The sequence below is a fragment of the Chiloscyllium punctatum genome, chromosome 1 (genome assembly GCF_047496795.1).
Source record: "Chiloscyllium punctatum isolate Juve2018m chromosome 1, sChiPun1.3, whole genome shotgun sequence".
Taxonomy (NCBI): Eukaryota; Metazoa; Chordata; class Chondrichthyes; order Orectolobiformes; family Hemiscylliidae; genus Chiloscyllium; species Chiloscyllium punctatum.
The window spans coordinates 24,250,518-24,322,606 of NC_092739.1; the positions used below are offsets into that span (position 1 = coordinate 24,250,518).

Consider the following 72,089-nt stretch of genomic DNA (forward strand, 5'->3'; position numbering starts at 1 on the left):
GTCCAAAAAGAAGACCACAGGTCTGTCTCACCAGTGGACAGAGACAGCTGGTTACTCAGTTTGACAGACTTCCTTTTCTCTGCTATCGGCTTATGGAGCCTCTCTATATATAAAAAAGGAAAGAGCGAGGCAGGAATTACGTAAGGCTCCGATTTATCTTAAATCGGTCTATTTGAGATGTACACATTTTCTGTGCTGTAGATCTCTATGATAAAGTAGAGAGATACCAATAGAACTGTCCTTTCCACAACGTGAATACCAGCATTAAGATTAGTATTACATGCAATTATAAATCACATTGTGAGCACAATCCCTGAGGTAAATACTAGGGTAATTTTGATAACAATCGTTAAAACCTAAAGAATATTGCCAGTATGTTCAATAAAATGTGGATTTTGCCACTTCGTAAGTTTGTGAATGTACACTAACTGAACATGATCAGGGGAAAATGGGAAGATGGGTGGTTTCCAGGGAGCAAGATCTCTGACACGAGACGGAAAGAAGACATTGTCCGACCCATGTACATTTTGCAAACTCGTAATGACGCCTCCATCCTCACTATTAGAGGGCACCTCGGTATAAAAGTTCATGCGCAGGCACAGAACAATGCAACATTGCTCTTCTGTATTATCAAGAGTATCGGCCTTCACACAAGAGTAAGATTTTAGGTAAGGTTTCTGCCTAACCATTGAAGCTGCACAGCGTGTGAAATGTAGTCTGATGGAGTGAGAATCCAGGTCTCAGTGAGGAATACCCGCTGCAAACGGACTGTATGAAAACAGAAGAGTAGCGTTAGTTTGTGTGCAATATCTAACAAAAACGTGTTGAACAGGATTAAGTAGAATGAAAGTTACTGCAGTTTAAGAAACTTCAGTGTCCAAATAGAGTTGTTCTAATTAATCAGTTTAGAGATATTGTTAGACACCCCTGGAGCAACAATTGGGACTAGGAAACCTCCTGGCTCAGAGATAGAGTCACTACCTCTGCTCCACATGAGCCCTTTCAATATCCAAATAAATTGACCCACCTGTACCTTTTGTCAGTGGGCGCTGTTGAACTGTACTTCATATTTATTGAAGGTGACATTATTTTCTTTTAACAGGAAGGTACTTACAATTGCAGGGGTTATAAATAAGCATTATTGAAAGGTTGTTGTCTTTCCAGACCAGGATTCCTCGGCGTCTGGAGATGACTGAAAGATGCGGATTTGAGATTTTGGGTCACTGTGAGCGGCCCCCTGTAACCAGCCAGGCTGGGGCAGTGGGAGATCAGAGTTTCACAGAGTTTAGCAGCTCTTTCTCAGCCAACCAGCCCCTGAAGCAGGCTGTCATCCTGAGCGCCCAGTACGGTATCAACGTGTTTGTGCTAGGCTTGGTGCTGATGCTGGCGGGGACATTTCACAGAGCCGGAGTGACCCAGGAACACATCCTCGCCTACCTCAGCACCCTCATGGCGATACAACTGGCCTGGATGCTCTGGTACTTCTCAGGAAGGCATGGAAAAAGAGTGCTGCTCACCGAGAAAGATGAACACGCCGGACCAAGGTGGTTGAGAGGTACAGGATGTCAGGCTAAAACACGTTTTTAAACAACATAGGTCGCGATTTCTGTTATTGGATGCATTCTTAAAATGTAAAGTCGCTATTAAACGAATTTTATTGGGAACTTTCTATAAAATGTTTAGGCATTAGGTTTGTAATTCCCATCAGTAATGACTAGGTTATTATGAGCAGTGTATTACCTGTGTGGCGCTATTTCAAAATGATTCTATTGCAATCGAATGCCTTATTTAAGTTATCTGGAGCAGTGTACCAGAATTCTGTTCACTGGTCAGTCGAGTAAGAGCTTAGTTCTAACAGATTCTGCATCAATAAAGCCCTCGTACGTTGGTCGGGGGTGGGTGGGGGAGAATTTGGCGCAGACTATGTAAACGCAATGTATTTGATAGCGATGATTATAAATAATTTACACGTTAGTTCTGAATTTAAAGAACTGGGACAAATAGATAAAGACATCCTGAAAATATAGTCACTCGGGAGGAATGTGTTTCGGATTTTGGATCAGTTTGTCTTTCCCTCAAGCTTAAAATAAGGTACCTTTCATTATTAGGGGGTTTAACCTTATTTGCCACCTTGAGTTTAGTTCTGGATATGTTTAAAATTGGATACTACGTTGGATATTCAAGTTGTCTCACAGCCGTCAAAGGTGTCTATCCTGCCATCCACGCAGTGCACACTCTCTCACAGGTCAGTATATTTACCTACATTTTGTTTTTTTCATTATTATCAATGAGTGGTGTCAGTATATTCAATGTGAATTTAAACAACACTATTTATTTTCAGGTGTATTTCCTTTGGTTCCATGCAAAGGATATCATTCAAGCTTTTCAAATGATAGGAAGGTAAAAAATGATCAAATATCAACTTGTTTTATATTTCTTTGATTATACTGTATAGTAAATTATTATGTATGGACTTCAGAATATTTGTGATTGAGAATCATAGAGTCATGCAGAACATAATGAGACTATTTAGTCCATTGAGTCTGTATCCAGTCTATGATAGAGCTATTCTATTAATCACACACTCCTGCTCTTGCCCTACAGTCATGCATTGCTTCCTTTTCAAACATTCATTCAATTTCCTCTTTAATGCTGCTGTTGGTTCAGGAACTGTATTCTAAATCACCATAACTGGCTGTATAAAATGCTCACATTGCCTCATTTCTTATTCATCATGAGCTGTGGGCATAACTGCCAATGTCAGTTTTCAGTGCCCTTTGGTACTCTGTTTGAGAAGTTGATTTTAGGTCACTTTCTTGAGCCACTGATTTGCAGTTTGTTTAAAAAAAGTGGCTTGTGAGGCCATGCCATAGCTCAGTTACAAATTAATCAGACTGGGAGTCATTCATGTCCAGAAGAGGTTAGCATGGCAGATTTCCTCCCCCAGATGGCAAAATAAATTGGATAGGCATTTACAGCTGACAGTTTCATGTCATTGTTATTAAAACTAACTTCATATTCCAAATCTGTGTCATAAAGTAAATGAAAGCTTCCCAATTGGATTTATGTTGTTGTCTCTAGATCATAAATGCATGCCTCTACCGGTCCAGTAATCACAATGCTATTGTAACCATAAGGAATTGAGAAGTACATTTGTAAGGAGATCTCAGTTATCTGTAAGAATAAAAGGGTAGTAATGGTAGGAGATTTTAATTTTCTGGGGAGAACTAGCCATTTGGATACAGAACTGGCTCAAAGATAGAAGACAGAGGGTGGTGGTGGAGGGTTGCTTTTCAGATTGGAAGCCTGTGACCAGTGGAGTGCCACAAGGATCACAAGATCAGATTTAATCATTGATATAAAAGGTATAATTAGTAAGTTTGCAGATGACACCAAAATTGGAGGTGTCATGGACAACAAGGAAAGTTACCTCAGATTACAATGAGATCTGGACCAGATGGGCCAATGGGCTGAGAAGTGGCAGATGGATTTTAATTTAGATAAATGTGAGGTGCTGCATTTTGGGAAAGCAAATCTTAGCAGGACTTTACATGTAATGGTAAGGTCCTCGGGAGTGTTGCTGACAAAGAGACCTTGGAGTGCAGGTTCATAGCTCCTTGAAAGTGGAGTCGCAGGTAAATAGGATAGTGAAGAAGGTGTTTGGGATGCTTTCCTTTATTGGTCAGAGTATTGAGTACAGGAGTTGGGAGGTCATGTCGCGGCTGCACAGGACATTGGTTAGACCACTGTTGGAATATTGCGTACAATTCTAGTCTCCTTCCTATCGGAAAGATGTTGTGAAACTTGAAAGGGTTCAGAAAATATTTACAAGGATTTTGCCAGGGTTGGAGGATCTGAGCTACAGGGAGAGGTTGAATACACTCGGTCTGTTTTCCCTGGAGTGTTGGAGGCTGAGGAGTGTCCTTATAGAGGTTTATAAAATCATGAGGGGCATGGATAGGGTAAATAGACAAAGTCTTTTCCCTGGGGTGGGGGAGTCCAGAACTAGAGGGGAAAGATATCAAAGAAATCTAAGGGGCAACATTTTCACGAAGAGGTTGGCGTGTGTGTGTGTGGAATGAGCTGCCAGAGGAAGTAGTGGAGGCTAGTACAATTGCAACGTTTAAAAGGCATCTGGATGGGTATATGAATAGGAAGGGTTTGGAGGGATATTGGCCAGGTGCTGGTGAGTGGGACTAGATTGTGTTGGGATATCTGGTCGGCATGGACTGAAGGGTCTGTTTCCGTGCCATACATCTCTATGACTCAATGACAAACATAGACTGGGACTGCCATAGTGTTAAGGGATTGAATGGAGATGAAATTTTTAAGTGTGGACAAGACAATTTTCTGATTCACTATGTGGATGTACCTACTAGAGAAGATGCAAAATATGACCTACTCTTGGGAAATAAGGCAAGGCAGGTCACTGAAGTGTCAGTGGGTGAGTACTTTGGACCAGTGGCTATAATTCTATTAGATTTAAAAGAGTGATGGAAAAGGATAGACTGGATCCAATAATTAAAGTTCTAAATTAGTGGAATGCCAATTTTAATGGCATTAGGCAAGAACTTTAAAAAGTTGATTGGGGTGGATGTTTACAGGTAAAGGGATGGCTGGAAAATGGGAAGACTTCAAAAATGAGATAATGAGAGATAGTACATTCCTGTAAGGGTGAAGGGCAAGGCTGCTAGGTGTAGGGAATGATGGAAGACTAGAGAAATTGAGGTTTTGATCAATTAGGAGAAAGTGAGGTCTGCAGATGCTGGAGATCAGAGTCAAGAATGTGTTGCTGGAAAAGCATAGCAGGTCAGGCAGGATCCTGATGAAGGGCTCTGGCCCAAAACATCGATTCTCCTGCTCCTTAGAGGGTGCCTGACTTGCTGTGTTTTTCCAGCAACACACTCTCAAAATTGAGGTTTTGGTCAAGAATAAGAGGGAAATATATGTCAGGTATAGACAGCAGAAATTGAGTGAATCCCTAGAGGAGTTTAAAGGCAGTAGGTGTATACTTATGACGGAAATCATGAAGGGGAAAAGGGGACATAAGATTGCTTTGGTGGAGAGGGGTAAGGAGAATTTGAAGGGATTCTTCAAATACATTAAAGTCACAAGATAGCTAGGGAGAGACTAGGACCCCTCAAAGATCAGCAAGGCTGCCTATGTGTGGAACTGCAAGAGATGGCGGAGATACTAAGCGAGTATTTTGCATCAGTGTTTACTGTGGAGAAGGATATGGAAGATATAGAAGATGGGGAAATAAATAGTGACGTATTGAAAAATGTCAATATTACAGAGAAGAAGATGCGAGATGGCTTAAAATGCATAAATGTGGATGAATTCCTAGGACTTGATCAGGGGCAGATTAGAGTGGTGCTGGAAAAACACAGCAGGTCAGGTAGCATCCAAAGAGCAGGAAAATTGACGTTTCAGGCAAAAGCCCTTCATCAGGAATATCCTAGAACTCTGTGGGAAGCTAGGGAAGTGATTGCTGGGGTCCTTGCTGAGGTATTTGTATCAATGATAGCCACCGGTGAGGTGCCAGAAGGCTGAAGGTTGGCTAATGTGGTGCCACGATTTAGGAAAAGTGGTAAGGAAAAGCCAGAAACTATAGACCGGTGAGCTTGACATTGGTGGTGGGCAAGTTGTTGGAGGGAATCCTGAAGGATAGGATTTACATGTATTTGGGAAGGCAAGGACCAACTAGGAATAGTCAAAATAGCTTTGTGGGAAATCATATCACACTAATTTAATTGAGTTTTTTGAAGAAGTAAAAAAGAGGATTGACGAGGGCAGAGTGGAGGACATGGACTTCAGTAAAGCATTCGACAAGGTTTCTCATGGTAGACTGGTTAGCTAGGTATGATCACATGGAATACAGGCAAACCTAACCATTTGGATACAGAACTGGCTTGAAGGTGGTAGTGGAGAGTTGTTTATCAGACTGGAGGCCTGTGACCAGTGGTGTGCCACAAGGATCGGTGCTGGAGCCATTGCTTTTCATCATTTATATGAATGATTTGGAAGGGAATGTAGTTATTATTAGTAAGTTTGCAGATGACATCAAATTGGAGTTGTAGTGGACAGCAAAGAAGGTTACCTTAGAGTACAAAAGGATCTTGATCAGATGGCCCAATGGACTGAGGAGTGCAGATGGAGTTTAACTTAGGTAAATGTGGGGTGCTGCATTTTGAAAAGGCAAATCAGGGCAGGACTTATACACCTAATGGTAAGGTTCTGGGGAGTGTTGCTGAACAAAGAGACCTTGGAATGCAGGTTCATACTTGCTTGAAAGTGGAGTCTCAAGTAGATAGGATGATGAAGAAAGTGTTTGGTATGCTTGCCTTTATTGGTCAGCTCTTTGAGTTTAGGAGTTGGGAGTCTTGTTGTAATTGTACAGGACATTGGTTAGGCCAATTTTGGAATACTGTGTGCAATTCTAGCCTGTATGTTATAGAAAGGATGTTGTGAAACTTGAAAGGGTTCAGAAAAGATTTGCAAGGATGTTGCCAGGGTTGGAGGGTTTGAGGTACTAGGAGAGGCTGAAGAGACTGGGGCTATTTTCCTTGGACCATCAGAGGATGAAGAGTGACCTTATAGAGGTTTATAAAATTGAAGAGCATGGATAGGGTAAATAGGCAAAGTCTTTTCCCCAAGGTGGAGTAGTCCAAAACTAGAGGGCATAGGTTTAAGGTGAGAAGGGAAAGATTTAAAAGCGACCTGGGGGCAACGTTTTTACACAAAGGGTGGTGTGTGTATGGAATGAGCTGCCAGAGGAAGTGTTAGGGGCTGGTAAAATTTCAACATTAATAAAACATTTGGATGGGTATATGAATAGGAACAGTTTAGAGGTATATGTGCCAAATGCTGGCAAACAGGCTTAGATTTATTTAGGATATCTATTTGGCATGGACAATTTGGTGTTTTGTGTTCAAAGTGTCTATTTCCATGCTGTACCTCTCTGACTCTATAACTCAGACCCATTAGGCTTTAGATCAGTGTATTCTGACTTCTGATTTCTCTGGCACTGTCAACAGTTTATTTTTAATTATTACATTAGAATCTTGTTTTTGAAAACCTCAACAAATCTTCTCTGTTTGAAGGAAAACAATCTCATTTTCCAAATAATGTCTTCTGCACTGTCTCTAAGGCCTTGACCTCTTCCAAAAGTATCACAATAAGACAGTAGACTAGGTGAAACCTGACAAATGTTTCATTTATGTTTATAGCATAGTTTCCTTGTTTTTATGCTTTATTTCTCTATTAATATAGCTAAAGATCCCATATATCTTTTAAACACTTCTTTCAACGTATGTCCCAGCTTCGTTCCAGCAGAGCTCTCTTTAAAGATTGTTTAAAGTTGTAAGATGAAGTGGCCATAGGACCACAAGGCTGCTCTTTCATTAGAGAGAGAGAGAGAGACGAGTTTAACCTGAGGGTTACCAAGCCTCAAGTGAGGGGCAAGGTTGAGGAGGTGGGACCTTCATGGCAACCTCCATCCTAATCTTCCCTGTTTTAAATCTAATCACCATGTGTTCGCCCATTTCACCAATCTGTATTTGTCCTCCTGAGGTCTGTTCTGTGTTATGTGCTACATTTCTGAGATTGTGTCAATTGCAAACATTGAATTTGCCTTCTATACCCAAGTTCAGGTCATTAATATAAATAAAAATGAAAATGGTCGCAATACTCAACCCGAGGAAACACTAATTCAGTCCACTCTGAAATTCACCTTACTCCATGCCCTTTGACACCACCAACAGCAACACTTCCGGTTACTTCACAAAATTACACAGTCAGGATATTGAATGATAATTACCTTTAAAATGTCAGTACTGGCTTTCATTGGCATGTGGAAGACTATAGGTTATTCAATGAATTTTGTACTGCACTGTACATATTTGCAACCACCGAAGTTAGACTGGCTGGCAATTACAAGGTGTATCCCTCTTTTCATTTTAAAGGCAGAATAACATTTACAATCCTGCAGCCAGCCAATATTCCAGGAGGTTTGGACTATTATAGACAAAACTGCAGCAGTTTCCATGTTAATTTGTCTCAGTAACCAGGGGATGCATCCCATTCAGACTGGGAGAGCCTTACTATTTTGAGAAATGTTAACCTTTCAAATACACCCTCTCTATTTTTTTAAATTGTATCCTTTACTCTTAATTTATTGCTACATTGGGTGCATCCCTTTCTCTAGTTGATGTCAGGTATTAATTTATTACCTCAGCCGTAACCTCTGTTGTATGATGAATCTTCACCACTGTTCATCAGGTTACATGAGGTAGCTGGATTCCTGGTCAAATAAAATAGATTTGCTGCCAATCCTCCTGTAAGGTTGGGTTTACAGGACCTGCTTTGTTTAGTGTGGTAGAGAAAACCCTCTTAGTTCTCTAATGAGCTCTTATCATAGAAAGGTAGTAGTTTTTTGAATGATAACAATCAAGTATAAGTTACATTGATATTGCACTGTTACAAAGTCTATGAGGAGACATGGATGGCCATTTATCTCTTGGATGAATTTTTATGGAGAACAATGCTCTTGTTGAACGAGGCAGTTGATGCATTCCATCTGGAAGTGAAGTAATCTTTTGAATGTGCAGAGGTCTTCTTTCCCGCTAAATCAGGTATTTGTCCTATAATGTCAGTTGGGAGATTATTAATCTCATAAATCCTTTCCCTCTGTTGATAGAGTTGCTGTCTTCCTTGCAGTATCCTGGATCATTTAATCAGACAACTTCTTTTGATGATGTCCTGAATGTCTGGACGTTGGTCATATTACTTCGCTGGTGTCTTCCCATAGAATCATATGCAACCAATACCTCCCTCTGTGTGAACAAATCTCAATTCTCAGCTAGTCAGCTGGACTGTACTGAGATTCATAGACTCTGTACTGAAACTAGTTGATTAGGTTGTACAATTGCATTTGGCCGAGTTAGTTACTTTATTGTTGACCCCAACATGTGTACTTTCTTAGTCATGCTATTTGAAGATTCTTGTTTACTGAGCATGATCTTGTCACCGATCATGATGATGCTTCCTGAGGAAAAAAAGAATTGACATGTTTGACTGGATTTGTATCTTCTCACTCCTAACATCAAATGTAGATTGCATGCTGATTTGTTGGCCAGGATGTGTTGCTGTCTGAACAACTTCAGTTAAAAATTGATCAATGTACTCAAATGGGCCACCTGACTCATTATTCTTCAAATCATCTGCATCTTCTTGCAAGCTTTGGTGATTCTTATCACCTTGTCAACTCTCCTCAGTGTTGATAGGAGCGGGAAAATTTTTTCCAACTTTATGTAGTCATGGATTTTCATCTTATTGAAATTATTTTCTTATTCCAATATAGATAATATCAATGGATTCTAGCTTTTTGGGTTGTGCCATAACTTTAGATGGCCCCATGAAATCTACCTACTGTCCATTGCTCAATTGTTCAACAACTAAAATTTTGTGGTTCTGTAGTTCTATAACTCACTGTTCCTTGAGCAGTTGTCCTATTCCCAGCATCACTTTGAACTGCCTTTTAACTAGTTTATTGTCAATAATAATGAGCCTAACACCTTCTGCCATTTGATTAATATTTATTCAAGCTCAATATTGAGAATTATTGTCTGTAAATTATGTATACATTCTTGACTTTTTGATATACCTTGTGCTGCAGAGCTACTTGTCACATACATTTAGTCTTGAGATCCAAATCTCCTGGACCTTGTGCTGTAGTTTCTTTGTTGTAGGCTGTAACATCTATTTCTTCACCCATGGTACAGGATGTGATAATATAAAGACAATTGCTCAGGTGTTAAGCCTAAAATGGATGAGTTGTCTGTTGGCATACATTCCTTCTTGCCAAACCAATCTGCTTGGATAATCAATTAAATTTAAGGAACACATTTGATTTCTGTGGGTCACTGTACCTCACCAGCATCTTTATGTGAGTCGTTATTTGGCCCTTTGCTGCTTTGTAACTGTGTCCTACTTCTGCACATCTTTCAAAATTACTAATTGTTATTATTCTGTGTTGCTTGTGCCTGTGAGATTTCCTGGATCCACAGCGCTGACTCATAGGGTTGAAAAATCTACCAGGCATTAGATTGATTTTCTACTGTATTATGAACAATTGCTCAATGCCTTTTCTGTTTCAATGTTGCATCCATACATTTAATAATTCAGGGAGTTTGAGCTTTGCATTGCCCCTTTTTCACCCTCATGGAATAATGTCAATGTTGTACTCAGACCATCTCTTCATTAACAATTTTCCATTTTTCAGTTATTGTTTCATCTATCAAGCTTTGATCTTCGTGCACCTGGAGCAGATTCATTTTCAACTCACTGAAATTAGCCCTGTTCCTGCTTTAAATAAATCTTTTAAGGCATGTGGCATTGCTGGCTTGGTCGGGATTTATTGCCTTTCTCTAAATGCTCTGGCAAAGGTCATGATGAACTGCCATCTTGAAATGTTGCAGCCAAATGATAAATTATGTGATTTTATGCTTGAATTTTCCTTTTCCATAACTATCCTAATCCTGCTGTTATTACTTTCAGTGTTCTTCAAATGGTCTTCCACTGAAACAAGACTCCACTTACCTCATTTCATTCCTTAGACTTAGACCTGCACTGCTTCCTTTCTCTTCTTAGTTCTGAAAAAGTCATTTGGGTCTCAAAACATTAACTTGGTTCTCTCACCGCAAATGCTGCCAGACCTGCTGAGTTTCACCAGAAATTTCCGTTTTTATTTCAGATTTCCACCATCGACAGTATTTTCCTTTATATTTATTGCTTCTTTCCTCATTGAGTCGATCAAGGAAGTTAATTTGTATACATTTCAGGAGCACCTTCCTCTCTTTTATCTTAACACTGTTACTATCTGAGTCTACATAAAGTTTCCATTATCACTACACTATTGTTCTTGCATTTTTAAAAATAATTTGTTGCATATTTACTCTGCTTTTCCTCCCCAGTGTTTGGTAGCCTATTCTGTACATCTGGTAAGTAGACTCTGTCTTTGGCCTCTCAACAATAGAATTACTTTAAAGTATTACATTAGTTATTTTGGATCAGTACTGCCACCTTACTCCTTTTTTGATTTTTGTTTCTGAATGCCTGTAGCCAGGAATATGAAGTTCCCTAACCACCTCTGCTTTAAGCAAGATCTCTGTTATCCTCACTACATCAGAGCCAAATGGGGTGACTTGTGTCTACAGCGTACCAACCTTATTTATTTATACATTGATGTGCAGTTCATGCACATGCACATTCTAAATACATCGTGGATGGTTTCCTGTCTAGAAGCATCTATTTTCTTATACATGTTTCTTCTACCCTTATTTGTTATTTGAGTCTCATAGGGAAATATGAGAATATTATCTCAGTTGGATTTGATTTGGTTATGTATCAGTGTAAATTGATATGCCATATTGCATTATTTGTAAGTTGTTGTAACTGATGCAATTGAACTGATTTTACTCTTTCAGTGACGTTTTTATTTTGAGTCTAAACAGTTCCATCACTGCTTTAAAAAAAAAGCAAGTTGTGCTCATGGTTTTTCAGAACTCCACTGTTTATTATGTCAATGAAGAATTTGACATCCCTGATCTGGTATGTTTCCTTCCTAGCAAGTTAGAGAGAGTAGGGTTCATATGTGGATTGCAGAGCAGGGGAGTCTGGGGGAGGCAAAACAATTTTGAGTAAGAGTGTCTGCAGGAGATGTTTTCACCTCACATTTTTCTCGTTTAGAATCATTGAGTTGGAACCTCTTTGACATGTAAGGCAAAGGGATGAATTTCTGGACCATTTATCCAGAATGTAGTCATGTCCCAGAGAAAATTATAGGTTCAGGAAAGGCAGATGTGACTGATAGTAAGTTGACTAATGGGGATTTAGGAGAGGTTGGAAAGGACACTCTGCAAACACTGTTCCTGTCTGACAGGTATAATGAACTCCCTAAATGTGAGAACAAGGAGAAAGACTGCAGGAAGCAGAACAAAAGTGCAAACCTGGACCCCGAAGGTGATGTGGGGTGAGAATAGCACAAGTAGAAAAATGTATGTTATGATGAGAAAAGTAATAGAACCATTAAGGGTTACACAGGAGAGTGGCAAATAAACAAATAGAATTTTTATTTAATTACTTTACTTTGGTATTTACCAGGAAAATAAACAGGTAGACATGACATTGAATGATGAGATAAGTAATGACGTAAGTACATTTAAAATAAATATTGAATAAGTTAAGCAATCATACACAATAAAATCCATTTTCCAGCAGGACTGAATCCATGTATTTAAAAAAAACAAATCTAGGAAAAAGATGGCAGTTACATAATAAATGTCTAATGAATCACTAGTAAAATGTGAGAGGTCGGGTGGAAAGTTCATCTAATTCCTATATTTAAAAAATGGTGCAGAACATGTCCAGGGAATTGTATATCAGTATTCAATTATGTAATGAATTAGTAAAACCAGATTATGTGGAGTTAGGGGATAAATAGCAGAATGGATTGTTCCACATCTTCACACAGAAAGCAAATAGTCAAGTAAAGGGTCATTATTCACAGTGGCAGAAGTTGGCGAATGGTCTTCCAATTGGATCACTGCTGCAATCATTGATCACAATTTGCATTAGTGACTTGGATGTTACAGTTAAAATTTCTATACTTGTGGATCACACCAACCTAAAGGAATTTGTCAATATTATGGAGGACTGCAGCAAATTACAGGAGGACATTAATAAATTTGCTGAATGGGCAAAGGATTGGTAACTTTAAGTTCAACACAGATAAATGTGAGACTGAACATTTTTGAAGGAAGAATAAAGATATAGACTGCTATTGTTACTTGAAAGATACAAGTCTAAATAGGTTCAAAGGATAAAGGGCCTTTGGCATGAAAATATATCAGTCAAAAATATATTATTCTACAGGTTATGCAGACCATTTTTTAAAAAATGAGGTTTTATTTCTAGAGAGGTAGAATTGAAAAGCAGGACGTTGTGCTAAATCTGTATGAAACCTTGATTATACCACAGTGCTGTAGACAATTCTGTTCACAATGTTATTGATGTATATGGAGGTGTGCAGAGGGTACAGAAAAGATGTACACAGATGATTATAGAAATATGTGGGCATACATACTAGGAAATATTGACAGGCTGGGTCTGTTTTCTTCTCAGAAAGCATACTTTCAGATGTGCCCGGGAATTTAAAATTATGAAATGTTTTGATGGTATCGATAGAGAGGGAATGTTTTCTCTTGTGTGAAAGAGCACAACTGGAGGCTGTCAATATAAGATCAACCACAACAATCTGTAGGGGATTCAGAAGCAACCCTTTTACCAAAGAGTATGAAGGTGAGGAGCTCACTCCCACATGGAATGGTTGAAGTGATTAGTACAGAGGTATTTTAGGAAATGCTAGACACATAAATGACAGAGAAGGGAACCTTGCATAGCAACTTGTTCTATGGTGAAATTCATCTCCTGATTTATAAGAACGTAATTGCTGTATCTTCTGAAATGTGTCGTTAAAATAGTAAACAGAGACTTTGGTAGGATGGGATTTCTTTCTTTCTTGTTAACTGTTACATCTGCTTTATTTTAATACTGTTTCTTACTTGTAACAATAAACTGCATTAAGTATCATTATAAAAGTAAAGACTATTGAGTCATAGAGTCATAGAGATATACAGCATGGAAACAGACCCTTTGGTCCAACCCGTCCATGCCGACCAGATATCCCAATCTAATCTAGTTCCACCTGCCAGCACCTGGCCCATATTCCTCCAAACCCTTCCTATTCATATACACACCCAAATGCCTCTTAAATGTTGCAATTGTACCAGCCTCCACCACTTCCTCTGGCAGCTCATTCCACACACATACCACCCTCTGTATGAAAATGTTGCCCCTTAGGCATCTCTTATATCTTTCCCCACTCACCCTAAACCTATGCCTCTAGTTCTGGACTCCCCGACCCCAGGGAAAAGATTTTGTCTATTTACCCTATCCATGCCCCTCATAATTTTGTAAACCTCTATAAGGTCACCCTTCTGCCTCCGACACTCCAGGGAAAACAGCCCCAACCTGTTCAGCCTCTCTCTATAGCACAAATCCTCCAACCCTGGCAACATCCTTGTAAATCTTTTCTGAACCTTTTCAAGATAGGAATGAGATCAGAATTGCTTGTAATATTCCAATGTCCTGTACAGCTGCAACATGATCTCCCAACTCCTGTACTCAATGCTCTGACCAATAAAAGAAAGTATACCAAACGCTTTCTTCACTATCCTATCTACCTGCTACTCCAATTTCAAGGAGCTATGAACCTGCACTCCAAGGTCTCTTTGTTCAGCAACACTCCCAATGACCTTACCATTAAGTGTATAGTCCTGCTAAGATTTGCTTTCCCAAAATGCAGCACCTCGCATTTAACTGAATTAAACTCCAGCTACCACTGCTCAGCCCATTGGCCCATCTGGTCAAGATCCTGTTGTAATCTGAGGTAACCCTCTTCGCTGTCCACTACACCTCCAATTTTGGTGTCATCTGCAAACTTAGTAACTGTACCTCTTCTGCTTGCATCCAAATCATTTATGTAAATGACAAAAAGTAGAGGACCCAGTACCGATCCTTGTGGCATTCCACTAGTCACAGGCCTTCAGTCTGAAAAACAACCCTCCACCACCACCCTCTGTCTTCTACCTATGAGCCAGTTCTATATCCAAATGGCTAGTTCTCCCTGTATTCCATGAGATCTAACCTTGCTAATCAGTCTCCCATGGGGAACCTTGTCAAACGCCTTACTGAAGTCCATATAGATCACATCTACCACGCTGCCCTCATCAATCCTCTCTGTTACTTCTTCAAAAAGCTCAATCAAGTTTGTAAAAGTAAAGGCGACTATAAAGATAAATTCTTGTAAGTATAAAGCTATGTTTTGAAGGGCAATAATATTCTCTTGAAAATATTTGGTGAATCTAATTTTTTAGAGGAAATTTCTTTGTTAATTCTGTAGGAGACTTTTCTTTGGTAAATTTCATGATGTGTTTTTACTTTTGCATTTATTTACTCCACTTGTGTGCATTACCTTTATTTTTAGATTTGGAATGATTCATTCTGTTTTTACGAACCTGCTGTTATGGGTGAACAGTATAATTGCAGAGTCAAAGCATCAGTTAAATGACCACAAAAAGAGACTTGCAGGACATGGCTTTGCCAACTTAACTATGGGTAAGAAATTTTAATAAGTGAAATATCATGAACAGGAGAAGCAGAAAACTAGAGTGTCAGTTATTGAGAATTTTTCAATTTAATGGTCACAGAATCTGAGGTGTAATAAATGATCTAAACTCATTATTTCAATATATATGCACTAAAGGCCACTTTAAAAATCTGCAGATGATTTATTCATTTATGTGTCCAAATTCTACATATCCTAAAATGTTGATGGTATTATTTTCTTTTGTAATCCACAAGATATTGTGTAGCATTCTAAATTAATGGCAAATTACATCAGTTAGGCTTGAATACAAAATCAGTGGAGGATCAGTAAGTATAGCCTGATTACCATCACCAGCGGATTTCTACCCTAATCTTTGCATTTGACAAGATCCAGAATGATTTGAAAATTAGTGAAATAGAAACTGATCCCATTAATCAAGTAAACAAATTGTTTGTTCTTTCTTGTAAGAAAAAGTCAACTTGAGAGTGTCAAAGTTGAAATAACATGTTGGCAGCTGTGTGCTGCTCTGTTGGTGAATTGCAAATACAAAAGCATCAGTCATAATGCACTCAATGCTAAGTGCTGATGGAGTTAAAGTTTTGAGAACACTCTGGGCTAGATTCACAATGAAATGAACATCAGATGTATTTTCTAAAGCATACGTGTTTCATACTGCCAGATTACTCTTGAGGTAGTAACAGCAAAAAAGCTAACCCAAGAGTTACAATGTGTACCTGAAGTAGCAACTCTCATTACAGAATGCAGTAAACATTGATAGTGGATACAGTTGGTTAAATAATAACTCTAGGCTGCTCTATCAAAGTTTTCCAAAATATCTGGATTGTGGCTTGTTTAAATTGTTCAGACATAATTGTAATTAACATGCTATGAAAAAGCTGATATTGGCAGTTATAAACTAACATGTGAAATAATATCTCAAAGCTTTCACTGCCAGTATGTTATTTAGTTTGATGTGAAGCCAAACATAGCAATAACTAGCCAACAAAGACTTATATCTAGTGAACACATAATCTGTTATCAGTAGGGTCTAACCTATATTCTCTCCTAAAAAGATATACTTTAACCTCTGTAGCATTGTTTGTCTCTGCCCAACCTTAACCCATCTGCCACCACTCCCCCTTGCATGCTTTTGTAACTTCAAGACTTGGTTGAACCTCCCATCCTCCAGTGCACAAAAATTTGAACTAATTGAAAGATCTGCTGCCATTTCCCATCCAATATCAAATTCCATTCTCCCATCAACTCTGCCTTCCAAATAGCACATGATACTGTGCAATGTTTATCAGACTTGTAAGCAAAGTTATAACTCATAGAATAAAATGGAAAATAGAAACATAAGTATGAAATTGGTTGAGTGACTGGAAATGAAATGTAATAATTAATGAATGCTTTGCAGAGGACAATTTCTAGTGGAGTCTCCCAGGAATCAGTATTGGGACCTTTGCTTTTCTCTATATATTACTGATCTAGGCTTTGATGTACATTGTACCATTTCAAAATTTGCAGATCACATCTCCAAAAAGACCTAGACAAGTTGGTGGAGTGGGTGGACAGGTGGAAGATGAATTTCAATGTGAAGAAATGTGAAGTGATTCATTTTGGTAGAAGAACATGGAAAAACAAAATAAAATAAAGGGCACAATTCTAAAGGTGCTTCTGGAACAGAGAGATTTGGAGTATATTGCCATAAACCATTGAAGGAGGCATTACAGGCAATTTTAATAAAATGTAGAGTATCTTGGATTTATGATTGGAGCATAGACACATGAGCAAAGAGATAATCCTGAGCGTGAAGTAATTTGGCCTCAGCTGTCATATTAAGTCCCATTCTGGGTACCACATGTCAGGAAAGTTGTGGAGACATTCAAGGGTCACAGAAAAGTTTCACAAGAATGGCTCCAGGGATAAGGAACTTGAGTTACGAAAATGGATTGGACACATTGGGCCTGCTTCGTTGAAGAACAGATGGCTGAGAGGATATTTGGTACAGATATTCAAAATCATGATGGGACTGGACAGAGTAGATTGAGAGAAATCATTCCCATGTGTGAAAGACTCAAGAATAAGATTTAAAATAATGGACAAAAGAAGCAAAAGAATCAGGAGAAAAAATAACGTTTCGACGCAATGAGTGATGAAGTTCTGGAATGCATTGTGATGTAGTGGAGGCAGATGCAATTAAAAAGGGAGATTAGTCCATTATCTAAAAAAGGAGAATGTGTAAACTTACAGGAAGGCAAAGGAATGACATTAAATGAATTACTGATTTGGAGAACTGGTGCAGACACAATGGACTGAATGGCTTCCTTCTGCATTATAACAGTTCTATGACTATTAACTTACTATGGCTTTCAACATTCCCCAACAACTCAAACTTAAAAATTCCCATCCTTGTGTTCATATCTTTCATGATTTCATTCCTTTCTTATCTTCCTACTCTGACTCCAATCTCATATGTACCCCTGCTCCTTTTCTTTTTATACCCTGCTGCTCACTTTGCTTTAGATATTTCTGACCAGCTTGTTCAGAGATGTTACGGCAAACCTCTGAAACAGGTGGGATTTGAACCTCCCCTCCTGGCTCACACTCACACTCCCTTTGTTTTCCTCTTATACCTGGAATTGCTATCACAAATAATTGAGCAGATTTTCCCACCACCAAATAACCTGTGACTTTTTCATCTATTAACCATACCAATAAATCACTCCCGTTTTTAACTGTTAACTTTACATGCAGAGCCCATTAAAGGCAATGCAGTAACACCAAAGGTGAGGGAGTGGTAGAGAGAGAGGGAAAGCTAACTCAAAATGGAATTGGATAGAAGGTATGGCACTCCACTCCCTGTGGAACTCATCGTTTTCTCTCTCTCAAATTGTTGAGAGTATCAATGGCTACACTATTTGAATTTTTCATGTATTCAGAAGAGCTCTTCCATAGGACTGATCTTCTTGTTCCCATCATCAAATCACCCATGGTATTTTTTCATTTATTAACCACCACCAGTAAATCACCTCTGTTTTCTAATTAATTAATTTCTGTGGAAAGCCCATTAATGGCAGACTATTAAATTTGGAAGACGTAAGAATAGAGGGAGAGGGCTAAATCAAAGTGCAGTTGGAAGGGGAGATAAGGCACTTCACCACCAAAGATATTGCAAATCTTTTTCTAAAAGCACCAAGAGTATCAGTAGTTGCTCTCTTTGTCCCCCACTAATACATTACCTTCAGTGACCTAAATCCACACTGAAACTTTTTTCCTAAATTGTTCTATATGTTCTAATCTGCTCCTTTTGAGGTGCCTTTAAAATTTTGCTTTTTTGGAAAATAAACATTGGACATGTCTTTCAATATCAGCATCTTTGGATACCATTTTAAAGTTTATTTATCTATTTCAGGACTTTTAAATGGCTCTGCCTGATATTTCATCTGAATAATGACTCTCTGACAATGCAGTAATCCCTTAGTTATACATTGAAATGTCAACCTAAATTAACCCTACAACCTTCTAACCCCAAACTTTAACTGCAGGATCCTCTTTTTTTAAAATAAATTATATTAGCTAAAGTGTCTCAAACGATCCATGAAAGAAAAATGAGTCAAACCACAAATTGTTTTAGTTGTGATCAAAATAGTCTATTTTGATGACTCATGTCAGTTTCATTGTCAATAGTTATACTAGTACATTCTGGTTGATCACTAAGTGATATAGTGTGGAGGGATTATTTGGTGCTGCTGAGATAGAAGGAAAATATAACAGACTTTCACTAAAGAAAGCTATTATAATGTATTGTGTTTAATATCTCTTCTATTTGGTAATGAAGGAGTGATCTGAACACTAGTACTTCCAAATATACGTGTTGGACTATAACCTGGTGTTGAGTGATTTTTAACTTTGTCCAACACCAGTACCTCCACATCTTATAATTACAAAGATTATGGTGTAATAAGTATGGGACTACCTTGCTTCCAATGGTTACAGGCCCAGATGATGAACTGTGTGCATAAACTGGCAATTAATATAGCTAGAAAAATAATAGCTCATTAGTAATGGGTGCTCACCATTACCAATGCAGAAAATAAAATCCAACATTTTGCAACCAAATTCTCCCACATTGCTGGATGATTTGCATTGCTCCAAAATTAACTCTGACAAAACCAAACGTACTACCTTCTAAGCTCCCCAGTAAAGTTATTTTTGACCATGAAATTGTTGAATTTGCAATAATTTACATTATGTTATGAAATAACTTGGCTGCAGCCATTTAGAGCTCATCACACTTTGATGTTGTTAATAGTCTACATTGTAATTTAGCTTGCAGGGTCAGAAAGGGAACACTGAAGCTGTTTTGACACCATTCAGGCAGTAGCGAATAGTAACTGAAATTTTTATTTTAATCTTTTTATTGTCTTAGCAATATTTTGTTTAATACCCATCCAGCCATCCACACTCTTATCAGTTTCAGGAGGCAATACATTTCCCACAGGAAATATAAAGCTGCCTCAATACAATTGGATAGATTTCATTCAGAAAATGATTCAAATGGGATATTAGATTAGATTAGATTAGATTAGATTAGATTAGATTAGATTAGATTAGATTACTTACAGTGTGGAAACAGGCCCTTCGACCCAACAAGTCCACACCGCCCCGCCGAAGCGCAACCCACCCATACCCCTACATCTACCCCTTACCTAACACTACGGGCAATTTAGCATGGCCAATTCACCTGACCTGCACATCTTTAATAATTTAAGACATAATATAATCAGTGTAGCATAATTTGAAAGTAATAAAATGACTTTGGATTATATTCCCATTGCTGCCCATCACTGAGGAATTCTTTGCTTCAGTTCTGGATCTGTTGTCAATGAAATTGTCCACAACTACATGTATTACCCTGTATCATGCAAACAGCAGGATATTAGAAGGCAAACTGAAATATTTCTGTATTCATGTCAAAGTGATGATAATGGCACAGTGATTGAGTGGTTCACTGTTTCAAACAGCCTCTACCATAAAGCAGCAAATACATTGCGCGGCCCTCCACGTTCACTTAGTCATGAACAGTTCCAATTCGAAATCCAATTATAATTATCCACAGGATAATACCATTGCAAGAAGTGTTAACTAAATAGATTCCTTGCAGAGGGATACTGTAATGATTGAAGTTATTTAAATTAGATTCCATAATACTTTAATATGGGTTTCTTCACAAAATTGTTTTGGAATGCAGTGTAGTGATGTTACTAGTTCAATAACCTCTTACAGCAACATAGCGTACAATTTTCAGATCTACTTGGGGGAAGGCCCAGTTTAGATAGTCTTGAAGTTTCAAGTCAGGTGTATGCTAACAACAAACTAGGAACCTGTTGTGGTTCTGTTCACCGAGCTGGGAATTTGTGTTGCAGACATTTCGTCCCCTGTCTCGGTGACATCCTCAGTGCTTGGGAGCCTTCTGTGAAGCGTTTCTGTGATGTTTCCTCTGGCATTTATAGTGGTTTGTCTCTGCCACTTCCAGTTGTCAGTTCCAGCTGTCCGCTGCAGTGGCCAGTATATTGGGTCCAGGTCGATGTGTTTGTTGATAGAATCTATGGATGAGTACCATGCCTCTAGGAATTCCCTGGCTGTTCTCTGTTTGGCTTGTCCTATAATAGTAGTGTTGTCCCAGTCGAACTCATGTTGCTTGTCATCTGCATGTGTAGCTACTAAGAATAACTGGTCATGCTGTTTGGTGGCTAGTTGGTGTTCATGCTGTTTGGTGGCTAGTTGGTGTTCATGGATACCGATGATTAGCTGTCTTCCTGTTTGTCCTATGTAGTGTTTTGCGCAGTCCTTGCATGGGATTTTGTACACTACGTTGGTTTTGCTCATGCTGGGTATCGGGTCCTTTGTCCTGGTGAGTTGTTGTCTGAGAGTGGCTGTTGGTTTGTGTGCTGTTATGAGTCCTCTTGGTCGTAGCAATCCAACACACACAAAAGAAGTTGCATCAAGACACTGTTCAAAAGGGCCACAACACACTGCAGCACACCAGAACTGCAAAAAGAGGAAGAAGAACACCTCTACAATGTATTCACCAAAAACGGATACCCCCGTAATTTCATCAACAATTGCCTAAGGGAATGACAATGGAATGAGGACATGCCACAACCCAAAGGACTAGCCACGTTACCATACTTCAAGAACATTTCTGAACTTACAGCCAGACTACTACAATCACTAGGACTTCATAACAGCACACAAACCAACAGCCACTCTCAGACAACTCACCAGGACCCGATACCCAGCATGAGCAAAACCAACGTAGTGTACAAAATCCCATGCAAGGACTGCACAAAACACTACAAGGACAAACAGGAAGACAGCTAACCATCCGTATCCATGAACACCAACTAGCCACCTGCACGACCAGCTATCCTTAGTACCCACACATGCAGATGACAAGCAACATGAGTTTGACTGGGACAACACTACTATTATAGGACAAGCCAAACAGAGAACAGCCAGGGAATTCGTAGAGGCATGGCACTCATCCATAGATTCTATCAACAAACACAGACCTGGACCCAATATACCGGCCACTGCAGCGGGACAGCTGGAACTGACAACCGGAAGCGGCAGAGACAAACCACTATAAATGCCGGAGGAAACATCACAGAAGCGCTTCACAGGAGGCTCCCAAGCACCGAGGATGTCACCGAGACAGGGGACGAAACGTCTGCAACACAAATTCCCAGCTCGGCCAACAGAACCACAACAACGAGCACCCGAGCTACAAATCTTCTCACAAACTTTGAAAACTAGGAACACGCAACGGGAATGAAAACCAACTAAGATCTTGTTGGATAACAATGTGTGCAATGTTTTAATCTCTTTCGTTGCAGAAAAGGCTGGACCAAACTGCAGCTGTACTATACATGTATGCGCTGCTTTCTACAAAGCCTCCTATTACATGTACCCTTTCAGCATTGAGTATCACGTTTTGGCCTCTGCTATGCTCTACATCATGTGGAAGAATGTCGGTAGAAAGCTGGAACACCGCAGCCCTCAAAAACTGGTGTTTAAGACACGCCCCAATATTTTGCCAGGACCAGTTCTGGGAGCTGCCGTCTTCGCAACTACAATAGGAATTCTTGTTGTGTACAGCCTGCAGGCGGGCCATTCAAAAGATCACCGACTATCTGCTGTGACTATGTTTTATTTGTACAGTATGATAGTGCTTGGCTTAATGTCTGCAGCATCTACAACCGGCCTGGTCATTTATAGGATAGACAAAAGGTCAATGGATTATTCCAAAAATCCCACGCGAAAGCTGGATGGCCAGCTTCTGGCCAGTACGGCGTGTGCCTCCTGGCTGCTATCCTGGTGCTCTGTGCTGGCGGCGGTTTCTGCACAAAGCCGTCCGCATTCCACATGGCTCAGTTTACCGCTTTCCACTTTGGCTATCGTTGAGAAATCTGTGCAGAACATGTTCATCGTTGAATCGCTCCATCGCAAGCAGGATGACGGTGAAGAGGAAGCAGGAAGACTCAAGGGGACCAGTGACCGTCCTGGGACATCACCCCCACGATGTGGCATTGTCAACAAAACGTTGGAGGGAGTAGAGCGACAGCTGTGTTGCGCGGCTGCTCCTCCACAATCTCCAGAAGACCGAAGCAGCTCGGTGTGCAGCGAGCAGTTACCATCACCCCGAGCTGCCGGCTCCTTTCCTCCAGCCAGCTTCAGGCAGACGGGAAATCTGCACAAAACCAGAGTGATATTGAAGAACATCGCCGCGTTTCTGTTCTTGTGCAATATTTCGGTAAGACAGGTGATGAAACAATTTTCTTTAAAGAAAAGATGTCTTCCAGCATTCATTCACAAAGTAGTGTTTGTTTAAAAGATCCTCGGGAAATGTTGCCAAAATCAAGTTCAGAAGATGAGTAGGAGAATTTAAAAGTAAATCATAGATTAATGATAATTTTTTTTGATCAAGCTTTTCAGACGTGGGACTTGAACTCGAATACTATCATTGCTCCATGTGACCCCCTTGAATATACAAAAAAATCCACAAAACGTAAATGGAAATTAGTCATCCAGGTGGAATATTAGATAAATTGAATAGGAATAAATGTTTAAAAGAAAACCTTTAAGGGGGAAGGACGAACTACCAAATGAGGGAAGTGCAAAAGGATTATTCAAATGAATGTACCAAAAGAAGACTAAAGATAATGTTAGAGAGTGATTTCGGTAACATAATACTGATAGAACATAGAACATAGAACAATACAGCACAGAACAGGCCCTTCGGCCCACGATGTTATAAAATATTTAAAGTCAGAACTGCCATAAAGAGATAAGTGAAATTGAGAAACTTAATACTTAAGTACTGAATAGTGGATGGAACATGCAGTTCTACCACAAAAAGAGCCACCAAAAGAGGCGCTTTTGTACGCCTCGGAAATTCCCATTTCGTATCCCTGCGATGTCTCTTACACCTTGCAGGCGGCGCTATGATCGGACTCCTATATAAGATTAGATTAGATTCCCCACAGTCCAACAAGTCCACACTGACCCTCCGAAGAGTAACCCACCCAGATCCATTTCCCTCTGACTAATGCACTTAACACTATGGGCAACTTAACATGGCCAGTTCACCTGACCTGCACATCTTTGGACTGAGGGAGGAAACCGGATCACCGGAGGAAACACGCGCAAACACAGGGAGAAAAACTTGCACATTTCTTTCACATCCCAGAAACAGACTGCAGAACCAATGTTTACTAAGAAATGAAGGTACCTCGTGAATAATAAAATAGGGATATCTAGTAAGAAGTAAAAAACGTCCCTTTCAAACTTTGTTTTGGAACCTCTTTACTGTTTCAAAAGTTATGCCTTTTTCTTACTTTTTATTTAAATAATAAATCATGATATTAGGTAAACCCGCTAGCAGCGGAATCTCTTCGAAGAAAAGGCATCACTTTGTCCTTGAAAATTGGCGACAGCTTTGCCACACACTTCTCCAATCCCTTGTGGTAGCTTCCCTCCAGCAAATGGAGCACATTTCAGGTCAATCATAATACAGAAATACCTTTGAATATTATGAGAGTGTTACAAACAAAGTAAACATTTAAAGAATATCAAAAGATTAGTAAAACTGTAATTCTGAAACTGGATGTAGTTAAATCATTAAACAAATGTAGATCATGTTCTATGTACCTACACACAAACCAAATTTTCCTGTTGCCACGATAGTTGATTAGGGTCTAATATCAATGTTTACAATCGTATGTTATACTACGTCTCCATCTCCCTGCCAATGTTGCTGTGCCGAAGTCATATCTAAGCAACAGGCTCTGACCTCGAAGTAACATTACCATCGAAATTTTTTTTCTAAATTTGTCCCTATCTTGCAACTTCAAAATCTTCAGAACCATTGACTGACTACAGGAAATATCATTGACAGTTAATAGTTCGCGTTCAATAAACCACTTTGAATTACAAAATATTCATCACTTAAGATAGATAAAAGACTTGTAAAAATGTGAACTAAGAGCTATTAAAACGTTTGAATAGACACAGTAAAGCTGTTTAGAAATCTCAAGAACCCTAAATAAACTTGTTCATTATATCGGTAACGCGTGTATTCGATTAGGTAGAACAGTATTTACTTGGCTTCATTTTCCTTGTCATCGTAACCAGAAATTGTCTTCACTGGCTTTCTTTTTGCACTCCCTCTCAGTTAGTCCTGATATCTGAGAAGAATCAAAATTTAGCTATCTCATGTTCTCTCTCTATCTGTCATTACGGTTTTTAACGATGGTACTTCGAACTGGTTATTGATGAGTTGAGCATTGCATCCCGTTCTTATGAGGGCATCCTTCAACACATTCAGGTGTCCAGTGCGTTCCTCCTCATCGAAACAGATCCTTGTACGCTTAAGGCTTTCTCTCACACATACATATATATAAATCTATGGGGCGAACTTGCATTTGCACATACATTCTATTTTGTTCAAAAAGGACACCATTTGTAGTCAGTCGACGTGGCTTTTTTTTAAATTTCTGCTTTAGAAATAAAACCTGACTGACTCCAGGTTAAGATATACACCTCACGCCTAAAATTCATTGTCTGACCTGAGATGTCTCCTCTTTTATACTGATAAAACCTTAAGTTATCTTGGGGCAGTGACTTGAGAGAAATTCTGGGATTTGCATATTAAATAATCGAAATCCACACCTCCGTTCTAACTGATTAAGGACTTAACAGCCATCTTAGGTGTGTTCAATCCGTTCGCATCATCTTTTACTCTGTGCAAGTCTCCCTCTCTCACTCGCAGTAAGGCTCCAAAATCTTGTGTTTTCAAATAAACCTGTTGGACTATAAACTGATATCCTGTGATTTTTGACCATGTCCACTAGTGGAAACATCTTCTCAACATCTCGCCCTGAGGTCAAGTCCCGTTAGAATTTTGTATATTCGACATTGGCCTCTACCTTACCATCCCAGCTCTCAGCTAAAAATCACACAACGCCACATTATAGTCCAACAGGTTTATTTGGAAACATAGCTTTCGAAGCGCTATTCCTTCATCAGATGTGGAGCAGGATCATGAGACACAGAATTTATAACAAAAGATTATTTATAGCAAATCGTTTGCTATAAATTCTGTGTCTTATGATCTTGCTCTACAGCTATCTGAAGGATCAGCGCTCCGAAAGCTAGTGCTTCCAAATAAACCTGTTGGACTATAACCTAGCGTTGCACGATTTTTAACTTTGTCCACCCCAGTCCAACAGACACCTCCGCATCATGGATCCCATCTCTCAAGGTCTCAAAATTAGACTGTCGTCCGACACTCGGTACGAGATAAAAATACATTTTCTCCAATTAAATATTTGGAATATTGGAGCTTTTCTTTTTGTCCCTAGCACACTCCTTAGTCACTGACACTTTCTCCCTGGCAACTATCAAAGGCTGCCACCAAGATAACGTATTTCTACTTCTGTAACGTTGCCTAGTTCCAGCCGATTCAGGAGAAAGTGACGACTGCAGATCAGCGTCAAAAAGTATGGCGTTGGAAAAGCACAGCTAGTCAGACAGCACCTGAAGAGCAGGAGAGTTGATGATTTGAGCATAAGCTCATCATCAGGAATGTGGAGGTGAAGATGATGAAGAGCTTATGCTTGAAACATCGACTCTCCTACTCCTGGGATGCTGCCTGAGCGCCTGTGCTTTTCCAGCACCACACTTTTTGACTCCACCCCGATTCAGCTCAACTTCTCCTGAAATTCATATTCATGCCTTTCTTACCTCGAGACTTGACTATTCTCACATGCTTGGCCAGCCTCTCTCATTCTCTGCTCCATAAACTTAAGTATATCTCCAAACTTCTGCTGTTTGTTTTCAAACTGATGCCTTTTATTCATCATCCCTGTGCTCACTGATCTCCCAGTTAAACAAGATTTTGAAATTCTCTTTCTTGTTTTCAAATCCCTCCATGGTCCCATGCCACCCTATTTCTGTAATCTCCTCCAGTCTCACAATTGTCCAAATATATCTGTAATTCTTTCATTCTAATCTCTTTAGTATTGCTGACTTTAGTTGTTTTGCCAGCTGTGTTTTCAGCTGCCTGGGTATTAAGTTTGTTCCATAAACCTCTTTGCCTCTGCATCATGCTTTCCTGCTATAATAAATTATAACTTATTGCTTTGACCAGAATTTTAGTCATCTCTTATGCAATAGTGCCATATGTTTACTTTATAATGCACCTATGAGCTGCCCTAAATGAATACAATTTGTTGTTGTTAATGTTATGAATGCAAATCATGTATTTGCTAATAATTACTAATTTATGGGTAACAGTTTTTTTTTTAATTTGGAGGTTATTTGTATCAAATACAAAGGACTAAAGCTGGTTTAGCTTTAATTCAGCTGCACAACAATGCTGTACGATTCTGGCAATGTAAAGCTCAATGGAGATTTTTTAAAAAATTGTACCAATAACAATTTTGATCATTTTTACGTATTGCATGTTAGCACTGCACCAAAGACTCTTAGGTTCACGAGGTCAATTCTTGGAATGGCAGGACTATCTTACGCTGAAAGACTGGAGCGACTGGGCTTGTATACCCTTGAGTTTAGGAGATTGAGAGGGGATCTGATTGAGACATATAAGATTATTAAAGGATTGGACACTCTGGAGGCAGGAAACATGTTTCTGCTAATGGGTGAATGCCAGAGGACACAGCTTAAAAATACGGGGTAGACCATTTAGGACAGAGATGAGGAGAAACTTCTTCACCCAGAGAGTGGTGCTGTGTGGAATGCTCTGCCCCAGAGGGCAGTGGAGGCCCAGTCTCTGGATTCATTTAAGAAAGAGTTGGATAGAACTCTCAAGGATAGTGGAATCAAGGGTTATGGAGATAAGGCAGGAACAGGATACTGATTAAGGATGAACAACCATGATCATATTGAATGGTGGTGCAGGCTCGAAGGGCAGAATGACCTACTCCTGCACCTATTGTTAGTACTTATTAACTTTCAATGACATTTATTAATTAACCTGCCTCCAAATTCTTTTTTTCCTTCTTAAAGTTTTGGATACTTCCAGCTTTTGGAGCCTGGCCCCAATTTGACAATGGATTGGAAGAAAATGTTTATGGCTTTGAAGCTTGGATTTTAATTGTAAATCTTGCAATGCCTTTTGCTATTTTCTACCGCATGCATGCATCTTCAGCACTTTTTGAAGTGTTCTGTGCAATTTAACTAATGTTTAACTTGCTTTAATAAAAGGCAAATATTTGTAAGATGAACCAAATTATTTCATTTGATTTTCATGCACAATAAAAGATTTTCACTTGCTATGATCATGAATTTAAGGAAATGTATTTATCATGAATATTTATAAATGCATATTTATATTAAAGTAGTTATAGTCATATTTTCACTATGCTGAACACAAAGCCTGTGATACTGTTCCATATTATATAAGAAATGATTTAATGCTTTTTGTATAGCCCTCTGTTTGTAGAGAACATTTGTATAGCCCTTTCTATATATGTATATGGTTGTATCCTATAATGTTACACAATACTGTTTCAGTTAGTTTACCATCAGCACACAATAATTGTATCAATTGTGTCTCAGCCTTAACCAGTCAATATTTTCATTGTGATCATATCATGGCAGAAAACTGGGTGGGAGAGTGTGCTGAATGGAAGATACAGAAATGCATTGGTGAGATTTGGAAAGGTTCAGTGAGTAGGCAAATGCATTGCAGATGAAATATAATGTGGATAAATTTGAAGTTATCCTCTGTGGTACCAAAAAACAAGAAGCAGGTTATATTCTGAATGGTGTTAGTTCAGGAGCAGGATGTGCAACAAGACCTGGGTGTCCTTGGAAACCAGCCACTGAAAATAAGCATGCAAGAGCAGCAGGAGGTGAAGAAGGTACAGGATGTGTTGACCTTTATCATGACAGGATTCAAACACACGAGAATACATGTCTTTCTGCAATTGGATAGGGCTTTGGTGACAGCACACCAAGTGTTGTGTTCAGTTTTGGTCTTCTTGTCTGAGGAAGGATGTTCCGCAATGGAGGGAGGTCAACAAAGATTGACCACACTGATTCCTGGAATGGCAGAACTGACGATGGAAAGACTGGATTGATTGGGATTATATTTACTAGAATTTAGAAGAATGAAGGGAGAATCTCACAAAAATACCCATAAATTATTAACAGGGCTGAATAGGGCAAACGTAAGAGAGTGTACCTGATGATTGGTGGGTTAGAGCCAGAGGTAATAGCCAAAGGATACACAATAGGCTCGTTAGGACTGAGATAAGGATAAATTTATTCATCTAGAATAGCGAATCTATGCAGTTCCCTGCCACAGTAAGTTGTTCAGGTCAAGATGTTAAATGTTTTCAAAAACAAGCTATAGTGCTTACAGCTGAAAGGACCAAAGGGTATATGGAAAAAGCGGAAACAAACTAATGAGTTGGATGATGGCAGAGCACGGAACGGCCAAATGGTCTGCTCATGCTATTTTTATGTTGCTATCCAGGTCTTTGTAAAGTTCATAGAGATTCCCATACCATGTGGGATATGGAAACTGACAGATGATAAATATTATTAACGCTGTGATATACGCAAACGACTCGCATTTTAAAAGCCAGTTTCATGTTTTTTGTTAATATTTTCAGTTTTGGAATACATTTCACGTATGCAATAAATATGGTTTCTATATTTCATATATATTGTTTTCAATTAAAGCATCTGTTGACAATGAAACTGAGAAAGAGAATTTCTTGCCTCTGTGCTGCTGTACATAACGATTGTAATCTCCTTAGCTGATTGCAACCGGCAGATTTTTTTATTCCCCCGAAGTCTCAATGGCCAAAAGGGACGCCGATTTTGTGCAGCTTGTTTTTAAAACGCGATTAGTGTTGGAGATGGTTAAAACTGCTTTTGCGTCGAGATTAAAAACAAGTTAATCTCAGTAGAAGTGCCATTCCTCTTACATGACTGTTTTTGCTGTTCGTATTTTACCTTGGGAGTACATCCCTTCTCTGTTAACCGGGTCTTTTTCAAATTAGAGGAATCAAAGACCGTTTCTACTGAAGGCAGTCAAAATGGAGCTTAGTTTATCATCTAAACCTTATGTTGCAAGCGGATGAAGACGAGCAGAGATTTATGATGAAAATGAAAGCAGTTTTTCTTTAACTCCACATGATTTCTTCTCCCTTCATAGTGAATGCACAAACAGCACTAAAATTCGTCAATGCCACTTAATTCTGCAGATTACAGACAGCACGCGTTACAGACTCTTTGACACGTGCAGTTCAATTGCTGCTATTTACATCGGATAGCGGCTTAACCCATGTTATAAAGTTTAAGAGAAAACCAGCTACCTTGTGCAGGCAAACTCTATTTTAAACTCTGCAACTAGTTTGATAATCTCGTTTTATTTTGAACTCCAGCGTTTGTGAGTCAGCCACAATTTAGTGGGTTGCAGCTGGCATTTCAAAGACACTCGATTGATTTCTATTCTAGGGCTTCAGCAGCACCAATCTAGGTTAATATTGCAATGAATTATTGAGAGAGTACTGCACTGTCAAGGGGCGCCATCGCTCTGATGACACGCTAGTCTAGGGTCCCACCTGAGGTGGGTGTAAAAGTTCCAGGTCACTCGAAGAAAAAGCAATGAAGTTAATCCCAATGTCTTGTCTATCTTAAGTTATCCCTCAACGTCACAAAACTAGTTGATCAGGTCACATCGCTACTTGTGGGAGCTTATTGCACACAAATCGGCTGCTACATTTCCTACAAAAGTAACACTCCTTTTTTCTTTAAACAAGTGGCTGTAAGACACTGTGAATCATGTGGTCATGATATAAACTAGAAATATAATTAATTCTATCCTCTAAACTTGAACTCCTAGTTTGAGTCATTTTTTCTTCTTGTACTTGGTCATCTCAAGTTTCCAAGCTGCTAACTGTGTGAAGGTGATCCTGGAATCAGTAATGACTAGAAACCAGTGAATGAACTGCATAACTACTAAGCCACACCATTACGCCCAATCACTCAGCGAAGGTGTGGCAAGGATATGGATGGTCACACTGAACAATTTGATGGTGCTTATGCCTGTGGAGTGTGACCGTGTATTACTCCCATGGACTCCATCTGTTGAGGATTGCGCTGTCATTGATGATCCAGACGTAAGGTGAACACATTCTCAGAATGAGAAATAGCAGTGGGGAATAATGGGTGATGCTGGATATATTGGTGCTGCTCACACTCGCTGGATTATGACTGTCATAGTACATGTGTCTTCTAAAGGCTGCAATCACTGTCCCATACCCAACCAACCCCAAATGTATTGCAACATCAGCATGTCACTGAAGTTATGACAAACATTATCTTCTTCTCCTCTGACAACTGAGTGAAGCTGTCCCTAAGTAGCGCATGAATTTCCATCTCAAATCTGTCATCTACAATCTTCCAGTCCCAGCATATTTGTGCAACCCCCTAGCTTTGGTTTCTTTACCTGATAGTGTTACACCCACATTGGGAATTGTTGATGGTCAGTGGCAAGGCTACCTTATTCTGTGTTTAACCCATACAGTATTATATTCTGATAGCACAGTGAAGAGGAAGCCTCACTCTATATCTAACTTGGATCCTTAGCAGCAGCTAATGACAATTTACCAGGGAGTGTACAGAATAAAGCTCCAAACTGTCCCATCAAATACTGCCCATAACAGGTACAGCATGGGTTATATGCATTAAAAAGAGTTGGCAGGTCTTTTTTTTATTTTTCTCATCTGAACAATGAGATTGTTACCTCTACGTCAATAAAAGCTGTGATCCACATCATCAGTTACTTCATCCTGATTCACAATTATGCTTTCTAATAGCATTCTCAAAACCAATTCAAAATTTTGAAAATCCCTATTTGGTTCTTCCTTCAGCTAATGTACAACTATTGGGGCGTTTCTTTATTACTATAATATCTCCTTTTTGCCTTCATTCCGTTCAGTCTTTGTCCCACTTCTTCTAGATCATATTTAATCTCATGTTCGGGTTTAGTGCTATGCATTATTACGTCACGTTTTGATAGAAATTCCGACTACACTTAGACGTTAAATGTTCCTTTTGGTTTCCTTAGGTCGGTCTAAATCTAAGACTTAAGAAGCTGTTAAAACAAATTCGAACTCCATCGGTTCAGTTAGGCTCAAGAAACGTTGACCTGTTTTCCCGTTAGAGTGCACTGGGTGGCGATCGCCTGCTTCCACGCGGTTTTCATTCAGTCCATCATAGCGGAACAAACTCGCAGCAGCCGCATAGCCACAAACGTCGCTGGTTAAATGTTGTTAGCGGATCCCTTTATGGCGAAGTCGGATGCTAAAATAAAATCCACTGAGACGACAAGGTGAGCCTCATCGAATAGTCCGACGCCTATATTGAATACTCACTTAATGTTACTGTTAATTACTAGGAGGGAGGGCTATCTTGACGAATTGACATCGGGAACAAATAATCAGTAATGAGTCATCTGCCTAAAGGCAATTCATTCTTTTCATTTTGAGCTTTGGCACTTTTTACCTACTGTTTTCCATTCTTAAGGGTCAAGTGAGAGACAGATCCCAAGTTTACCTCGGCTGGAATAGGAATCACAACCACATTTATCGGCATTATTTGGAATCACACACGAGCCATCTGAGCCAAATGGCCCATCCAAAGAGACATCCTGTTATAATTTCTTGATGATTATCTAAATCAAACATTGACAGGTTACAAAGAACAACACATTTAGTCCATTCTATGCCAATGAAGCCTGAAAAGTGGAATAGAAATGGTAGAAATAGTCAGTGGGTGGAGCAGCATCTGCGGAGAGATTCAAAATGAACACTTTGGATGGATGGTCATTCATCACAATTACAAAATTCTTGAGCTACAACTGGTTTAATAACGTACAAGGCAGGGAAAGGGAACAAAAAGCAAGGTATGTGATAGAGTGAAAAGGAAGAGGGATCAAATGGTGAAATAAAAGGTGATGGCAAAAATGTAGGAATGGCCACTTGACCCATCATAGCTGATTTTTGCTCAGCACGGACATCCAGCTTAATCCCACTTTCCTGCTTGGTTCATACCTCCTTACGTTACTGTGCTGCAAGTGTCTTATACAAGTATTTTTAAACACCATGAGGATTTCAGCCTCAACCAACTTTTAATGGGGGATTTCCAGACCCCCACAATCCACTGGCTCAGAACAATTCTCCCCAGCTTCCCTCAAATTCTTCTACCAATTTCCCCAAATCTATATTATCTGATTAGTGATCTCCCCCTGCAGTGGAGAATCAGGTCTTCCTATCCACTCTGTCCAAGTCTTTTATAATTTTACACACCACGATTAAGTGTCCCACCCAGATCCTCTGCTCCCAAGAATAATTTGCCCAATTTATCCTGATCCTAATAATGATATATATATATAATAGTGATGAGATACCATAAGTAAACAAATATGGTTCCAGCGGAAGTGGCAATGGCATTAGCTGAACAATGGCATAGCAATCACTACCAGTAAAGCGAGAGATGGGTCCCATTGGCAGGAGATTCAGGTAAGCCCTGTGTCTAATGTGGCTATGATGGGCGTGTGTCCTCCTGTAGAAGTCGGACCTCGGTGCTACGAAGCTGCGATGAACGTATCCAATAACTCTGACAGACTCAAAAACAGAGAAACCTGGGGTAATTCATCAGGCCTGGCAGCATATGTAGCGCGTTAAAAACATGTTTCGAGTCCAGCTACTCTTGGTCAGACCTGCTGATTTTCTCCAGCACTTTCCGTTTTGCACCGCAGTTTTTTGTTTCGTATTACATTCGACAGTCTGTTTTTCGTCGTTCATTCCGAATATAGGAAATATACATTGCAGTGACCCGAAACCTACGGGGCTGTTAAGAGCGGTAGCACCCGAGTGCTTCAGCTCTCATTAAACTCTGCACAAATTCGTCAACTGGAGACTTCGGCCAAGAAAACACAACTCTTGCCGATTTGCAAGTGGAATTCCGATCCGCTGCAGTGGCACTTTCCAAATTCCGCTGCAATTACTCCAGGACCGCTTTCCCTTTAGATGACCAAATAACATAGGAGTAATGGAAAGGAGGATGGGTGGGGAAACGCATGGCACCACACACACACACACTATTCAGGGCGTGTGGAGTCCAGATTTCGTTATTTGGGGTATCTGCGTGTCAGCCTTGAGCCTCCGTGTGACGCTCTGTGGGGGTGAGTGCAGAACGCCACAGAAATCCTCACTTCAGAGCAGTAACCTGCGGTGAACAGTCAGGACCGACCGCGGCTCTTCGCTCTGACACAGGGAAAGGGGGGGTCCGGCTCTTCTGACCCTGCCCGAGCGCGTCCAGAAGCCGGGAGTACGCACCGCCGAGAGAGACGGAGCTCTCCAAAGCACTCAGGGATGCGAGGACAGATCATTGCTGCGAAAAGCGAGAGGAGCCTCGAACACTTGTCGGAGGAGGAGGAGGGAAATGTAGGTTTTTTTTCCCCTCCCCACCGGGTGGAAATGAGTTGATTTTCCAGGCGCCGAATGGGATTGAACTCTGAGCGTCTCGGTTGGTAAACACTATTTTCCAGCGGGGAGTCAAATTCCGACGCTTTCCACCGCCCAGCCCGTGCCGACACCGGCGGAAGCAGCCAGCTCCCGTCGCGGGAAGCAGGGGCCAGCGCCGTGTCGGCGGGGAGTCGCCGCCGCCAGCGGCCGCGCCGTGTCTGGGCTGGTACTGAGCGGCTTCGGGGTGTGTGAGCGCGAGGAGGGGGGGGGGGGGGGGCGGTGTCGGTTCCATGCGGCCAGCAGGAGGTGGAGGAGGCCGGCCCGCACTCGCACCGTGGCGGCCATGTCACGAGGAGCCGGGCGGGAGAAGCCGAGGCTTTAGAAGCCGGGGTCAAGGTCAGGTCAGGTCGGGTCAGGCGGGAAAAGGCAGAGACGGGGGTGGGGCGTGCCCGGGGCTAGCATGAGGAACGGGAGCCTGTGGAAGGGCCCGGCGGGGGACAGGGAGCTGGCCGGCCGCGTGCTGACCGGCGCCTTGCTGTCCGCCCTCATCCTCTTTACGTTGCTGGGCAACGCGCTGGTGTGCGCCGCCGTGCTGCGCTACCAGCACCTGCGCGCCAAAGTCACCAATCTGTTCGTCGTGTCGCTCGCGCTGTCCGACCTGCTGCTCGCGCTGCTCGTCATGCCGTGGAAAGCGGCGGCCGAGGTGGCGTCCGGCTGGCCGTTCGGCCCCTTCTGCAAGGTCTGGCTGGCGTTCGACATCATGTGCTCGACCGCATCCATCCTCAACCTGTGCGTCATCAGCGTGGACCGTTACTGGGCGATCGCGAGCCCGTTCCGCTACGAGCGCCGCATGAGCCGCCGCCTGGCGCTGCTGGTGGTCGCCCTGACCTGGGCGCTCGCCGTGCTCGTCTCCTTCGTGCCCGTGCAGCTCGACTGGCATACCGCCCCGGCCGCCCGCAGCAGCGGCAACGGAGCCCCCAGGCCCCGACCGCCCGCGGACTGTGACTCCAGCCTGAACCGGGCGTACGCCATCTCGTCGTCGCTCATTAGCTTCTACATCCCGGTGGCCATCATGTTGGTCACCTACGGCCGCATCTACCGGATCGCCCGCGTCCAGATCCGCCGCATCGCCTCGCTCGAGAGGGCGGCGCAGCACGCCCGCAGCTGCCGCCTGGACTGTCAGGAGCAGCACCGCTCGCTGCAGAGCTCCTTCTACAAGGAGACCAAGGTGCTCAAGACCCTCTCGGTCATCATGGGCGTCTTCGTCTGCTGCTGGCTGCCCTTCTTCGTCCTCAACTGCCTGGTGCCGTTCTGCGACCGCCGCTCGCCCTCCCCGCCGTGCGTCAGCGAGACCACCTTCGACGTCTTCGTCTGGTTCGGCTGGGCCAACTCGGCCCTCAACCCGGTGGTGTACGCCTTCAACGCCGAGTTCCGCCAGGCCTTCTGGGGCCTGCTGGGCCGCAGGCGGTGGTGCTGCGCGCCAACCGCCGGCCGCGTGCACAGCGCCAACGTCAGCAACGAGCTGGTCTCCTACCACCAGGAGACGGCGCTGCAGCGGGAGGTCGCCAGCGCCTGCGCCGTCCCCATCCCCAACGCGGTGCAGCGAGCGGCCGCCGCCTTCGACAGCGTGTCGCAGATTTCTGCCGCCAACGACGACGACGAGGAGGAGGAGGAGGAGCCGGCCAGCGAATCTGCCGACGAGCTGGACCTGTCCTTCGGCAAGATCACGCCGTCCACCCCGAACGGGGTGCACTGACCACTCCGCCCAGATCACTGGGGCCGCAGCAGATTAGATCCACTCGGTTGGGGGACCTCCCTCCCTCCCCCAAGGACAGAGTCCGTGGGTTTCAGTGACCAGCCGCCCGTGGGCAAAGCATCGACGAACCATCTGCGTATATAAATATATAAAGGAGGCAGATGTTTTCGCACTGTGAGAAAGTAAGAGTGCAAAATGGCTTTTCACACCCTGCCCTGTTCAGTTGACAAGATCTTCTGCAATTGCATGGAATTTTTGTGTTAGCTGGGGAATCGATGTCAGGTTTTTAAAACTGTTTTGCTGGACGCATTCATCATGACTTCCAAAACAGTACAGCACTCTCGGTCCTCGGGGACACGGTACCCCAAGACTCAGCTTCCTTCTTTCTCGAGAGAAGGCAACACAATATGAAGGAACTCGATCAACTCCTCTGAAAATCAGACTTTCAGATCATTTCGGAATGATGACCAAATTATTGATGTGATCTTTTAAAGTATTTTAATGATTGCAGGTGCATTTGGACACTCAAGATAACGATTCAGATTGTAACCATATTTTTCATGACAACAGTTCACAAATTTAATTTATGTAAATAAAGTTTTCCTATAGCAACTTGGTGTAATTTGAATAATGATCAAACGTGTCTCTTTTTTCTGTTCCCGCTCAAGTACCTTGACCACGTGTTTATTGTGAATGAGACAGATCAATTGGAGATTGTTCGCACGCTGTTCAATGTGGCGGAGAGGGGAAGAAATCTGAGCCCGATCCCACCCTCAATCATCGCATGGTCGCACATTTTCCAGCTAAAAATATTGAAGAGAAATGGGCGAGGGAGCAGCAGGTTCAAAGGTGTTGAGCCCAATTGTACCGTCGGTTTTCCCAGGCTGACGCAGTGCAGATCTGGGATTGAATCACAGCTCAATGTTCTGTACAGCACGTAATGCCCAAGGACGATAAGGCACAGGTACCGGCTGCCAATGCAAACTGGCGCACCCAGGGCTTCATATGTTTTAGGGTGACATGAAAAGGTTTGTAATTATGTATTCTTAGTATGCACTGTAGTCACATTCCAAGAGAAAATATTAAGTGTTATATGTTCCCGGCACGTAACTTTTCACTGGTTACAATTACTGAGCAGAAGTCTGTTGAGAATTTGCCAATTGCTCTCCTTATACGAAAGGAGTTGGTTATTTTGCAAATCTTCTTTATCTAAACTTTTGGAGCTTTTACATACTTGCTGGGAATGACCTGTTTCATTCTTAAAATTCAGGACTACCAAAACCATTTCCCTGTTATGCCAGGGGTTACAAGAAAAAAAACAATTGTGGTCATAGAATGATGCATTGCTGAAAGACACCATTCACTTCATTATGCCAATGCTATCTCATTGGTGGAGCAATCAAAAGAGTGCCATTCTTTTCCCATAATAAGATTTTTTTTATGTTAGTAAAACAACTGTAGAACGGGGTTAGATTAGTCAATTCTATATACGAAAATCACCTGTAAAAGTTCTAGTCGCCTCTTAAATGTAGAAAATTAAAGCACATGTTTAATGATGTAATGAATATTGCATGACTCCTAGAAAATAACCAAGAACATGAACATCTTAGGAGTTACTTCTTCAAATAATTCTTAGTACAATTCTGTTCAGAGACATGCAAAGTTCCCTTTTAAGTCTTCTCCCAAGATAGAGAAATAAGTCAAGTTTTGTTCCTAACAACCAAAGCATCACAACATGCGGCACAATACTTTATAGATTTTCTTCTGAAATTGTTATAGACCGTGGTAATACCTCAGTTTGTATTGAAAACGGCTGTCATTTTAATGCCTTTAAAATAACATTTGAAGCACATCAAAGTCAATAATTATTTTTCTTTAACATTTTGTTCTGACATCCCCAATATTTACATAACTACTGAATTCCTGCACAAATGTCATTATTATACCGTTATGAACAGCTATTATAGTGCCAAACATTTCCTGTTCAAAAAGTCCTAAACTCTATAATTATCCCAATTCCAAAAATATCAAGAGTGCTATTGCTCTACTGTGTTGATGAGAATGTTCTTCCAATACCTCTTTCATTTTGAATAGGATATAAGCAAACGTTTGTCCTGTAATAGCTGTTTGCTGTCTTGTTTCTAGCTTCTAGGCTCTGTCTGTTCATTTCAATCATTTTGGTCTTGTATGTTCCATCAATTCTTTGAAAAACATTACCTCTCATCTCCCAGTTGGAGATATTCTTGCTTCTCCCAAAATCCCATTGTATTGAAAATGAACTCATTGCACCTTCCAACTCTAACAATCCGTTTTGCCAGGACTTCAAAACTTCGGAACTCTATTCTTTCTTCAGTCTTCCAATTCACTTATATCTCTAGATTTTTGAAATTCAAGCTGTTGCCACCAGATCACTAATCCTAGTTACTCCTTAACTTCACTTTTCCTCACTTCAATTTTGAGGCTGCGTCATGTTATGGACGTCACCAACACATGAGGACATTGCTGTTGCAGGTGTGCTTTATATCTCTCAAATAAGCCAGTAATAAATGAATAGGTGACAAGATTGTTAAATAGCCATAAAGCAGAGAGAGCATTTTGGAAAAAAATACCATCTAGTTTACACAGAACCTTTTCAAACAGAGGGTTTACCACATTTGGCGTAGCAAATTTAGTTTGCACTTAGCGGCAGTTGCAAAGTTTACAAATCCTGACATTACTAGTACGTGATTTCCTTTCTCAAATTGGGAAATATAGCTGTTAAACTTGAAATTGCATAGAATACAATGCAAATATGCTTAACCAATTTGTATGAAATTACTGCCATTTTAAGAGAAGTATGGTTTCTTCTTAAATAAACTAACATTACAAAGTAATTTTGTACAAGTGTGCTAAGTGTTTACATTCTAATACCACATTGTAATTTATATTATTGTGTAATAGTCTATGTATAATATCAAGTCTATGTATAATATCACAATAAGATTGAAATTGTAAAAAATAGTGATGTATCGGTTTGTATAATTCAAGAGTATTGTATGTGCCCATTGATAAAAGTCAACAATTACACTTTCTTGGCGTGCAAGGAATAATAAAAGACCTTTGACATCATGGATTTTGAATACTATTATTTTTATGCTTGGACATGCTTCTGAATTAAGTTCCTTTTTGATATTTTATGTGAAAAATGTTTCAAATTGCATCAAACCCATTTTACAGCAAGCAGTAATGGAGAAGAAATCATCATACAACAAAAAATTCACATTAGTAATCTTCCAGTTCATAATCAGAGACATTTGATTTATTGAGCATTTCCATTTCCATCATTTGCAGTCATGAATGTAGACCAAAGATTAAATCTTTCTGCGTCTCTAAATCCCTTTCCTCCTTTATGACATACCTTAAAACCTACTGCTTTAAAAAAAATTTCTTCATTTGGTTTAATAATTCTAGGCATGGTTTAGTGCCATTTTTAAAAAGAATTCTCCTTAAAAGTACTAGGTACATTTTACAATAAAAGAAGTTGTAATCGACCATACAAATCATAATGATATACGAACATAGGAACAGGAATAAACTATTTTGCAAATTGTGGTTAATTAGTATCTCAAATTCATTTATCCATCTTTGCTCCACATGTTTTGATAAACCTACTGTCCAAAATCCTATTGATCTTAGGCTTCACAAATTTCAGTTGATCCAACATTCACACTTTTTTGCAGGGAGAGTTCTAAGTTCCTCTGTTCTTTGTAAGTAGAAACTGTTTCTTGATGAGCTTCTAAGTTAACCAGATTTAATTTGACGATCATGTCCTCTTGGTCCACAAAGCTCTGAAACAGGAAAGAGGTATTTAATACTTACCCTATAAATTCTTTTTATAATTTTAATACTTCAATTAAACATAAGGAAATATAATATTACTTCACATAATCTTTTTTTTATAATTTAATCTGTTTTATCTCGGAAACACTATGGTGAATCTGCACCGAACCCCTTGTCAGCCCACTATCAATTCCCTGAGTTTATTGTCTAAAATTGAACAGAGGAATCTGACCAAGGTAATCTGATCAAGGATACATGGAAATATATAGAATTTTCCAACACAGGAACAGATCATTCACTCGAAAGATATTCTGGTGTTTATCTTCCACGGGTTTCCCATACATCTAATGAATATGTTCGACTGTTCCTTTCTCCCTGAGGGGAAAAAAAATAGTCTTTCTGTGATTACAAAGTATGTACTAAGAGAAGATGTACTAACTGCTAGAAGATATGAACATGTAATGATATTATTGGATAATATAATCATTTGTACTAATTTGGAATGTAAACAATGTGGATATGATTGGGTAGAAATGTGCATGAGTTAATGTATAGCCCTTTGATTGGATGCTTGTTATCTTAAAAGTAGTAAAAAAAACATTGTTCTTGCAATGCAAATTTGAGATGTACGCCATTTTTGGTTTGTACATTTCCCATGTATGCATGAATAAACATTTAAACAACCAAAAAAAAAGTCTCATCTGATCTAAGAGGAAATAAGTGGTTGCATTTGCCATTTTATTCCTTGTATACTTATTGAGCTTCTTGTTAAATGTACTGTGCCATTTGTCAAAATTACTTGTGATAGAATGTTCTGTATTGTCACCATCCTTGGCAATAGTTATATCTCCAGAATGATTTTTGATTTGTTTGTTTTATTTGTATTTATCTTATGCTTAATGTTAGAAATAGAAACATAAAAATAGAGCAGGAATAGGCCATTCAGCCCTTCAAACCTGCTTCACCCTTCACTATGTGAATAGCTGATCATCCAACCCAGTACACTGTTCCCATTTTCTCCCTACCTTTGATCCTTTTAGTCCAAAGAACTGTAACAAACCACTCTGGAAACATGAGAGATACCTATAAAAATCCCAGTGGAAGCAATTCAATAATTCAACCATATCTTTCATGATAATATCACTTGGAAACAGAATAATGGAATATGTTCAAGAAAGACCTAAACATTTATCAATTTTGAAGATACCAAGGGATATGAAGATAGTGCCATAGATGAGGGAAGTAAATGCAAAATTGCAAGACTTACAGATATCACAAAAGTAGATGGGAAGGCCAGAGTTGAGAAATATATAAAAAGTTTGTAGAGGGATATAGATAGGTTATGTGAGTGGGCAAAAACTTTGGAGATAGAGTAGGACATATAAAAATATGAGGGCTTTTAATTGGTGGGAGGAATAGAAGAGCTGAATATTATTTAAACAGAGAAAGACTGCAGAAAGCTGCATCACAAAGGAATCTGGGAGTCAAGTGGAAAAAGTCATAAAAAGCTTGCATCCAAGTTCAGCAGGTAATAAGAAAGGCAAATGTCAATGGGTATTAAAAAAAGTCTTACTAAAACTATACAAGACACTAAGTAGACCAAACCTGGAATATATTATAAACAGTTTTGGATATCATAGAATAGAATACTTACAATGTGCAAAATGCTATTCAGCCCTTTAGATCCACACCAAATCTCTGAAGATCATCCATCCCCTACCTTATCCATGTCCCCCTGCATTTCCCATGGCCAATCCACCTAACCTGCAAACCTTTAGGCCATGGGAGGGAACCAGAGAATACAGAGGAAACTCACACAAACATGGGGAAAATGTAAAAATTCCACATAGCCAGCTGCCCCAACCTGGGTCTCTGGCACAGTGAGACAGCAGTGCTAATCACTGAGCCACTGTGTCACCCCCATTTTGGTTCTCTTATCTAAGGAAAAATATCCTGGCATTGGAGGTAGTCCAGAAAAGATTCACTATGCTGATCCTGGGTTTAGAAGATGGCGTTATGAGGGAAGGTTGTGTAGGTTGGGCCTGTACTCGTTGGAGTTTAGAAGAATGAGAGGCAACCTGATTGAACTATGTAAGATTCTTAAAGGACATGACAGGATGTCATGGAAGGTTGTTTTTCCTTCTGGGAGAATCTAGGATCAGAGGGCACAATCTCAGGTTAAGATGTTTCCCATTTAAGATAGATACAAGGAGATATTTCTTCACAAAGGGTGAATCTGTGAAATTTATTTTACTGCACAGGGCTCGCAAGGCTAGGTAGTTTAGTGTACTCATTGTGATATGGACAGGGCTAGGGTGAGGGAATCAATGTTTTAGCGAAAAAGTGGGAAAGTGGAGTTGAGGATTATCAGATCAGCTATGATCTCATTGAATGCTGGAGCAGATTTGATGGGCTGAATGGCCTACTCCTGCTCCGCCATCTTATGGTCTTATATTGTAGAAAATAGTGCAGAGTTAGAACACAAGCTAGTTGAATGGAAAATCAGGGTTGATAGATCAGGTTTGAGGGCTAAATAGCCTTCTCTTATGCTAATTCCTATGTTCCCATCACTGGTCTTTGCTGTATGTGCAAAGTTGATTGCAGGTTTCCTAACTTGCTCTTAAATTAAATTCATCAATAATTAACTAGTTAGTGTTTCATGTTAATACGTGGGCTGGGGACTGTTGTCCATGCTTTGAGCAGTTTGTGTGTTAAAAACACTTTACCCAAGTGCTCTTGGTGGTGAGTTGAACAAATTACACAGAATTTGGTTTAAGGTTCAACTCAATTTTATTAACAAAATATTACTTACTAATACACCATGTAAGCATTTCCCAAATTTCCATAATACTTACTTTTTATCGAGCTTTATCCTTATGAGAAAGGATATTACCTGCAATGATTCATGTGGTTGAGCTGGGTTATTGCAATTTCCTTCTTTTCCAACATAGGACTGGCTGTTTTCCACAAAGGTGGATCCTGCAGGTCATGGCAGATCTTGTATTTCTCTCACTCTTGCTCCAGGTGGTCAGAGTTCTGTTGTGGGCTGCCTCAAGTCTTTGCTGAGGGGTGGCATCTAGATGTGTGATTTTATCCCTTCTTACCTCACGCCTTTCAGAATGTTTGGTGACCTTTGGTCATCAGCTGGGTTCAAATCAACCAATGGTGTTGAGCTAACGTCCTTCACTATTGCCATGTTGAAGGTGCAAAGTGCATATATCAGGCAGTCAAGGTGCCAGAAAGTCTGATCAACACTGTCTAATGCACAACCCTCGGACCGAATACAACTGGTTTGCTTTGAAACATTGTAACCTATATGAGATCCTAGTTTCCCTATTGTCTGTAGATTATAGTCGCTGACTCCTGTTTAATTTAGTTTGGCCAATTTTCTATCAAGCCTGATTTCACCAGCTGTGGCTCAATTTAGAATGTTCAATTTCAGCCTGTGGTTGCTTGAGCACATGACTGACTTATATAGAAACACACAAGCATAGAAGGTAGGAGAAGAAGAATGTGATTCAGCCCTCCAAGCCTGAACTGCCATTAATTATACTCTAACTCAATGGCTTTTTCTCATATTGCCTTCACATCCTTTGAAACCCTTCAGCCCTAAGTGTTATATCTAACTTCTTCTTGAAATCATACAATGTTTTTGCTTTGACTGCTTTCTGTGACCATCAATTCCCCAGGCTCACCACTCTCTGGATGAATAAATTTCTCCTCATCACACTCCAAAATTGCTTACCCTGTAGCCTTACACTGTAACCCCTGTTTTGTGAGTCCCCCATTAGAGTCACAGAGATGTACAGCATGGAAACAGACCCACCATCCAACCCGTCCATGCCGATCAGACATCCCAACCCAATCTATTCCCACCTGCCAGCACCCGGCCCATATCCCTCCAAACACTTCCTATTCATGTACCCATCCAAATGCCTCTTAAATGTTGCAATTGTACCAGCCTCCACCACATCCTCTGGCAGCTCAGTCCATACACGTACCACTCTCTGTGTGAAAAATTGCCCCTTAGGTCTCTTTTATATCTTTCTCCTCTCACATTAAACCTATGCCCTCTAGTTCTGGACTCCCTGACCCCAGGGAAAAGACTTTGTCTATTTATCCTATCCATGCCCATCATAATTTTGTAAACCTCTATAAGGTCACCCCTCAGCCTCCGACGCTCCAGGGAAAACAGCCCCAGCCTGTTTAGCCTCTCCCTGTAGCTTAGATCCTCCAACCCTGGCAACATCCTTGTAAATCTTTTCTGAACCCTTTCAAGTTTCACAACATCTTTCTGATAGGAAGGAGACCAGAATTGCATGCAACATTCCAACAGTGGCCTAACCAATGTCCTGTACAGCCGCAACATGACCTCCCAACTCCTGTACTCAATACTCTGACCAATAAAGGAAAGCATACCGAACGCCTTCTTCACTATCCTATCAACCTGCGATTCCACTTTCAAGGAGCTATGAACCTGCACTTCAAGGTCTCTTTGTTCAGCAACACTCCCTAGAACCTTACCATTAAGTGTATATGTCCTGCTAAGATTTGCTTTCCCAAAATGCATCACCTCGAATTTATCTGAATTAAACTCCATCTGCCACTTCTCAGCCCATTGCCCCATCTGGTCCAGATCGTGTTGTAATCTGAGGTAACCCTCTTCGCTGTCCACTACACCTCCAATTTTGGTGTCATCTGCAAACTTACTAACTGTACCTCTTATGCTCGCATCTAAATCATTTATGCAAATGACAAAAAGTAGAGGGCCCAGCACCAATCCTTGTGGCACTCCACTGGTCACAGGCCTCCAGTGTGAAAAACAACCCTCCACCACCACCGTCTGTCTTCTACCTTTGAGCCAGTTCTATATCCAAATGGCTAGTTCTCCCTGTATTCCATGAGATCTAACCTTGCTAATCAGTCTCCCATGGGGAACCTTGTTGAACGCCTTACTGAAGTCCATATAGATCACATCTACTGCTCTGCCCCAATCTTCTTGGTTACTTCTTCAAAAAACTAAATCAAGTTTGTGAGACATGATTTCCCACGCACAAAGCCATGTTGACTATCCCAAATCAGTCCTTGCCTTTCCAAATACATGGACATCCTGTCCCTCAGGATTCCCTCCAACAATTTGCCCACCACCGAGGTCAGGCTCACCGGTATATAGTTCCCTGGCTTGTCTTTACCGCCCTTCTTAAACAGTGGCACCACGTTTGCCAACCTCCAGTCTTCCGGCACCTCACCTGTGAGTATCGATGATACAAATATCTCAGCAAGAGGCTCAGCAATCACTTCTCTAGCTTCCCACAGAGTTCTTGGGTACACCTGATCAGGTCCTGGGGATTTATCCACTTTTCAAAACATCCAGCACTTCCTCCTCTGTTATCTGGACATTTTTCAAGATGTCACCATCTATTTCCCTACAGTCTATATCTTTCGTATCCTTTTCCACAATAAATACTGATGCAAAATATTCATTTAGTATCTCCCCCATTTTCTGTGGCTCCACATGAAGGCTGCCTTGCTGATCTTTGAGGGGCCCTATTCTCTCCCTAGTTACCCTTTTGTCCTTAATATCTTTGTAAAAACCCTCTAGATTCTCCTTAAATCTATTTGCCAAAGCTATCTCATGTCCACATTTTGCCCTCCTGATTTCCCTCTTAAGTATACACCTACTTTCTCTATACTCTTCTAAGGATTCACTCGATCTATCCTGTCTATACCTGACATATGCTTTCTTCTTTTTCTTAATCAAACCCTCAATTTCTTTAGTCATCCAGCATTCCCTATACCTACCAGCCTTTCCTTTCACCCTGACAGGAATATACTTTCTCTGGATTCTTGTTATCTCATTTCTGAAGGCTTCCCATTTTCCAGCCGTCCCTTTACCTGCGAATACCTGCCTCCAATCAGCTTTCAAAAGTTCTTGCCTAATATTGTCGAAATTGGCCTTTCTCCAATTTAGAACCTCAACTTTTAGATCTGGTCTATCCTTTTCCATCACTATTTTAAAACGAATAGAATTATGGTTTCTGGCCCCAAAGTGCTCCCCCACTGACACCTCAGTCACCTGCCCTGCCTTATTTCCCAAGAGTAGGTCAAGTTTTGCACCTTCTTTAGTAGGTACATCCACACACTGAATCAGAAAATTGTCTTGTACACACTTAAGAAATTCCTCTCCATCTAAACCTTTAACACTATGGCAGTCCCAGTCGATGTTTGGAAAGTTAAAATCCCCTACCGTAACTACCCTATTATTTTTACAGATAGCTGAGATCTCCTTACAAGTTTGTTTCTCAATTTCTCTCTGACTTCTGGGGGGTCTTTAATACAATCCCAATAAGGTGATCATCCCTTTTTTATTTCTCAGTTCTATCCAAATAACTTCCCTGGATGTATTTCTGGGAATATCCTGCCTCAGCACAGCTGTAATGCTATCCCTTCTCAAAAATGCCACTCCCCCTCCTCTCTTGCCTCCCTTTCTATCCTTCCTGTAGCATTTGTACCCTGGAACATTATGCTGCCAGTCCTGCCCATCCCTGAGCCATGTTTCCGTACTTGCTATGATATCCCAGTCCCATGTTCCTAACCATGCCCTGAGTTCATCTGCCTTCCCTGTTAGGCCCCTTGCATTGAAATAAATGCAGTTTAATTTATTAGTCCTGTCTTGTCCCTGCCTGTTTGATTCACTTCTGTTCTCAGCTGTACCAGTCTCAGATCGATCTCTTTCCTCACAATCTCCCTGGGTCCCACCCCCCCTGCACCTTATTAGTTTAAATCCTCCCGAGCAGCTCTAGCAAATTTCCCTGCCAGCATATTAGTCCCCTTCCAATTTAGGTGAAATCCGTCCTTCTTGTACAGGTCACTTCTACCCCAAAAGAGATTCCAATGATCCAAAAATGTGAAGCCTTCTCCCATACACCAGCTCCTCAGCCATGCATTCATCTGCTCTATCCTCCTATTCCTGCCCTCACTAGCTCATAGCACTGTGAGTAATCTAGATATTACTATTCTTGAGGACCTCCTTTTTAAATTTCTGCCTAACTCTCTGTAATCGCCCTTCCAATGTCATTGGTTCCATTACTGGAAACATTCGTCCTCAATCAACTCTCTCTAGTCCCAATAGAATTTTTTATGTTTCAGTGAGATCCCCCACCTCCCCATTCCCCCCCAACCCCACTCTACCCATTGCTTCTGATCAGCAGTGAGTATAATCCTAAATGATTCAATCTCTCTTCATTTATTAATCCTACCATCCCAGGGATTAGTTTGGTTGAGTCTGATTTTCATGCGGAAATGACTTATGGCTTGTAAGTTTAACGTACGTTGATAGAAGTCAAGAGTCATGGAGCTTCCTGATGAGAATCATAGTTCCTTCTAAGAAGCATTTGAAGAGACAAACCTTCTGGGATGTTTTCAGTGTGTTTGCTTCAAATCCTGGGATACAAGTTGTTTGTCAACTCGATATTTGTTTGGCATGAGATGACAGTAAAGCTTCAATTGAAATACCTCATAATAAAGCCTTATCTCATCTCCCTAGCACCCAGTTTCTGCTCTGGGGTTACCATGGTCATATTTAGAGTTTTCTTCATCCTACTTGATATTGCTGAACGCATCATCCGTGGAAACACAGCGGTCTTCTACACCCAGTCACAAGGTCTTCACTTTGTTGCTGTGTCAGTCAACAATACACAACGGAGAACAATGATCAGGGCAGCACAATCTGTTACCAGCAGAATTGTGGGACTGTATCTTCAGCTATTCTATGGTTCTCCCTATTGTCCTGGTGCAAGATGGCTAGCAAAGCACATCTTCACTGCCTGACTCTTCAAATCCCTGATGGGCATCATAAACCACCTCTTCAAGCAGTATCCCTTGCCACTTGTTCACCAGCCACCAGCTAAGCAGAGGGATACAAAGATCTATGACACCTGGGAGTGCTTGAGGATGTACGCATTGTGATTTATTCCAGTGTATTGAGAAATACAGCCAGGGCTCACTCACGGTGCTCACAGGCTCTGTATGTTCAGATAGTAAAAACATTCCCTATTGATTAGAGCCCCTGGATGGCCCACAGGTCCCTTTATGACCATATGTTCAATCAATGGCCCCTTGCATCTTTAGAAAGCCTTCTATAGCCCCAAAACCTTTCATATCTTTCGCCTAGCTTTCATCATTATTTGTGATAGAAATGAAGTTTTCCCACTCTCCTGAGCAATGTACCCATTACCACTTTAATATATCACAGGGCTACCAATTGCAAATCACATGCAGATGACTGAGAAGATCGGAAAGTATAGAAGTTGAAGGCAGCAGTGGATGACCCCACACACAGTTGGAGCTGATCTCCCAAACAATCATGTCACAAACTAATATTACTGCTGCTGTGTTGCACAGAAGCTATTGCAATACAGTCATTCACTCAGTTGCAGATAGTTACAATGCTTATCTGTAAATCCCTCCCATGGGTTAATTTTGGGAATATAGTCCTTAAAATAACTGTGAGGAACTTGAATATGAGGCTGTTTGAATATTCTGGATTAAACTATGTGATTTCTGGGCATTGTGTTCAGTAAGAATTATTGAAAAGTCAAAAGTTGAAGAATATTGTTGTTCACCTATTCTTCACAAAAAAATTTAACATTGTGGAAAATATGCAAAACCAAAGCTTTAAGAAGATATATAAATGATAGGTTTTACTACCTTAATTGCTAAACAGACTGGTGGAAGAGACTTTGTGCTGAAGGTTACCTAGCAACAGCCTCTGAACTACATTTACTGCTTCAGTATCTAGATGGCTGAGTTGAAGGAAAACATCTGCAAAAAAAAACCTCTCTCTTGACAAAGAGAAAACCTAATAGCGGGAAAAGCTGCACAGATGTCTCTGTAAAGTATATTCTGGGAACCCAACAAAGCTCCATTAACTTTAACTTTTCTCTTAAACTCTGAAAGTGGAACCATTACTTCTATTCAAAGACCCAAGTCTAACTGACTTCATATCTGATTTAGAGATCGTGCTTATTTGATAGCTTTCAGCATGTTAACCTCAATGACAAAACGTCTACTGGACCTAGAGAAGTCTTCTCTTGTTTTAAATCTGAGTTTGAACCCTTGGCCCCACTGAGGTATTTTCCCATTTTCCTTTAATTCAAAAATAACAACTTATCACTGCAGAATTATATTGTTTTGTCTGACATGTGATTTATGCATGTCTGGGATTATGCTAATATAGTTTGATTGTAAACAGTAGCTGTGTTGTTAAGTCGGTTTGCCACTTACTTTAAGAATACGTTTGTTTATAATGAATGAGTTACTTTCAGTTTATTGAAGACACCTGGTGAAAGTCTTGTTCTGGGTAACAAGAATAATGACAAACAAATTGATGATTTTGCTAATTAATTAAAACATTTGCACTTATGGTACAGTTTGTGAAGTATGGGGCTTGATTATAACTTACTTCTCCCTCAGAGCCTTAAAAGTAGTGCTTTCTCCTGATGTGTAGCCACCCAGATTTCCTATGCTGACCTTTTGGGCTTTCAGCGTCACCAAAATGTCTATGTTGCTGACAAGTTGATTTCTGCTGGTTTGGGCCGACAGTCCTCTTCCTCAATGGGGCAGCCACCACTCTAGTAGACAGCTTCCATCATTTCTGTAGCTGCAGACTGTGGTGTAACTGTCTGTCCTTGGGTCAACTTCACAAAGATTTGAGCAGTTAGGGGTAACACAATGACCTATTTAAAAAGGGGAAAAACAAAACAGGAAGAAAACGGCGGCATGGTGGCACAGTGGTTAGCACTGCTGCCTCACAGTGCCTGAGACCCGGGTTCTATTCCCGCCTCAGGCGACTGACTGTGTGGAGTTTGCACGTTCTCCCCGTGTCTGCGTGGGTTTCCTCCGGGTGCTCCGGTTTCCTCCCACAGTCCAAAGATGTGCAGGCCAGGTGAATTGGCCATGCTAAATTGCCCATAGTGTTAGGTAAGGAGTAGATGTAGGGGTATGGGTGGGTTACGCTTTGGCGGGGCGGTGTGGACTTGTTGGGCCAAAGGGCCTGTTTCCACACTGTAAGTAATCTAATCTAATCAAAAGGTAAAAATCACCTCTGTTTCAGACTGAAGAGGGTCAAAAAATAATATAATTACTTTAAATATAATTTGAATGTTTGTGATCCTTTTGTGCTGATTTTCAAAGTGTGTCAGAATATATTCCCCTTCTCAAAGCTGACCTTTTCTCCAGGGTGAATTGCTTCCCATTAGGAGATTTCATGAACTTCACAAATCTGCAGGTCTTTTTAATGGCCTCAAAAGCAACAGAACTTTGTGCAATCTCTATTGTTAGTTGTTCACCTGAATTCTGACTACAAACTTCTATGTGAATGAATAACATAGTTTATAATTGCATCACCAATTTTGCTTCTCTAGTAGCTATATTTTTGGTCTTCTAAGGTTTGTGATGTGTCTTTTATGACTTTTGAAAGCCCCATGGCACTTCATCAATGAAGTATGACCGCTGTTGTAGTGCAAGTTACAAGAGTTGACAGTGTGCTTGACATCCTAGATAGGCTGAGACTCTTCCAAGGGTTGCAATTCAATTCACAATAAGGGAGGAGTATATATCTTAATGTATTAATAGAAAATATAAATTAATTGCATTTCAAAATCACTTTATCAACAAAAAACATTTTCTTCCAAGTTTCTTTATATGTAATGGCAATAAAAGGCTAATTAATTCTTCGCTGCTACAACTATGAAGTAAACTGCCAGTTGCAGGTCAGAAAGGATCATACGTTGTAGCCAGTAGCAATCCAACAGGGTGTTGAATGTTTCTGAAACAGCCGAGCATGAGCAATCAAATAAGCAGTTATCATAAAGGTATTTGATTGTTATTTATTTCTACTTGTGAAAATCAATTTCAGCATCACTTGTGTACTTACTTCCATTGCAAGGTTTCTTTTAACCAAGTAATTCTATCATAATTTATTTGAAATTGGAAGAACAGTGAGGGAAGTTGTGTGGCAGCATTGTAAATTCATTCATGAAAGATTTCCTTGGTCTTTCTAGCAAAATTATAAGTGCTTTCAGAAAGAACATGTTGGGACTGCTGCCCAAAGAAAATTATCTTGCTTACACTTATGATGCCATTACAAATAACAATCAAAGCAATTCAAAAGTAAAGAGCATGCTCTACTCAGTATCATTGTAAAAAAGACAGTTTTTATAATTTGTATTTTAAATAGGATTGCAGCCTCAGAGTATATGGCATCAGCTGCCTGGTGGCAAGGCGAGAGGAGTTTCTTAGGAAGAACAGCGTGTTAAGTCTTGCCCTGTGATTTTTTTGAACACTGTTGTCCATCTGTATTCAAAGATGCTGCCATACCTGTTGAGTGTTTCTAGGATTCCCATTCATTGACCAGTTACTTTATTTAATACTTTTTCTTCTGGTTTTTGTGCAGACTCATAGAATGCTATAGCATTGAAACTGCCCTTTTGCTCCATGAAATGTTTGCTCCTATTTTCTCTCCATGAATCTTCAGGTTATTTATAGAGGCTGTGTACCCAACACAAAGGGACTACAGTGATCAAAAAAATCTATCGAGATATTCAAAACTGGAGCACATATTTTTAAGGAGTGAGGAGAAAGATCTAAAGGGGACCTGAGGGGTAGCTTTTTCACACAACGGATGGTTTGTATGTGGAATGAACAGCCAGACGAAGTGGCAGGTGCAGGTAAAGTTACAACATTTAAAAGACCTTTGGACAGGTACATTTTCATGGAAAGGTTTAGGGAAATATGGTTCAAATGGGAATGGGGCTAGTTTAGTTTGGGAAATTTGGTTGGCTTAAACAAGTTGGACTGAAGTGTCTGTTTCCATGTTGTATGACTCTACAATTCTTTGAGTAACTCACCTCCTGAGGGGGCACGGTGGCTCAGTGGTTAGCACTGTTGCCTCACAGCGCCAGGGACCTGGGTTCGATTCTTGCCTCTGTGTGGAGTTTGCACATTCTCCCCGTGTCTGTCTGGGTTTTCTCTGGGTGCTCCGGATTCCTACCACAGACCAAAGATGTGCAGGTCAGGTGAATTGGCCATGCTAACTTGCCTATAGTGTTAGGTGCATTAGTCAGAGGGAAATGGGTCTGGGTGGGTTACTCTTTGGAGGGTCGGTGTGGACTTGTTGGGTTGAAAGGCCAGTTTCCACACTGTAGGGGAATCTAAATCTAATCTAGTCCTGACTCCAAAAATATGTCCACTGTCTACAAAGCACAACTTAGGAGTGTGATGAATCCACTTGCCTGAACAGGTGTAGCTCTAACAACACTCACAAAGCTTGACACCATCCAAGACAAAGCAACCAAGTTGATTCACACCACATCCACAAGTTTCCACTCCCTTTGCCACTGATGTCAGTAGCAGCAGTGTGTGCTACCCACAAGATGCACTACAAAAATTCACAGAGAGTCCTTGGGTAGCACTTTTCAAACCCATGACCACTTCCATGGCAATGGCAGCAGACATATAGGAACACCATTACGTGCAAGCTCCCCTCCAAGCCATTCATCTTTCTGACTTGGAAATATATCACTGTTCCTGTTCCTCTACTGCTGGGTCAAAATCCTGGAACTCCCTTCCGTAGGGCATTGGAGGTCAACCTAAGCAGGTGGACTTCAGCGTTTCAAGAAGGCAGCTCACCATCACCTTCTTAAGGTCAGCTACGGACAGTCAATGGATGCTGGTCAACTAGTGACACCCATGTTTCAAGAGTGAATAGAAAATAGTCTGATGAAAGACATTTGTCTTCTAATTATGATTGCATTTATGAATATGATCATCAATAAGAGGATACAAAATCTTTTGGATAATTTTAGCCAAACATGAAACTATATGCAATGAACAGAGTGGTCCACGGTATTAGATTAGATTAGATTAGATTAGATTACTTACAGTGTGGAAACAGGCCCTTCGGCCCAACAAGTCCACACTGCCCCGCCGAAGCGCAACCCACCCATACGCCTACATTTACCCCTTACCTAACACTACAGGCAATTTAGCGTGGCCAATTTACCTGACCTGCACATCTTTGGACTGTGGGAGAAAACCGGAGCACCTGGAGGAAACCCACGCTGACACGGGTATTGAACAAGTCAATTGACTCAATCTTACTATGGTGAGGTCGTGACATAATTGTAATATCAGTGGACTAACTATCTAGAATTCCAGGTTAATGTCTGGCAATATGGGCTCAAATCCCATCATGACAAATAGTGACATTTGCATTCAATAAAGTAGAACATTTAGAAGTAATAGCTAGTCTTATAGCAACACTATTGACTACTGTCAATTGTCATAACAACCCATTTGGTTCAATGATATCCTTTCAAGAAGGAAATCTGACATCCTTGCCTGGTCTGACCTACATTTAACTCTAGACCCATAGCAATGTGGTTGATTCTGAAATGCCACTCTGTTGAAAGCCAAATAGGGATGTGATGCAGGTAAAGCTTCCGTAGTCTCAGAGGATCATAGGGCTGCTCTGCTTAGAAAGAAAATTGATTGTGAATTTAATTTAAGGGTCACGATTCCTTAGATAAGGAGCAAGGTTACTTTCTTGGTAACCTTAGGCAGTGCAGGAATTGAACATATGCTGCATTTCAAACCTGCTAATTAAGCAAAATGACCCCCTGATGTGATATCCACATCCCACGAACAAAGGAAGGCTGTGATTCAGTTATGGAATTATGCATCAGTTTTGAAGCCAATCTTAATCCATGGACAATATAGGTTGTAAAATAATGTTCTTCTACTCTCAATCAAATCACTTGTGATATGAATGTGTGTAATTAGAAGTTTTATTTCCATCAGATTATTTATTAATATATGTAATCTTTTATTCTGCTAGAGTCACAATTCTGCAATAATTAATTCAATCTCTCACTTAAGCTGTTGACTTACTCAGTTATTTTCTACTTTATTGTAAAAGTTATTCTACCCTTATACCAGAACATGTATAATTAAATATATTCGCATTATGATAATTTATTCTTTTTAATCTAGATAAACTGCATTGGAGGCAGTTCATTAGGTTGATCCCAGGTATGGAGGAACTGTGTTATGAGGCAGGTTGATTTGGTTGGGCCTGTACCTTTTGGAACTTAGAAGAATAAGTGATGACTTTATTGAAATCTACAAGGTTCTTTAGCAGGCTTGATGGGGCTGATGAGAAAAGGTTGTTTCTCCTTATGGGAGAGTCTAGAACCAGAGGGCATAGTCTGAAAATAAGGAGTCACACATTTAAGATAGATGAGGAATTTTGATTGAGGGTAATGAATCTTCATTTTTCTGCCACAGAGGGTTGTCCAGGTTGTGGTGTTAAGTATATTCATTTGTCATTGACAGATTTGATTTAATTAGAAAGGGAAGCAAGGGTTCTGGGGAAAAGGTACACAAAGGGAGTTGAGGACTATCGTATCACCCGTGACCTAATTGAGTGGCAGAACAGACTCGATGGGTTGAATTCCCTGCTTCTGTACTTTATCTTATGGGCTTGCACTTATATGGTCTTAATGTTTAAAATGCATCATTCAATGAGACTAAGTCAACATACCATCATTTAAGTCTGTCTTCTTTGATCCATTCACCTAATTAGTCTCCTACATGTTCTGTTAAATGTCTATTAGTCTTGCACATGAGAGGTGGTCATAAAAAGCTGTTGCTTATCTGGGTATCTTTGAGTGATTTGAGGAATCCCGCTGGACATGTTCAAATGTGCTGTATGTCAGAGTGTCATTTTTGGCAGTGAAGCAGTGCAGAAAATATGAGGGAAGATAGATTGATACCCTAATACACTAAATAACAACTAAGTAACACTTAACTAAACCTGAAACACAGTTTTTGGAAGATGGAAGTAGGTGACAGTGTGTTACTGTTGGTGTCCGACCAAGTGAGTAGGCAGCACAGATGGTGTGCAGTGTTAGTATGTCTCAGGTTGGAGTGTGTGAGGGTGAGTTGAGAAGATGTTGTATGTATTGTGAGATTAGTAGAGCATAGGCATTGGTAGGAGCTGAGTACAATAGCAGAGATGAAGTGACTATGAAGTATCAGAGAGAGGATGATGGCACTTAAACTATTGGCATGTATTAGGACATTGACTTACTTCCTACAGTGCTGAACATTATTCAAGAGGTTGAAACTGCTCTAACCCGGGTAACAACTTCTGACCAGGCTGCCAGAGTCTGGTGTTATGGCCTCCACTGATGGCCATGGTGGAAAGACAAATTCCTGCTCATGCCCCATTTGTCCAGCAGGAGTTCCGGAATCCTGCCTTAAAAGTGGGGCACCAATTTGGGGCAAATGTCAGCAGTCATGTAAATGAGCAGAGTGATCTCGATGTCCATGTACAAAGATCCCTGAAAGTTGTCACCCAGGTTGATAGGATTGTTAAGAAGGCATACAGTGTGCTAGCTTTTATTGGTAGAGGGATAGAATTATGGAACCACGAGGCCCCATGCTGCAGCTGTCTAAAACTCTGGTGCGACTGCACTTGGAGTATCGCGTACAGTTCTGGTCACCGCATTATAGGGAGGATGTGGAAGCTTTGGAAAGGGTTCAGAGGAGAATTACTAGGATGTTGCCTGGTATGGAAGGATGGTCTTATGAAGAAGGTTGAGGGAGTTGAGGCTGTTTTCATTAGAGAGAAGATTGAGAGGTGGCTTAACTGAGACATGTAAGATAATAGAGGATTAGATAGATGGACAGTGAGAGGCCTTTTCCTCGGGTGGTGACGGCTTGCATGAGGGGACATAACTTTAAATTGAGGGTTGATAGATATAGGACAGATGTCAGAGGTAGTTCCTTTAATCAGATAGTAGTAGGGGCATGGAACACATTGCCTGCAACAGCAGTAGACTCACCAACTTTAAGGGCATTTAAATGGTCATTGGATAAACATATGAATAAAAATGGAATAGTGTAGGATAGATGGGCTTCAGATTGGCTCCACAGGTCGGCGCAACATCGAGGGACAACGGGCTGTAATGTTCTATGTTCTAATTAAAGTTTGCTCATGTTTTGTATGCAATAGAACATTCGGCCAATCCTTAAATTACATGAAAAATAACCTTTAAAATTATGGAACCACTGAAGGACAAAATTATTTTCCATAATATGTTTCACATCAGCACAGTTATTTGAAATTTCTGTGTGGTATTTCAGCATTTATTAACATTCTTGCTTTAAATCAGGTAAACAACATGTTAAACTAATACATGGATGAGTTCTGTTTGAATTTGATAACCAATCTGTTATCAATAATACAAAGTGAAACTTTTAATTAATTGCACAGTATGTTACATATTCTTTCAAGTCCTTTGGGCTTTGTGTCACTGATAGCACTGCGAAGGTGATAGGCTTTGACATCAAAACATTTCAGTGCGAATATAAAATTTTGATTAATGTTTTTAATACATTAAAATTTGGAATCTCAATTTATTAATAATTTAACTGCAAAAATCAGTTTTTAATTGCCTCTCAAATAACCATGGTGTTTACTTGGGTCTGGATTTCTACTCAGTGTTGAATTCAAACAGACTTCATTTTCATTGTAGCAAGAAGTTTCACCTATACTCTGGAAGTAATAGATTTTTAGAGAAGTCAAAATTGCCCTTGAAGGGCAGAAGAAGTTGAGAGGACTGTTAAGTTGTGAAGTTATTTAAATCCACAACCCTTTAAAAGTTAAAATTTTATCTGTAACAATGAGAGTTGAAAAAAAATCTTCTCTAACAATTACAAGAGTTTTTTTTAATAGATACTTTCATTGGAAATTTAACATTTTTACAAGTTTACAAAAATAAAAAAACTCTCAAGTACAAAAATTGATATACAATTAAATCTTAAATAAATAATAACCAAAATTTAACAAAAGAAAAATACCGATAAAAAAACTCAACTACTAATCTAACCTACAACTAACCAGAGTATATAATTAAGTCTCTTACATTATTCAAATAAGAGAAAGAAAAACAAAAAAACTAACGGATAACACAGAAATTGGATAGTGAGATACATGCTCGGAATGTGTTAACATCAAATGTAACAAAATCCGTATTCGTGCGGGATTCCTCTCCCAAGGGGCCTCGGACCAGCCAGGTTCGCAATCTCAATTAAATAAAAGCCCTTGTCAGGATAGCCGAAATATCTGTGTTTATATAATTCAAGAAGGGCTGCCATATTTTATGAAATAATTCGGTCTTTCGGTGCACCATATTCGTAAGGAAGTCAAGGGGAATACATTCCATAATTAATCTGTGCCAATTTGAAAGTCCAGGGGGGCCCTCAGCCACCCAATTTACCAAAATATTTTTCCTTGCACAGAAAAAGAGAATAGAAAATAATCTCTTCCCGTGCATATCCAGGGAGGGTAAGTTCGAAAAGCCCAAAAGGAGAGATACAGAGTCCACTTTAATTTCTGTTCCCAAAATTTCTGTCAGGGTACTTGCTACTTTAGTCCATCTTATGACAGGTCCATAGGTAATGTACAAGAGTGCCCACCTCTATTTTACATTTGGGACACATTGGAGATGCTCCTGCCTTAAATTTTGCCAATCGATCCGGTGCTATATGGGCCCTATGAAGTACCTTCAGCTGGATAGCCTGAGTTCTGTTGCAGATGGTGATTCTTCTGGCGTTTCATGTTTCTATAGAAATTTCTAGTCCCAAATCCTGATCTCATGTTTTAAGCAGATTGTCCATATCTCCCGATACTTCATCATGTAGTAAATGATAAATAGTACTGACGGAAGATATCCCCATTGGCCGTAGCACTCTACATTCTCTATCTGATTTATAAAGACTATCTAATAACATAGTCTTCTTCTGTATATAAATCTCGAATTTGGAAGTATCGAAAGAGGTCTCCGTTAGGTAATCCGAATTTCTGATGCAGCTGTTCAAAATACATCAGGACCCCTTCTTTAAATAGGTCCCCTAGACATGAGATACCCCTGGATCTCCAGATTTTAAAAGTGGCATCTAACCCTGGTTGAAATCCCCATGCTCCCACTATCAGAGCATAGGGGAATGTTTTATGTGAGTTGCCCTCATTTTGCCGCATTATATTCCAAGCTTTAATTGTGTTTAGTATCATAGGGTTTTTACAGTGATCCGTAATGATTTTCCTCTTGTCTGAAACTAAAAGGTTAATAAGTGGGCATTTTACTTGAGAAGCCTCGATGTCCAGCCAGATTGATTGCGGGTCAGACAAGACCCAATCAACTATGTCACTTAATAGGGAACTTAATTGATATTTCCTAAAATCTGGGGAGTCCAATCCTCTCCTTGCCTGTGGAAGCTGTAGCTTCTTCAGCTTAATGAGGGGCCGTCTATGATTCCAGATAAAGGAACCCAACCAGCCATATAATTTACGTAGTGCCAGCCTTGGCAGCATCACCGGAAGCATTCTCATAGGGTATAGGAGACGGGGCAGGACATTCATTTTAATTAGTGCTATTCTACCCAGCCAGGAAATTGGAAGGTCTCCCCATCGCTGGAGGTCCTGCCTTATCCTTTCCAGTAAATGCACAAAGTTAGCCTTGTATAACTGACAAAATACTGGGGCAATAAAAATGCCTCAATATAAGAAACCCTCCAGGGACCACTGAAAGGGAAAGTGTGATCTGTCCACTAAGTGGGGTATCATAACAAGGCCACCCATTGGCATAGCCTTCGATTTTGAAAAATTAATTTTATAGCCTGAGAATGCACTAAATGTATTAATAACTTGGATTAAGAGAGGCACGGACATCAGAGGATTACTGAGGAATAGGAGAACATTATCTGCATAAAGGGTAATTTTATGTTTACCTGTACCAATCCTCGGGGCCGTTATATTAGGGTCAGCCCGTATAGCTTCTGCTAGTGGTTCAATTATTAGCGTAAATAACAATGGCGAGAGAGGACATCCCTGATGGCAGCCCCTACCCACACTGAAGCTATCCGAGCCTAATCCATTGGTAACCACAACTGCTTTGGGATCACTATACAATGTTGAGACCCATTTGGTAAACACCTGTCCAACGCCAAACCTTTCCAATGTGTAAAACAAATATGACCATTCAACCCTATCGAATGCCTTTTCCGCGTCTAATGAGACTACTACTTTCCCTACTACTAGTATCTTTCCCTGATGGCAGGCTTGAATCATATTCAAAATCCTTCTAATATTATTGGATGATCTACGGCCCTTAATAAACCCCGTCTGATCCTCCTTTATGATATGTGGCAATACCCTTTCTAGTCTCAATGCTAACGTCTTAGAAAGGATTTTAAAATCTACATTTAGCAAGGATATTGGCCTGTATGACACACAATCTTCTGGGTCCTTTCCTTTTTTAAGGATAAGAGAGATATTTGCCTCTTTCAGCGAAGGCGGGAGACAGCCCTGACTGTATGCGTAGTTATACATGTCCATAAGTGGACCAGCCAATTTTCCAGTAAATTCTTTATAGAATTCAGCTTGAAAACCATCTGGGCCCGGTGCCTTACCGCTCTGAAGTTGCCTGATTGCGTCAAGTATTTCTTGGACTGTTAGAGGAGCATTTAAGACTGATACCTGTTCTGGAGTTAGGCCCAGAAAGGTCAAATTTTTAAAAAATGATTGCATCCTCCTAGTCCTGTCTTCACAATCCTGCGATTTATATAAATCAGAATAAAATTTTCTAAAGATTGTATAATCCTTTTATGATCATGAGTCAAAATACCCATACTTTCCTTGATAGACGTGATAGTTTGAGGGGCCTTTTTTTTCTTTGCAAGAAATGCTAAGCATCTACCCTGTTTGTCGCCAAATTCATATAACCTTTGTTTTGCAAATAATATTTCCCGCTTAGCCGTTTGGGTAAGCGTGGTGTTTAGAGCTGTTCTAAGAGCCGTAATCCTTTGCAATTTGATAATAGAAGGTCTATCAGTGTATGCTGTTTCAGCTGCTTTTAAGCGAGCTTCGAGCAGACGCTGTTGTTCTCCCTTTAATTTTTTCTGGGTCGCTGAGTAGGAGATGATCAAACCTCGCGTGTAAACTTTGATGGTCTCCCACATCATTGATGGGTTGCTAGTCGTACCTAAATTAATTTCTAAAAAAGATTTAAATTCTTGAGATAAGTACTTTACAAATTTACTATCTTTCATCAGGAAGGGGTCCATACGCCAATGCTGAGGGGATGTCCCATTGTTCCTTGCCTTGATTTCCATATATACAGCAGCATATATGATCGGAAATTGCTATACTACCTATTTTACAGGATGATATGGAATTTAAAAAAATTGAGGGGGCAAAAAACATATCAATTCTGGTATGACATTTATGTGAATTAGAGTAAAAAGAAAAATCTCTGCCCTGTGGATGAAGACATCTCCATACATCTACTAATCCTAATTCTTTGTTCAGATCCATCAATTGTCTAGATCTGGGAGATACTCCTGCAGTAATCTTGGGAATCCTGTCTATTTCCGGATCCATAATACAATTAAAGTCTCCCCCTATAATTGTATGACGGGCACCGAGAGCCATCAATTTTGAGAAGGCTTCCGTTATAAATTTAAAAGGATGTGCCGGGGATCAATACAAATTTAAAATCCCATTTTCCTCTCCATTTATAAGGGCTTTAATCAGAATAAATCGTCCAGATTCGTCTTTTATCTAATTTAAGATTTTGAAAGGGAAATTCTTCCGAATAACAACTCCCCTGCTTTTTGAGCTGAAAGAAGAAAAAAAGGCCTGATCAAATCCACCCTGTCATAATTTCAAGTGTTCTTTATCCAACAGTGTGTCGCCTGTAGGAGAGCTATATCAACCCTTTCTTTCTTGAGATTTGATAATATTTTCTTCCTTTTGACTGGCGAATTACTCCCCTTGACATTCCCTTGACATTACTCCCCTTGACATTCAATCATAATCGTCCGGGCAAATCCGAGACCCCTCGGGAGGGGAAACCCTATCCAGAACATCCCGAGCATAGAGCATATAAAATTCACAAAAATAAAGGCTCTCTAATACACTCACAACAGTGTAATAAAAAACTATTTCTAAATAAAAAAAAATATAAAACGTATTTAAATGGAGATTTTCCCCCTTGTTCCCAGGGGGTATCACTTCCTTTCCAAAGGTCCATCATATCGTCTCCCAACCAATGCTCCACCCTTGACCCAGGCGCTCCTCAATAAGATGAGGAAGATTCAGATATACTACAGAGCTAGAGTTAACGATGAGCACCCTACTCCCACACCCCCACCCACACCAACACTTGGATATATTTGGTAATATTAATACCATGAATAAACATATATAACTATAAAATTACAACCTCAACAAGTAATAATTAAATATAATAATACAAAATAACAAGGGAAAACAACCCCGCACCTAGAGACAGAGGTAAAATAGAATAAGGTAACCACCTCCCCCCATCAACATTAACTAGACCATATATATATAGAATAATAAAAGAAAACCCAAGGGGGGGAGAAAATCATTAAGTAGAGAACAAATAAATAAATCCCTCTCCCCACTCCCCCAAGATAATATTAAACAGTAAGGTGAAAAAAAAAGGGGAATAAAAACCGGAGTGGGGGAAAGGCAAACCAACATCAATTGTCTCTTACAATTTATCTAAGAGCGCCCAAAAACTCCTTGGCCTTTTCCGGCGATCTGAAGTTATACACGGATCCTTCATGGTTAAAGTGTAGCGTCGCTGGGTAGCGTAAGGAGTACTGAATATTTAAGTCCCTTAAACACTCTTTGCCTCATCGAATGCCTTCCTCTTTCGGATCAGAGCTGGGGAAAAGTCCTGGAATAACATGATCTTGGATCTTCTCCAAGACTTCTAGAGGCTTCTAGGAGTATCTGCCTCTCCTTATAGCTCTGCAGCCGGAACAGGACTGGGCGGGGGCGCTGGTTCGAGCCGGGCCCGCGTATTACAACCTGGTAGGCCCATTCTACCCTTACCTGGCCTGATCCAGCCTCCAGATTTAACAGCTGTCGAAGCCTCTCTTCAAGGAACCTTGTAAGCTGGCCTTCCTCTTCCCGTTCGGGAAGGCCCAGCAAACGAATATTTTTTTGATGACCTCGATTCTCGAGGTCGTCAATGCGATTCTCTAAGGTCCGGACTCGCTGTTCGAGAGTGCTTTTGCAGCGCGGCTGAGAGTGAGTCCCATTGACTTCGGGATTCTTCAATAAAAGCGTCGATCTTCGCATCCAGTTTGGAGATGATTTCCACAAGGCTCGCCACCGTAGGTAAGTCCCCCGGGGCAGCTGTGGATGGCTCTGCTGCAGCTGGAGAGGGTGGGGAAGGGGTTCCTGCTTGCTGAGAGCTGCGGGCTCTCTTCCCTTTAGTCATTTTTACTGAAGATCAAATTGTTTAAATTCAATACTAAACAACTAATTAAATTAAACAGCTATTTTAAATGATTTGGTGAGTGTGGTGGGGGTGGGTGACCCACTTTGCCCAAGTCTTGGGAGGAGCACTATAGACTCAGACTTGCTGGGTAGCCGCCATCTTGGATCCCTCAAGAGGTTTTTTTTGACTTTACTCAATTTGCATCTACTTAGATGCTCACAGCATCTCTATTATGCCTTGCCTTTTTGTGCCTTGTTGTTTCATTCAGAGCTTAACATCTTACACTACTTTGCATTGTCTAGTTATTTTGGTTTGTCAGCAGTGATCAATTAAGAAGGTGCATATGTCATATGTTGATGCATGGCACTGTGCTTTGTCAATCTCACAACTATACCACGTGTCACCAACTAACATAGTGAACACATTGCATGTGCTAAAGCAAATGGCCATGTCTCAAAGTCTAAGGGAGTAGCCTTTGATTAAGGCAAAGTGGACTGCAATCAGTCAGGGGTCCTGCCAGTCAGTCGAGGGAAGCATCCAATCTCAGTGCAGGGGCTTGGATAAGGTCAGTCAGCTGCTTGATATTTAGTATGGCTAAGCTGTAGGACCAGGGCTCAGAGTGGACTTCTGTCTTCATCCTATCATAAATCCACAAAGGAAATGGAAAGTGACTGCAAACAAGTCTGGAGTGAACAAAGTAAGTGGTTATTTTTCTATCTGAGCACATGGGCTGTATTTGTGAGTGGTGTGAGCCCCTTCAAGGGACAATTGCATTAAACAGGCACTTACATAGTACAGGATGAAGATATCTGCAATCTGAGACCGTTGCATGTGACATCCATAATGTCTGACCGTGTAGGATACAATTCCTGGTCACCTGCAATGTTGGCCATGTCTTTGGTCATTGCAGATTGGAGACAGTCATCTCTGTGAAGCAGAGTGAATCACAAGTGACCAATAAAGTTGACACTTATGTCATTACTCACAAAGATAATCACAGTCTCATAGACTGCACAATGGCAAGGAGCTGGTTTCCTTTCAAGTTGAACTGTAAATATTAACCAACATGATGTCACATGCAATGTTGCCTTTCTTGGGTAATGTGCAGAGTGATGATTTCAGTAACATTTACAATCTCCTAATGTACTGGGCAGCATGCTTGAACTGTATAGTGTACATTGTAATAAAGGCCCCTATGTCAATGAAGAGACATCCCACAAACCTCCTTTCCAGAGACCTCCATGTCCCACTGTACAGAGGCCTATATTAAACTCCTACTTGGGCATGTTATCATAGAATCCCTACAATGTGGAAGCAGGTCATTCAGCTTATCGAGTCCACACCACCCTCCAAAAAGCATCCCATCCAGACCCAACACTGTAATCCTGCATTTCCCATGGCTAATCCAACCAATCTGCACATCCTCGGACACTATGTGCAATATAGCACTGCCAATCCACCTAAACTGCATATCTTTGGACTGTAGGAGGAAACCGGAGCGTCTGGAGGAAACCCACAACAGACATGAGCAGAATGTGCAAACTCCATACAGATGGCTGCCCAAGGGTGAAATTGAACCTGGGTCCCTGCTGCTGACCACTGTGACACTGTCAGCTCACATTCCATGTTTCTGATATTTCCCACAAAGGTTCATTGGAACCATGGCCATTGCAGCATTCATTGTCTCTGTGGCCACAGTGCCATGAAGGTGCAGAGAAATAGAAGAGAAGCAAATGTGCAGCAGGCTGAGACTAGCAGCAACTTCCAATAGATGCCAAATAGCCTACACATAAAGAAGCTTCAGCTGATGTTCTGCTCAGTATGCAGCAAAAATACGTGAGTTTACTGTTATCTAAGTCATTTCCTCTGGATGATGAGATGCAGACTGTGGATAGCCTGGGCAGCATTGCAGAATTACACCAACTGTTGGATCTGTGACCTGAAGGAATGGGTGACCAAACATCCCAATGGCTATCAAGGTGGCAGTTGAGCTAATCTTTTTATGCAACAAGCTACTTTGAAGGATCCACTAGGGACCTCCGTGAGTTCATCCAATCCTTGATCTACAAATGTATTCAAACCGATATTGATTCAATTTGTATCAGATCACATTACTTAATTTCATTTCGACAATGCTGCAATCCTAGCAGTAGACTTGGCCAATGTCACTAACCTACCCCAGGTACAGCACAAGATAGACTGGACACGCATCACATTGAGAGCACTGTACCAGATCACAACTGATATAACTAATATTGTCAATAGTTCAATTCCATCAATGTACAAGGCATCCATGATCAGTGGCACTACAGTTTGGAACTCTATGTTAGGTACCATGGGAACTGCAATGATAACAACATTCTTGAGAACTTCATGTTCCTGCTGAGTTTCAAGGCTGTGTTACAAGCATGGTTACTAGGAGATAAGGTCTACCTTCTACAACCATGGTTGATGACTCCATTATGCAACTTCCTGACTGAGGCCCAGCATTGAGGCAAAACAGCCTTTCCTCTCCCAGGACCACAGTGTTTCAGATGATAGACCATCTGAAGGTGAGGTTCTGAAACTTGGATCGGTCTGGGACAGTCCCTGTAGTACAATGTGACAGGGTCATGTAATCCTTTCGTTCTGGGTTATGCACAACAGGAGCAGGCAAAGAGAGGATGTGACAGACAGTGAAGACCTGGGAGAGCAGCAGCAGTGTTTCCAAAGAGGAAGATGAGAATATTGAGCTGAAGGAACACTCCCTTCAACATTGCAGAGCAGGGCCAGACAGAACAAGACAGACAGCACTTAATTGACACCTACTCCCAAGATTTGTGAGCTGGATACAGTGATCATTTATTGAATGTGAACTTATTGCACAAAAGACAAGCAGTCCCTGTTTATTTCCAAAATCAAATGGAGTCTATTTCATGTTTGCTTTTTCCTCACTTTTGCTATTCAATAAAAGCTAACATTTTCAATTATTTGAAGGCTTTCCCAAATGTAATGCTCCTCACATTTGACAATGAGAAGATGCTGGGCATAAGGGAAGAAGGCACATTCCTTTGGACAGGATCCTAAGATGAGATGGCAGTAAGGATTGTTAACCTGTGTAGCTTGATTTTTGTAGCTGTAGTGACAGCGCATCAGATGGATGATGATATAAAATAACAATAGACAAATGAATGTGCATTTGCATTTACAATGATGGTCACCTGTGCCACCAATGTGCCCTCAGAAGCTGATTTTGGTAACTTGTCAATATGTGTGCTGTTAAGCACCTGGCTGGCAGCATTTTTGGTAATGTTAGCTGCATTTGATTTTATAACAGATTTAGTACTTGAGAGTTATAAATGTTTTGAATGGGCTGTTTTCAGTGGGAGAAAAAAGTTAATATGATAAATGCCAGAATAGATACTTAGAACTATTTCTGACTGAGCCATATTCTCAATATGGTTTCAAAGGTTTTCCATGGAGGCTTTTGTGTGAATTGGATGGAGGGCATAAGGGAAAGAGTAGTGGGCACAAGGCCTGCATTGGCATTACATTGGCATTGGGGCTTTGGGGTTTGGTGGGATTTCTAGCATTAAAATGGAAAGTAAGGTAGGCTTTTGGGAGTTGGCATGAGTTGGCATGGATGGAGTATAGGACGGTGCTTTGTGGAGTTATGGGACATGAAAAGTAGGACTAGAAGAACTAATATTGAACAAAATAATTGGAATGAAGTGGAGGACTGAGGCATTTGAACAGTATGCCTTGTCACTTGGCAACCTCTGTGGCCACCTCTGATCTAAGCGCAGGATCAGAGCCCAACTCCATCCCACATCCACCTTCAGAATGAAGATCCCACCACGCAAAAGAGTTTCTCCCAAGGCAGACATGCCAAACTGGGAAATTTTCCAACTCTTTCTGCCTGTCCCGAGTGCAAAAATCTGGACCTAACCTCTCAGTTTGGCATAACTGTTAGCACACAGTTGTGATCCAGAAGGTTGTTGTTCAAATCTCATTTCAGGATGATCTAAATGAGATTGGCACTGCAGTACTATGCTGGAGTGCTCAGGTGATTCTAAAAAGTATATTTGTTTGCCAAAACCATGAAAAGCAAATTTCCTGATCACTCATTTAATCTTATAAATGATTGCAAGATGTACATAACATGAGCACGGAAATATTTGCTTCCGATCTCTAATGCTTTGAGAATATTAATGTCTATATACCAGACTGAAGTCCCTTATAGGCTGGCTAGGGGAAAAATGTTTAATTGCAGAAGAAATGTTACAGTAATGCAACAGCTTTCAGCACCAATTGTATGGTGCTCAATTCCCATATATATTGAATTCCATTTCTTATTTAACACCAATAGGAATTAAACATGTGACTGTGCAGTGTTAGTTGGACGATGTAGAAAATAGAAGTAAGTTCAATATAGTAAATTAAAGATTTGAGCTGATGGTTTAGAGGCTAGATAATGAAAGAAATTCTGATGAGTGAACTTAAAACGAAAGTCAGCTCTTAATATGGGGAATATTAAAATATCAATTATTACTCCCAGCTCATAGTGGAAAGCTAAACATTTTAGTTCAACTACTTAATCTGGGGTATGGATCAGGGCTGAAAGAGTGTACAGACATAGGGAACGAAAATCATATAGAGATGTAAACATAAGGGTAAGAATTTTAATTTTGGCATATTGATGGAACCAATGAAGGTCAGCAAGTATAAAGGTAAGTGGGTGAACATGATTGAGTCTGAATTAAGCTACAGACAACTGACTTATAGCCAAGAATGAGTATTTGGAGGACAATCTGGAAACAGTTCGAGGAGCTGGGTCTGGAGGTATTAAAAGCAAGAGCAGAAATTTCAGCAGCAGGTAGGTTGAGGCATGAGTAGACATTACTCAGTAGGCAAGTGATGATGAGGAGATAGGTTAGAAACTCAGTTCCTGGTCAAACAGGACAGCGGTGTTACAACCAAGTTGACGATGGGCAATGTCTTATTCGTGACAGTTTTATCATTACTTAATTGGCATCAATAATGAAAGTGTTAAAATAAGAAATGTAATTTTATTTCTCTCTGCCCTTAATAGTTCTTCATTTTATTTTCCAGTTCAAATAGCAATCTGTGAACAAAGGACTTCAGCATTTGTTGAACTAACATTGTCAGCCCTCCCTATGTTATTTGTTAGCACTGCTTTGCAACGATTGAATATCTACCTAAAAAATAACTCTTGAAAAGTTTGAATTCTGTTCTATTTTTGAATAAATTAGAATAACAGCAATAACTTTATTACTTTTGAGCCTGTAATTTTATTCCTTCTAGATTTATCTTTTCATGCTCCAAAAAACATGACTGTTGAGCAGAAACGTGCCCTTCCTGAAAAAAAGGGATGAAAGAATTCTAACTTCTATCATTGACAAATAGAACAACAGTGTGCCTAAAGCATATTTACCTTTACTGGGTCACCTTCAAACCAAGTGTCCAGCTGGTATTCTGAGAATAATATGATGAATGAGCATTGTCAAGTGGCATCTTGATGTGGAGCTAAAGAAAAACCTGTGACATCTTTGGAATGAATAGCCTCTGATGGATGAGCATGCCTATTAAGAGTAAATCAAAATTTTTATATCGGATTCTGAGACTAATAGTTTACATGCAACAGTGATCACAAAGATGCATCAAATCCTGTACACCACAAACTAAAGCAGGACTGACTGATGTCACTGCAATTCTAGTATATGCTGCTGCTTTGAAATCCACAAAGTTGGAAATGTGGAGAGGATGTTTTCCCTCCATGGACTGCAGAAAGTTGGGAAAACATGGTGAGAATGAAAAAAATCAGAATCCCCGCATCGAGAAATCATTTTATGACTTTCTCCTTGTACTTTAAAATAATTTTTATTCATCTTATTCAGACACATAATGATATACCCCCAATCTGGGTGGGACTTTCAACCTGAACTTTCTGGCACGGGTTAGGGATACCACCTTCAAGCAATAAGGTATATCTTACTCCCTCAGGCTTTGAATGGCAACTTTGAAATCTCATTGTTCCGCAGCGATTGCTATATTTTCATGAATTTGCATTTCATTATTAGCCTAACCTACCTTAATGCTACACCACTTACAATCCTCCTCGCCTTCTCTGAGCAATGAGAAGGCACGAATGAAAATTGGAACTGGTGACTGCAGCTCTCTAAAGGCTTGTCCCAGCTGTCAGTGAAGAGTGTCTGCAGCACAATGCCCCTGCCCACTTAATGGTCACTGTCCTCCTTGACACTTAGTCTATATCAGTCAGTATCAGCAAACCACCCAGCCTCACCACATCATCATGCCTGCTCTTGGACCAACTTGCACCTTAACTCTTTAACACATCACTCTGGAACTGAGGGACTTCTCATTCTGTGCAGTGCCAGGCGGTATCTCGTGCATGTGCACAGGATTCATCTTCGGACTCTTACCTTGCTTTCATAATGCTCATTGGAGGCTGCTGCCTCTATGGTTTACATTGCTTTTTAGTGCAGTGCAAGATGGAGGCATCTTTTCAGAGCAGGAAGCATCGAACAGTTCAGGAGAGGAGGTGTTGCTATACATTAATGCCTCAGGAGCATAAGTAGAAAAATTAAGAAATATGGTAATAGCCAACATTAAAGTCCTTCTGAACATAAATTAGAAAAATAAAGAGATAAATTTTAAGAAATTCAACAATATTTGATGAGTCCTCTGCTTAGCTTGCTCTCCAGGAAACGTCAACTGCTAGTCCTCAATGCCACTGCCAGCCCTTACGGACGTTGGGCTGTTTATGGGCCAGTATTTCCTGCAATGAGACAAAGCGGGGATTGAGTATGATGGAGGGCTGGTAGAAAGTAGATGCTAAAAGTGAGTGGAAGAGCAATTATTGGTGATGCACAAGCAGGGACGGTGATGAGGTGTTCCCAGGGAGTGAGTAAGAAATGCAGAGGGCAAGAACAGTTAGAAGTTTGGGGGAAATTAGGTGAGAGCTGAGCAGTGGTCACCATGGTTTCCCTCACGGAATGAAGAGCTAACTTGCCTCTCTGGGCCAGTCCTGAGTGATAATGGTCAGATACAACAGTGTGAGGGGCAGTTCCTGGCTTGTAGTGTCCGAAATGGTGTGCAGTTAAAAATGAGTGATGCAAGGGCCCAGCAATGGTGAACATATCTATTTCTCCTGACATGCTTCCATGAAGTGTGTCAAAAAGCCCAGATGCACAATTGCGGAGGTGAGGGCCGAAGAATTATTTGAGTAAAGTAATTCTGAGCCATGGCAGACAGGGCTCAGGGGAACACTACAAATCAACATGAAAACATCAGTCCATGGTGCCACACAAACATATTTTTGTGCTTCAGGAACAAACAAAAATAACGCATTATGTTGAAAGCTTTAATATAGAAAAATAGCCACAGGCACACCACAGTGGTACAAGTAAAATAGATGCCAAGTCGAAGGACAGATTTAGATTTGATAAATGGGCTTGGAATAACAGAGGAAAGTTAACAAAAGAGAGGAAAGTGTTGAAGAGGGAATTCGAGAGAGTGCAAGAAGTGGTGAGACAATGGAAGAGAGAGGATGTACAATGCAGATGTTTGAGGGTGGTTTTTGCTAGGAAAGAGTAAGACTATTTAAACACAAGGGCAAATTTTAAATTTGAAGCACTAGGACCTGGAGCATAGTCTAATCCAATGGAGAAGAAAATGTCAGACAATTCAATGTTGGATAAAAATAGGAAGCAGGAGTTTGGACAAGCTGTAATTTGTGTATGTTGGAGGATGGGAACAATGAAGGGGAGTATTTTAGTCTGAAGGAAGCAAAGGCATGAATAATGGAATCATTAATGCAATCAGTGGGCTGAGAGATGTTCAAGCTGGTGATATTATAACATTGGAAGGTTGCAGTCTTTGGATGGAGGAAATATAGAGTGAGAGACCAAGGGGTGAATTTGCTGATCTTTGTCTGTGCTGAAGGGTCAGGAACCTGGATGACGCTGTGTTGGACTTTGCTAACGTTCTTTAAGGAGTCACACCAGAGCATGCTTAGGATGGATAAGATGATGCACTAGAACGCAGTTCTTGCAGTTTTTAAAGTAGGATCCTTGATTAAAAAAGAACCTAAGTCCTTATTTGAATATTTAAATGAGTATCCAATTCTTGCCAGGTATTGATGAAAGCCAGAAGAGGGCAGGATGATATTGGTAGTATTTTCCTGGTTTTAACTGCACAGAAGCCCTAAATTTGCTTTCAAGTTCTTTCCTGTAAAAGAAATCTGACTTTTTGCAGTACATTGCTCCTGTATATCCTGTGAGGATCTATTGGAGAAGGGCTAGAAAATAGGCTTCAGCCCAGATAGGCTTATTTCTGGCTTAAAATCAGCAAAGTTTAAAATGACTTCCATTAACTTAAAATTCTTCAAATCCCAGTTGCAGATCCCTCAATGACCTCTTTCCACCCTTCAGGTGCTCAATCCGCAAGCTTTGCAGTCGAACTCCTCACCTCACACTCTCCGGTTCTCAAACTCTCATAGTTTATGCTGCTTCTTGGTAACAGGGCCTTCAATAGGTTCAGCCCTACATTCTGGAATTCCTCTCTCATGCCTCCATCTCTGCAATTCTCTTTCCGTCTTTAAAATTCACCTCACCTCCTATTACTTTACCCATCTTTTGTCACTTGTCCTTGTGCTTACACTGTGCCTTTCCAGCTGTTCTCTTATTGCTTATTTTCATTCTCTGTAAAACTGTGTGGCACATTTTTTATATTAAATACACTGAACAAATCAAGGATGGGATTGAACCCGTGAAAAATTGATGTAAATCACAAAAATGATTTAAAAAAGGAAAGAAATGTCCTTCCCCAAAATTGCGTTCCAAAAAAGTATTACTGATTCTACAGTGAGTGATAAAATGTACTGATTTTTAACTCATCAATTGTTTGTTCAAGTGAATACAGGGAGAGTATACTCTCGACCTGTTTTTTTATTTATTCATGGGATGTGGGTGTAATTGACAGGCCAGTATTTATTGCCTGTCCCTAATTGTCCTTGAGAAGGTGGTGGTGAGCTACCTTCTTCACCTGCTGCAGTCCATATGCTGTGGGCAGACCAACAATGCCCTAAGGGAATTTCAGGATTTTGACCCAGCGACAGTGAAGGAATGGTTCCAAGTCAGGATGGTGAATGGTTCGGAGAAGTACCTGCAGGTGGTGGTGTATTCATGTATCTTCTGCCTTTGTCCTTCTAGATGAAAATCGTCATGGGTTTGGAAAGTTCTGACTGAGGATCTTTGCGACTTTCTAGAGTGCATTTTTCAGATAGTATACTGCCACTGAACATCGGTGGTGAAGGGGCTGGATGGTTAGGATGTGTTGCTTTGTCCTGGCCTCTTAAATGTTGTTAGACCTGTACTATACCCTGGTATTACCCTAAGGAATTCCTGCAGAAGTATGCTGGAGGTGAGACAATTGATCTTCAACAACCACGACCATCTTCCTTTGTACTGGATAAGACTCCAACCAACAGAGAGTTTGCCCCCGATCCCCATTGATTCCATTTTTGCTAGAATTCTTTAATCCCACATTAAGTCAAGTGCGGTCTTGATGTCAAGGGCTGTCCCTCTTGCCTCATCACTTGATTTCAGTTCTTTTTACCATGTTTGAACCAAAGTTGTCATGAGGTCAGGAGCTGAGATAACCTGATGGAGTATAAACTGGAGTAGATTGTTGTAAAACAAGTGCCATTTGATAGCACTATTGTTGACATCTTCCATCAGTTTGCTGATGATCAGCAGTAAACTAATGAGGTGATAATTAGCCAGGTTGGATTTGTCCTTTGTCTTTTT

General features: G+C 40.6%; 2 protein-coding genes and 1 long non-coding RNA gene across 3 annotated transcripts; all 3 read left to right on the forward strand.

Annotated features, from left to right (window-relative positions):
- The first annotated feature begins 434 nt into the window (after positions 1 to 434).
- On the forward strand, positions 435 to 29,500 carry otop1 (otopetrin 1). The gene is made up of 7 exons (XM_072580615.1): positions 435 to 656; positions 1,165 to 1,555; positions 2,109 to 2,245; positions 2,342 to 2,400; positions 15,107 to 15,237; positions 22,132 to 23,048; positions 27,824 to 29,500. Exons 1-7 carry the CDS (start codon positions 435 to 437, stop codon positions 27,992 to 27,994), a joined length of 2,028 nt encoding a protein of 675 aa, XP_072436716.1. The 3' UTR covers positions 27,995 to 29,500.
- Positions 29,501 to 32,054: 2,554 nt separating this feature from the next.
- LOC140482206 (uncharacterized) lies at positions 32,055 to 39,168 on the forward strand. Its single transcript, XR_011961690.1, has 2 exons — positions 32,055 to 32,165; positions 36,727 to 39,168. It is a non-coding gene; the product is annotated as an uncharacterized lncRNA (long non-coding RNA).
- On the forward strand, positions 34,594 to 39,168 carry drd5a (dopamine receptor D5a). Its single transcript, XM_072579189.1, has one exon. The coding sequence runs from the start codon at positions 34,763 to 34,765 to the stop codon at positions 36,056 to 36,058; it is 1,296 nt and encodes a 431-aa protein (XP_072435290.1). The 5' UTR covers positions 34,594 to 34,762; the 3' UTR covers positions 36,059 to 39,168.
- Positions 39,169 to 72,089: the final 32,921 nt, after the last annotated feature.

Excerpts from the sequence above, each read along its gene's own strand:
- drd5a (XM_072579189.1), top strand. The coding sequence starts at position 34,763 with ATGAGGAACGGGAGCCTGTGGAAGGGCCCGGCGGGGGACAGGGAGCTG.
- otop1 (XM_072580615.1), top strand. The coding sequence starts at position 435 with ATGATCAGGGGAAAATGGGAAGATGGGTGGTTTCCAGGGAGCAAGATC. Across the intron at positions 1,556-2,108 it reads CGGACCAAGGTGGTTGAGAG|GGGGTTTAACCTTATTTGCC; the intron begins GTACAGGATGTC and ends TTTCATTATTAG. Across the intron at positions 15,238-22,131 it reads CTTTGCCAACTTAACTATGG|AAAAGGCTGGACCAAACTGC; the intron begins GTAAGAAATTTT and ends CTTTCGTTGCAG.